Genomic DNA, 62,790 nt, shown 5'->3' on the forward strand with positions numbered 1-62,790 from the left:
CCGTCTCATTATCATAAACAACAGCTGCGTGCGCGCGCTTCGCTCCGCTCGCGTCTGCTCCGGCGCGCAAGTGCGCGCATGCGCGACTCTCCTCCGCTGTCTCCTCTCCTTCAGGCGCTGTGAATATAAAGCGGGTAGCGCGCTGCGGCGGTTCAGTCAGCGCTCACTCTAGTTCGACGCCGCGTGCCTTTGCTTGACGACTCCGTGCTTGACTTGTTTCTTCCGATGAAAACGTGATGGAAGCGACGGTCCCTTCAGCGAGTGGGCTGACACAATCCAATACCAGCGTCAGCGCAAACGCTCAAGGCAACGTTACTACCAATTGAACCCCCCGATGCGTCGCATCACATCAGGGTTCCCTCGCGGGAAGACGGGCGTAATTTTTACGAAGGGGTTATTTTCGCATTTACTGCACCAGACAGCTTCATCTTGACAAGGTTATTTGCAATTATATACTGATTGACTTACTGGTAGGTGAAACGCGCGGGAGCTGCACCCAGGCTATGAAACGTACTGTAGTGGAGCGCTACGGATTAATTTTGACCACCTGGGGATCTTATACGTCCGCCTAAATTTCAACACACTGGCGTTTTCGCTTTACGCTTCCATCAGAAAAGCCGCTCCCGCTGCGGGAGTCGAACCCGCGTCCTTGGGTTCAGCAGCACAACGCCTTAGCCACCGAACCTCCACGGCGGGTGCAGTTATACACTCATCGTCATCACTCACAAGTTTCTCACTTGGTCTAAAATCTGATTATTGTTTTACGGCTCTTACTTGAATAGACTAGTCAGTGTCATAAACGAATTTCGTGTTTGATCACTGGAGCTTGCCTGCTTTCTGAAACATTGCTTAAATTCATATAAGACATGAACTACAAATTTTCCAAATGCAGTGCAAACTCATTTGCAATCCAAGCCGTGAAGCATGAAAAGTTCCAAATGCCTGTAGCTTAGGCCTCCAGAGACTGGACTCAAGTTTGCAGAGAAATTGGTATGCGCGGCAGTTTTATCACTGAGGGCTGCGTTATACAAAGCTAAAAAGACGAATGGAGTCCTAAAAACCTGATGGAGGAGAAAATGTACCATTCTTGCAGGAAGCAGTTGTTGAGCTCGGCGTTAGTTTATTTACCTGTATTTATACTCTATACATATGAATTCCCGCTGACGGCTTCTGTTTCAGCCCGTGACGCTTGTCTCTGTGTTTTTTCTCCTCTCTCCAGCGTGGGTGGCTTCACGGGCCTGGAGTTCTTGGACACCGTCGAACAGTATGACCCGTCGACCAATGTCTGGACATTCGTGGGCGTGATGCCTCAGCCTCGCAGCGGCGCCCAGGCGGTCGTTCATAACGACACAATGTACGTCATCGGTGGATTTGATGGCATCCAGCTGCTCAATTCAGGTTTGTCAGGCATGATGTTCAAATGTAATACATACTTCGTCCTAATGAAAACTCGCATCATAGAAATTCCACATTTCTGACTTTCGACGAGGCTCGGTTTCCATGGAGCCAGTGTAATGCCTTAACGCTAAGTGTTGCCATTTCTCGAGTCCACAAAAGTGCGACTCGCTTTTCGATGACATAGTGCAAGCATTGAATGATGTCAGTTTCCTCTGCTACTTGTATCATGTATTTGCACGGATGGCGCCATCTGTCTATGCTATGAGGTTTTAGCTCACATTTACGCAGTCATTATTGCCGGTCTGTAAGAAATCGCATAATTGATCATGGCCGCAATGCGGGCAGCAAAAAAAAACCTGAAAATACTGGTGCCGAATATGACAGATGCACCTCGCGCTAAGCGAAATTTACAGGAAGAAAGTGGAAGCCGGTAAGGAATGAAAAAATTCCACGGTAAATTGGTTGTGCGAATACCGACAAATACACAGGACGTCATCGCACGACACCTGCAAAGCGTCAACTCTTGAGGTACATAACAGTACACGCTATTCGCATGGGTTTAGCGGACCTGTAACTCAATGTCGGTGTATGCACCCTGATGAGTATATGTCCCCGCCTCCCTACCATTTCCCGCGAAGTGCCAGAGTCACGACGCGGGAAGTGCAAGCGATACATTTACTCTTCGCCTAGGAAGCGCATGTCTATCGTGAGAAATTGAAATGCGAACAGCGTAGCGCGTGGCTTTCAGTACATGCCACGCATCCTCGCGACGGGCCAAGTGCGTGCAGCGCGAACAAGTAACAAGAGTTCGTGACCAACCTTTATATGGAAAGACCATCGTATTTCCGTCGTCCGTTGGGCGCTCAGCACGAAAGAAAAAATTAAAGGAACATAGCTGCGTGCGCCGTTTTCACTCATCGCAGCAACTAAACGAGATAACGCTCACCCGAGTGGGCGCCGGTGGGGAGACAAACCAAAGCGCTCACACGCCGAACTACGGTGTTTCCATATCAACGTTGGACACAAACACTCGAAGCTTGTTCCTGCTGCGCCTACGCGGCCCGCCGCCAGGATGCACAGCGTCTACTGAAAGACACCCGCTCCGTTGTTCGTATTTCAGTTTATCACAATAGTACCTGGTGGTGTCCGTCAATTTCTGACCGCACCTGTCTGCCCTGTATTACTTCCCGTATGTGATGTGCATCTTGCGCTATTTTAAATGCAGAGCATTTCAGTAACTCACGATGTCACCCGCGTTGACGTCCGTAGTCGTAGTCCGCACCGTCGTTGTCCGCACCCCTCCCCCTACAATATATAAAAAAAATACTATCCGGCGCCTGATTTCGATCCCTCGACCCTGCGGGCGGAACGCAATGTACATGGTGCTCTACCCACTGCGCCACAAAGCCGATACTGTCCGGCGCCTGGTTTCGATCCCTCGACCCTGCGGGCGGAACGCAATGTACATGGTGCTCTACCCACTGCGCCACAAAGCCGACACAAAATGGAAGGCTACGAACGCGCCTTGTATCCTTGACTCATTCAAACTACGTCAAGAAGCTGCTGATACAACGCATTCACTACCACCAACTCCCCTAACACTAAACGTTAACGCAATGCACCCACCCCCTATGCGACGCATTTACTCGAGTCCCCCTCGCGGGGAGATGGGCTCAATTTTATCCCTTCGCTTGTGGTGCCACTTGGTATGTGTAATTGCACGGCCACTGCTTAAAGACTATTTGTTGGGTGGACAGCAGGTATTCTCCCTGTTGCGGCAATTAGGTGGGGGTTATGGTTGTGTCCGGCCATGTTCCCTGATCCCGCGAATTCTTGGAAGTCGTTGTGCAGGAAGTAATCGTATTCTTGTAGGGTTAGAAGCATCTTGCTACCATTGGTAGTGCCCGTGCTGCATCCAGGTGAGGGGCTGCAGCTGACGTGGGGCGTTGAAGTCTGCCAGAATAGGATTGCCGTAATGTTGTATGTTGGTGCAGGGCATTACTATCTCTTGGAGTTCATCGGCTCGGTATTTCGGTTGTCTGTTGATGCTAGTAACGTAAAGGTGCGCGCTGCGAGTTAACACAGGTATCGTGTTACGTTATTGGATTTTGCTCGTTTATTTGTTTAAATTTGTTGTTTCCTATAACTTATAGAGGGTCCGGTTGCAGTTTTTTTTACTGTACGATCATCGTTTTGTATGAAATTGTTACTGTACTGCTTTTTTGGCAACTAAAGAAACAAAATGAAACGGATCACCACGGGAAAACCGGAATGTAATTCTTACGGAATCGTTTTAACATTTTGATTGACTTATTGTAGGGTTTAACGCCCCGACGCAACGCAGGCGATGAGGCGCGCCGTAGTGGAGGGCTCCGGATTAATTTTGACAACCTAAGGATCTTTCTTTAACGTGCGCCAAAATCTCGTACACACGGGCGTTTTTGCTTTTTGCCTCCATCAGAAAAGCGGCCGCCGCGGTCGGTAATCGAACCCGCGTCCTCGTGCTCAGCAGCACAACGCCTTTGCCACTCAGCCACCGCGGAGGGTTTAACATTTTACCAGCACTTCCAATTTGTCACAGTCATGAAGTACAACCACCAAAGTTCCTGGTCAGCTGTCCCCAGCATGGTCACACCAAGGAGCAACTTCAGCGCGGTTGTGCTTGATGACTGCATCTATGCTGTGGGGGGATCTAACGGTAAGTTTATCAGGGCGTCCTTGATGTACTGCGCCACCCGCGCCAGTTTTCAAATGTCCTCACCACCACCTTAGCAACTACCGTTCTTGGCCTCGATGACATCTGTTGAGAGGGCGGGACTTGGGCCGGGTATGCCATTCAACGAACAGACAGCAGATGGACCATCCGTGTTGCAGAGCGCTGAGCACCGATATACTGGACAATGAGCAGGGAAAGGCCATCAAGACTATGGAGGGATCGTACAATAAAATTTGGACGAAGATTGTATTCGGATATAACAGGATTGGAGCCGTCGGAAATCGATCGGAAAGGAGGAATTTTCTGTCTTGCACAATGGGCATAAATAGGCTGGTGATATGGATAATGACGACGTATGTCGGTCGGTTGCTATACAGTGCTCGAGTTTCCCCGGAAAAGGTCATCACGTATCTACAAATTTGGGTATTAATATCTCCTAGTTTACGCGATCAGAGTGTGTGCGCAATGTAAGATGTTATTTATGTTAATTCACGCAACACCCAGGCGGTGCGGAATATCAGTTTCACCAACGGCGCACCTCATTAGGCAACTGTAGCTTTTCTGCGTGAAAAACATTTTACAGCGAAGCTGTATATTGTTAGAGTAGTGTGTCCGTGTGCAAAAACTTCCAGCGGTACAGTCGCACGACGACCATTGTTCTGGGTTGTGTATCATACATCATCAGGTTTCGGCACAATTGAGCGTTCGGCACACAGCGGGACTATGGATGGAGGTCATGGTGTCGATCGTTTCAAAAAACAGCGCAGAAGACGGGACTAAGCAAGAAACGCACAACACAGGCACTGTTTTAGTTTTTTTTTTTTTCTGCGAAAGAGCCCGATGTAAGGGAAATGAACTGCAGAAGGGTCTCTGAAGGGATTTTTTGGTAGTTGTACAATTTTAGCTTCAAAAAACAGCGCAAAAGATGGGACTCAGCAAGAAACACAGAACAGTTGTGTGTTTGCGTGTTTCTTGCTTAGTTGCGCCTTCTGCGGTGTTTTCAAAGATGAAATCGTACATCTTCCAACAAGACCTTCGGCAGGCCCTCCCTCAATTCATTTCCCTTACATCGGGCTCTTTCGCAAAAAAAAAAAAAAAAAAGCAGTGCCTGTGTTGTGTGTTTCTTGCTTGGTCCCGTCTTCCGCGCTGTTTTTTAAGCAAAAATGGTACATCTACAAACAACCCCTTCAGTACACCCTTCTTGGTGTCCATCTGACGTACATTGCCATACTGTCGCATATACCTACGTAATGTATTCAAAAACGTGGAAGAAGCACTGTTACATTTCAGTGGTTACACTGAGATTGAGTGTGAAAAACGCGCAGACTCGAGACTAGGTAACGTCACGGCATACGTATGCAGGATCGGGCGTGTGCGCGTCCGTATGTCCTGTACTTGCAGGAGGACGAAGACGATGACTGTGGGAATGACTAGCACGTGCAGACCAGTGATTGAATTGCGGCATACTTTTGTTTACCAATGCACATCCATGGTTGGTACTGAAAGGTGCATAACTGCATGATTTGCCTGGCTTGCTCGTGACAGTACTACATTTTTGTTGTTTTTGAAGATTTCAATCTGCATATTTCGGGGCCAACAATGCAGCGGTGGATGGGCATAGATCTGGCATTGTCCAAGACGGTGTGATCAATCCGGATTGTACCACTTACCTTCGCTGCCCAACAAGCTCCGCACAACAAAGTGGACTTGAATTCTTCCTGTTGTAGAGTAACCGCTGCCAATGATGTCTTCCGTCCGCAACAAATCGAAATTATAGTTAGTAACGGGAGATCCCTATTGATGGGAGTCGATATATACATACCTTATATTAATGGTTAGTTAGTCAGAGGCGTAATATAGCGGACATTAGGGAAGAAACCTTGGATTCAAACCGCTGCCCTGGGCCTCTTCAAGTCCTTCCACCTTGTTCTTTTACTCGCCGGTGTACCCGTTTCAATCAGGTCTGAGCTCTCCTGGATTTCCTCGTCACACTTCCCCTCAATGCTCCGCGTATTCGTATAGCGCAACATGATGGGTGACGGGTGAAACAAAACCTTTTCCCACAGCCAATGGCACGTAATTACATTGCGCTGGCTACCAATCTCTGGAACTGGCAGCAGATTTTCTGCTCCTTTGCACTCACACTATGGTGCCAGAAACTCTTCTCCTCTGTACATCTTGGGTAGCAGTTTTGGTAGAGATTTTTGTCACTCTCTCATCGGCTTGTCATTTCCTGCTCAAAAAAATTCCCTAAAATCCTCCCCGGCTAGAGTCGTCGTCTTGCGTACGGCGCGCGCGCCGCTACAATGACACGATTATCGACAAGTGGCGGACATTATACGTCTCTCTGGGATCCCGTATGCAAAATGCCACTGCCTCACCATCTGCCGACGCCGCACCATTTCCACGACTAGTGCAGGCCGTGCAAAAGCCTAACGGTGTAACTGCATTTGCGGGTTAGTATTGTTCAGCTGTATGTATGTATTTATTTTTCATTGGAAAGGGAAGATCCACCAACAGGCGTAGATTGTCTCGCCTAGGGGCGGGCACCGGAACGCCTGCTGGTGTAGGGGGGGGATAGGGAGGAAAGAGTACATAGGAATAGGAGGATGGGGGAGAAGGTTGACATTATAATGTAAATAACACACTGGGCAAGTTGACAACCGGGATAAATATAAAAGACAAGAGAAAAAAAGAAAAAAGGATTTAAAAAATGAGGAAATTGGCATTACACAGAAACGCTACCGATATAGACAACACGTGAAACTACAGAGGACAATGTTTAACACACATGTAAAAGGGGACGCACACACACGCACACACAAGTAGAGAAGCTGCTTCAGCAGCAGCACTCAACTACAATCTGGGCAGTTAGATGGAGTTGTAGTGGAGTGCACTGTGCAGCCCCGAGGACCCCAGGTATGTACCCAGGGCTTGGTCCCGCTCCCTAGCACTGCCCGGGGGGCAGAGCAGCTCCTCAAGTGGCCGCACTCCTTGAAGCACGACCAGCAGCTCTGCCCGCCCTGCCGCAAACTTGGGGCACTCGTAGAGTACGTGTGGCAGGGACTGCACGGGCGCTCGGCAGTGAGTACAGGCGGGGCTGGCCACCCGCCCTAGTCGGTGCTTCCGCACCGCCGTCCACGCGTCCCCCACGCGGAGGCGCAGGATGGCTGAGCGCAGTCGACGAGGCAGGCGTGAGGCCCGCACAGGTGGCAGGCCACCTCCGACACGCAGCCGTGGTTATGGATGCCTGGTCCGAAGGTGTCTCTCGATGAGCAGGCGGGCGTCGTCTGCTGCCGCCTGGGCCACCATGTCCGACGGAGGCAGCGCGTGTGCCCCGGAATTAGTTTTCTTTTTGTGCGTGTTTTTGTTCGAAACACCCGCCTTGGGGTTCGGCGCCTTTGGTGTTCTTGCCGTCACAATACTAACTGTGGCCGTCTGTGTTCACTCTCTCCTTGGTCGTGCAGGAACAAGATCGGTGACAGTGGTGGAGGTTTACGACATCGAAGCCCAAAAGTGGCGTCTCGCTCCGCCACTTGAAAAGCCGCGCGAAGGGATGGCTGCCTTCGTTGTACATGACATTCCCAATGCCAGTGAGTATTTTTGCTCCCTTTTCTCTAAATCGACTAAGTCTCAGGTCGCTTGGATTAAATTTTTTTGTACTTAACTGGTGCGTTGTAACGACGAAGTGTGGATGCAATCAACTTTACAGATCAGTCTTTTCTCCCAACTTTTTATACACTGCTTGCGTATATTTAATTGCTTTCCTTCAACCTCAAAGGAGGCGTGTGTACTTCACATCTTTATTTGCAGCGTTGTAAGCCATGTGTTTCGCGGCTGATATGAATAGTTATACGGACAGAACGTTCGCAAACAGGATAATCGCATTGCTTTGGAGGCAATAATGCAGCTCCGTACGCGTGTGGCAGAAGTCGGCCTGAGGTAGGGGTCGGGCTTAATATGGGTTGTTCACTCACAGCGTTTTGGAGGTGTCATTGAAACCAACGTACTACACAGTGAATTACGGGTGCCGTGCGCTCCAGCCAGAGAAATGGGAGGCTCTCAGTGCAGTGAGTTTGTTTGCAACACGTTTATCCCGATCAAGTGATGCTGTGCTAACAACGCAATAGAGGTCTGGCGATGTACATTATGTGAGCCATTCAGGGACGATGAAAAAATTTTAATGCGTAGCATTCTTTGCCGAGTATCCCCACACCGAGGACCGTGTAACGCCCTGCATTTCCACAAAAATGCAGATTTTGCAGAAGTAACACCTGTAATCGTTACAATAGCGTAAATGGATATAGCTGGTCCGACGAAACTTTGAAAAACGAATAAATAAGAAAAATACATAAAATGGCGAAAATGGCGAAGCATGTAACACTATTTATTTACCCAAAAATGCAGATTAGGTGGAAGTTACAATTGTAATCGTTACAATAGCGTAAATGGAGATAATTGGACGGAGAGGATTTTGAAAAACCTAAAAAAATGGTTGTGAAGAACTCTAGACAAGTGGCATCAGAATGCTACACCCGAGTTGGCAATGCTCTGAATTTCTGCAGATCTTTTTCACTCCTGGATCAATTTAAACCTTCCGTGTGGACGTTTGTCCGCCGTGTTGCCACGAGCACAACCTGGCTTTGTTGGTCTGTGAGGATGATTCCGCAAGCCAGTTTGCATTATTGGGACAACATAATAATTGGTGATGGTGATCTCTTGGCGGAACAGACAAAACGAGCAAAGATCTTCGCATCATAAAGAAATGGACTATAAGGAAGAGCTGGAGGAAACAGCAAAAAAGAAACAAGCGTATTTCTAATCGTGTATTTACCTATTTTTGTATTTCTTGGCATGACAAGTGTCCCATTCTCGCTATCAGTGTAACCAAGCTAACGACAAAGACCACATTAAACGATTACGGTCGGTCTAAAGGCAATGCGTTTCTTTTTTTTTTTTGTGCAGAATGCTGGCTATGAACACATGGAATCCCGCAACATAGGACTCGGCGCCACCGGAAATTATTTTACAGCAACGTAGGACATATGCTTTGACGGTGGTGCTCTGTCGGCACCTCAGCAATTTAGTTTTAGCGCTTGTCTGGTGATGAACGAAATACATGTATTGCTTCCATAATAAACCAAAGGCACATTTTTAAGCTTTACGAAAATTTTGTACACGATCGGGCTTCAATAGAAGTTTATTATCTCTCTCTCCACTAAATAGCCGTCATTACCCCCCCCCCCCCCATTCGCAACTTGCGACAAACTTTTCATGTGATATACAATATACATCGAACAACGACCGACTGAGTAAAGATGGCCACTCTTCCAAACGAGGCGTTGCTAGCATCTCTGCAGTCAACTGCCATGGGTGTGGCAGTCTGCCAGTCACAAACATGCTTTAATCGCCAAGCATTGCAGTCATCTCTGCGTTCTTTTTTTTTTCGTACTGCCATTTCACGTGATGTTATTGCGCAATGCCTAGTGGTAACCATAATGCATTTGTACCTCCTTTTTTTCTGTCGTGAATGTAGCTTTTTCTGCGTGCATGTGTCGTGGGAACTTATTGCCTTAGTGACCAATCATCGGCACCTCCTGAAGCTGCGTTCGCGAGTTCTTTATTGCGAAAGCGTAACTGGCTTATTGAGTGAAAGAACCATCGCTCGCGTTCGTCCCCTTCCTTCCCCCACTTTGGCCAAATAAAGTTTTCTCATCATCGTCATCAACCACCGCCCCAGAAACGGGGCCAGTACATTTTCATTGCTTGCGACGTGTTCCACAGAGCGCGTACTGAAAGCAGTTCGCTCTCCAAGTCGCTACAGCTCCTGTCTATTAGCCGTTCAGCAGGCACCAGTGATCCAGGGCGCTCAGCGGCGTCCAAATAAGGGGTATTTAGTTCCCGCTGAACAGCGAAGGAGGCATTTGCGCCAGTGCACCCTCCTTGGCGCTGTCAGCAAAAGAACTGAACTTTGATGCGAAGCATCTCTTGCTCTCGGTTCCGTCGTCCGTCATCCGCACCTCTCCCCCTACACTATATAAAAAAGAAATAGTTAGCGGCGCCCGGTTTCGATCCCACGACTCTCTGGCAGCAACGGGAGGTATGCGGCGCTCTTCCCACTGCACTACAAAACCGAGACAGGAGCAAGCGCTACGAACACGCCTTATGTCCTTGACTCATTCAAACTACGTCAAGAAGCTACTGATACAACGAAGGCACGCGAAACTGAACGTCAACGGAAGCGACGAACTGAAAACTTTAGAGGAGGATGTTGAATTTCCTGCGGGAAAGCTGTGGCGGGAAGCGCCACGTGCCTTGCAGCTCAACCAGAGAAGAGGACGGAGAGGGCGGGCAGCGGGGTAGGAGCGTGAGCACGCAATAAAGAAAGACGAGAACCAGGAGGTGTTCGATCAGGTAACGCCGGTGTCGGTCTCTTCACTGTCTCTACATTTCTCTACATTTCTCTTGTCTCTACATGGGGGTTCACACCACGTTCCCATTCGTGCTCCGATAAATGAAACAAAATAACGGCAACACAATGGAACCTACACGGAGAGAGAGAGAAAATGACATTTATTGAAAATTTCCGGCGGGGAGGCGCATCAGGCCACGCAGGGCTTCGCCACCCCCTGTCTGTGTACTAAGCAGACCCCGAAGCTATGCCTGGGCACCGGTTCAGGCTACTCGGCGAATCCCCTCCCGAAGGAGGGTCTCCTTTTCGCCTTTGCCGGGCCAGAGCAGCCTCGAGCCGCTGAACTGCCAGCAGTTGCCGCTCGTGTTCGGGCGAGCTCACGAGTCCTATAATGTCCGGTGGTAGCTCTTTTGGGCTCCCCACTGCACTGTGTCTTTCACATCCCCACATGATGTGGGCCAGGCCTGCAGTCACCAACGCGCACACACTGCACACTGCACTTTCGTAAGTTCCAGGGCACACATGGCGCGCGAGCGCTGGAGTCGGCACGGATCCAGTCTGTAGTTGACGGAGGAGGACGGCTTCGCCCCTCTTGAGCCTCGGGTGAGGTGGGGGCAGGGCGCGTCTTCCCGCACGATGCCAGTGAAGAATGTCCCCGTAGTTGGTCAGGGGCTCCATGATCTCCGCCGCAGACGATGGGCAGGGGGGCACCGCACGGTGCGCGAGCTCGCGTGCGATGGCGTCCGCCTCCTCGTTGCGGTTGACGGTGCCACCCGCAATGCCCCCCACGTGTGCGGGGAACCAGCGGATGTGCGTTGTAGTCTCCTTGCGTTCCGGGAGCAGGCTCGCTGCAGTCCCGCACACGGCGTTCATGGCGTAGCTTGCTACTGCGGTCCTCGAGTCGCTGAGCACCGTGGTGATTGTGGGGCTGCTCGCTAGCGCTAGGGCTATGGCAGCCTCCTTTGCCTGCGCGGCCGTTCGGGCCTTGATGCTGCAGGCGTTCAGTAGTTCCCCGGTGGTGGCTCGTACGACCACCACCACATATGTGGTGGGGCGGTCGCGGTGCTTGGCTGCATCCACGTATACTGCCCCCTCGTCACTGTTGTGTGCCTCGGCGAGCGCTCGGGCTCGCGCCGCTCTCCTCTCCGCGTTCCTGTCCGGGTGGACGTTCCGCGGCAAGGAGAGCACCTTGATCTTGCGAATGATGTCGTCCTCTATGGGAACGATCCTATCTTGATGTTGGTCAACTTGAGGTGGGTTGATGCCCAACCTCTGGAGGATGGCCCTGCCGGTCTTGGTGGAACCGAGGCCTTCGAGCTGGGAGACCCGCTGGGCTTCACTCACCTCGTCCAGGGTGTTGTGTACCCCCAGTTCGGAAAGGGCCTGGTTACTCGTGCTGTTGAGCAACCCCAGTGCTGCCTTGCAGGATTTGCGGATGATCGCATTGATCCTATCCTTCTCCTGTTGTTTCCAGTAGTGGAACGCACCAACGTATGTAACGTGGCTCATGACAAATGACTGCAAGAGGCGCAGCAGGTTAGCTTCTCGCATTCCCTGTCTGCGCCTAGATATTCGTTTGATGAGACGCGTTGCGATCCCCCATGGACACCACCACAGCCAACACCGGGGACAACCGCGCCATCCTCGGCCTAGACCTACAGAGCGCCTTTGACAAGGTACGCCACTCTGCGATCCTGGCTCAAGTCAACAGACAGGGGCTCGGAGAGAGGACCAACAACTACATCAGGGACTTTCTGTCACACCGCACGGTGATGCTACAGATTGGAAACCTACAACTGGAAGAGCGGAAGCTGGGCAGCATCGGCACTCCGCAAGGCGCAATCATCTCGCCATTTCTCTTCAACCTGGTGATGATTGGAGTCGCCGAACGCCTGAACCAGCTCCCTCAAGTCAAGTACACCATCTATGCGGACGACATTACCCTCTAGGTCCCCGGGGGTAGTGACGGCCACATTGAATCCACACTACAAGAGGCAATTGACAACATCGAAGACTGCCTGAAAGACACGGGACTACGATGCTCTCCGCAGAAATCGGAGTTGCTGATACTACCACCGCCCGGGCGCCTCCGCAAGCGAGCAGCGGAGGACGCCAAAAAGATCACGCTGCGCACGGGGGACGGCACAGTCGTACCCCACGTGCAAAGCATCAGAGTGCTCGGCATGCACATCGAAGGCAGCCGCAGCAATACAACCGCAATCGACCGCATGGTCACCTACACGGAACCCCCATGTTGCTTCGCATCCTCCTCATGGTTCCCCACAGGAAGATGGTGTAATTTTTTGGAGGGGCGCCTGATACTGCGTGGGGGCGGTGTGTGTTATATGGTTGCGTGCACGCATCCGAAGAACACTTTTCAACAGCGGAGCAGTTTAAGCTTGTAGTTCCGTCGTCCAGCATTTCCAGAAAAAAAAAATACCAAGAAAAAATACAGAGCGCGCGTGAGCGTGCGCCTCGTGAGTTGCGCCCGGTGTCATCCAAGCATTCGCGTGGGCTTGCGCCACGTGAGTAGCTCGAGAAGAATAACAAGAAAAAAAATTACACCATCTCCCCGTAGGGGAACCCTGAGTAGTATGCGAAGCAGCCATGGGATCGATTCAAGTGCCCATTGGTTTTCAGTTTGTCGTTTCCGTTAGGTTGAGGTATGTAGTTACCGTTATATTTACCGTTTGGTTTCCATGGTACCTACCACAGTTTTCTCTTAACGGAACTGTGAAGTGGGAAATTGCGTTGACCTCATGGCTGTTTCGCATACTACTCAGGGTTCCCCTACGGGAAGATGGTGTAATTTTATTGGAGGGGGTGGGGGGTGTTAGAGTGGAGAGGCATTAAAGAGAGAGAGACGTTTTACGTGGTATGAGTTTGTCTTTATTTATGCATTATCATCATCATGTTCAACGTAGGGGACGTCGAGCTGGGGTTGGCGTTCCGCTTTGATTATGACCGCCTTTGGTCTGTGAAATGTAAAGTCAAGGGCTGTTGTAGTGGATGAACCCTAAAGTTGCTGAAGATGAGGTCGATGCAAGTTCCCCGGATGGTTGTGGGCTGCTTGTAATCACGGCCCGCCGAGACTCGCCGACGACGATGAAACGTCGATGGCGCGTGAAGCGTGCTCGTCTCGTGCCATCCCAGGAAGACACCGGCAACACTGTCGCTCCAGGAGCCCTTAAACGGTACGACACATGGACGAAAGACACCACCGGGCGTACAGCAAGCCGAGCATGCGCAGGGGGAGTGTGGACGCCGCACGGGGGAGTGAGGGACATAGCCGCAACCATGAGATGCTCCGCATCTAATACCGAGGGCACGTGAGCGTGCGCGTGTGCGCGTCGTGAGAAGCGCCCGGCGTCGGCCAGCTCGACCTTCTAGAACACAACCCCGCCGTCTTGACGCACATCCACCCCTACTTCGGCCTGCTGCTTATGTGGCGGTCATGCCACGCTATCCCACATCATCTGGGCTTGCCCGAAAAACCCCTTTCCAGAAATACCCTCCGAGGAACGGTGGGAGGCCGCGCTGCGCAGCTCGGACCCGGACCTACAGGCTCGCTTGGTCGCCAGGGCTGCCGAGGTCGCTGATCAGTTCACGCTGACAGCCATTAACGCCATCTAACCACCCGCACCACTTTCATGACGCATAATCACTGATATTCCTCGAAATAAAGTTTACTCTCTCTCTCTCTCTCTCTCTCGAACAATCTTCCCAGCGTTCGTGCCGTGATCTCTCGCGTGCTCTTCTCCTCGCCAGTTCACGTGAGTTAGCGCCTCAAGTAAAAAGCCCCGAAAAGCTCCCGCTACAGATGCCGAGTTAGCGAAGCCGGTTGCTGCCGGTTCTAGCGCTTGCTAACGCAGGCCATTTTGGGAGAGATGGGAAAGCGCGCGGACAAAACGATCCAGGCCTGGCTGTCATGCAGAACCTTCAGCGCCAAGTTCGGCAATCCATGCGAGGCGCAACAGCCTAGGTGCAACAATCCAACGTTTCTTTTTTGTGTGTGTGTGATGCTGGCCCGCGTTGTGGTTGTGTTTGCGACTGTGAAATGGCAATAAAAGCAAGTCTGATGAATGGGGAGGGAGCAAGTTCTCTTTGAGCGGGCGTACGTTTTCCCGCTTATCTTGATTTGTGCACATAAATGCGTGTTTTCTTTGTGCATTTGGGATGAACCACGTTGAAGTCTAGCGTGTGTTTCGTCCATTCTTTAGCTTCATCCTGTGATCCTGGGTAAGTTTCGCTAGCACCATGAATTGCTTATTCAACATTACCTCAACCACGGAGCAAAAATTATTTCTTTCTCCGTGGCCTCAACCTATACAAATTCTGCAGGGTCGTCGACTCAAAGCACGAACTTTGGGTACAGACAATGCTGCCGTTGAACGGGAAGAGCGGTGCAACAAAAATAGGCTTCATATACGGGGGACCGCACTGTACAAGTCGACAGCCACGGGCGAGCAGTTTAATGGCGACGATAGCAGATTTGTACAAAAATGTTGGCCCACAGACCCTCATTAACTGGAACGCGTATTGTACACGGTCTTCGCCAATGACTTCAGACTGTTCGCTTCGGCTTGGTATTAGAAGCTGCAATAGCTCTCGATCGCTAGACAATCACACATTTGCTTTGCCCAGTCCCGTAGAGGGGCGATGCACTTACTTGACAGGTACATGATTGTCTGTACGCAAGGTCATATGTAGAAGAATGAGGCCGGAGGTTGGCACCAAGGGCGCGCGACTCCGGTGCGTCATAGGCCAAGGCTAAGCGCGCACTATTCAGATACTATTTAATATTCTTCCTAATCAGAAGTGGGACGACCATTAGCACAACATTTAGGTGAGTGAGAATGCATGCGAGATCACTGATGCTTCGGCGCGGTGTTTGCATCGTCACTTCCCTTGGGCCGAGTGTTGCAGTGTGCGATCGTCGCTGGAACCATCGTCAACATATTGACGCTGTCCAAGAGATGGCAGCTGCAAAGCCTTGAAGTGTTCAGAATCTTGATCTGATGGTAAAGCGATGAAACTGGAAGCTCAACAGCAATTTGGGCTTACTGCTTCGAGTGTTGGTAAAGAAAATTCTTCTTGGCACTTAAGTCTTTAGTGAAATATGCGGTTGGGATGTTTGGTGCATATCGCTTGAAGTAAAATAGCCTTAGAAACACGACACAAAAAGAAGAAGCGCGTCTGTGTCGTCGTCGTTCGTTTTTGTGTCGTGTTTTGAGTGCTCTTTTCCCTTCAAACACCTAATCCTGCGTACGTGCTTTGAAGGCGAAAACATTGCGAAACTTATTAAGAACTTGTTTGCAGCTACATCAAACTTGCATGTCTTTCTTCGCTTTAGTTTCTTTCTGTCGTGGAGCCAATTGCTTCGATCGGCTTTTTTTTCTTCTACAGCCAATATGCGTCTCTTTCTTCGCTTGCGTTTCTTCGTCTTTCTGCGCAAATCACGTGATCGAGCAGACTGGCACATGCCACAGCTGCCCTAAGATCAGGTTTCGATGGTGTGTACCTGTTCTATTAACGTGCAGTGACGTTCACGTGTAAAGCGGCACGCACGATTCTGCAAATTTTACGCTTTGATCAGAAGGTTGCGTGTTCGAATCTCGTCCTGGTCGCCAATATGGATGAAGCAGGCGTAGAGCGGATGCAGCTTCCCATATTTTATTGAAGAGCAGGCCCGGCCGGAACTTGCAGGAGCGGCGAAGACGAGCGACCGCCCAGCTGGTAAGTCGCCTTCGATCTCCATGAGGCACGTGGCAAAGCTGACGCTGCAGTTCCAGCCCCGCTGATGAGGATTGTGAAAGAATGCGGATGATTGTGATGATAGTGGGGCTAAATTAAGAAGGTGGTTCCGCCACTACGAGTTGATAGGTATGAAAATTTTGTGAAGTGGGCATATTAGTTCCTCAAAGTTCTTGATTCATAAGCAATCCCTTAAGTGGATATGTGTGAAAAAGGAGGGAACAGCAGCAGCAGAAACTTTAGTTCCAACACTGGTCGCGTGCGCAGATAGAGCAGAGGTGCCATGCACGGCTGCTACTATGGAGAGTCGGGTTCATATCCCATCGTATCACGAACGTTTCTCTATTTACTCCTTAAAGCGGCGGCAATTTCCTTGACCGGACAAAAATCACATTGCAAGGATGTTTTCTTTTTGCAGAATGTGGCACTTAATTCTTTCTACGTAAAACTTGCCTCGGTTCGTGAAGATGTGTTTTGCATATTGAACAATAATCAGCACAGCCAAAGCTAAAGATGAGCCGCATGACCAACCTGCATTTTAGCACATTTATTCTCTTGGGCCCTACACAAGCAAGCGTACACCATTTCTTGGAGAGTGAACACTGACCCGTGACTATCGAACTTTGACGCCCATCGGCTCGGCCGCCATCAGTCTGAGCGTCAGCGCCCGCAACTTGCGCGCCTCGAAGGCCACGCTGCGGGGCGCTGCCACCACGCCCGAGGGCCGCATGTCCGTGGCGGCGGGCAGCGCGCGTCCGTGCTGCTCGCACTGCTCGAGGAACCTGAGCAGGTCGTAGAGGACGGCGTCCCTGACCAGGACCACGTGCTTGGCCAGGTTTCCCAACAGCGCCAGCAGGCAGCGCTTGGCGTAGAACCACGTGTCGGCGCCCAGCTTGGAGGCGTGCGGCTCGAAGCTCTTGATGACGCGCGAGACGCCAAAGTCGTAGTTGCCCTTGGCGCAGTACAGCGTGCCGATGACCAGGTTGACGATGCACAGGTGGAACATCTTCTGTCCCGGCGTGTCGTAGGCGAGCTGCTCCTCGCGCTGCTCCACGCGGCGCATGAGCTGCTCGGCCTGGTCGTTCTGGCCCGTCATGATGTAGGCCACACACAGGTTGGCCAGCAGCGCGGGGCTCAGCCGCAGCAGGTCCTGCTCCCGCTCCACCAGCGGCTCGTAGAAGGCCACCGCCTCGTGGAACTTGCCCTCCTGGACGAAGAGCACGTGGCCCACGTTGAGCCGCCAGCAGTCCTGCTCGCTGCACAACTCCACCGAGCGCCGGAACAGGCGCTCCACCAGAGGGTAGTCGCGGGCCTCCCAGGGGATGTGCGCCTGCACGGGGAAAGCACACTGTAGAGAACGCTTACACAGCGCCGAAAGAGGAAAACTGTGCAATCACGGAAATATGCGAAAAAATAGCCTCAGTTTTTTTTTTTCTTTTTTGCCGGTTTTTCATTACAAGTTTGGAGGAGCAGACGAGAGAAGAAATGCGAAACAACATAAACGGCGTAGTTGGTTTAGCTTTTGTCCGGGCCTTAAATTTCTGCGCTGTACAAATTGCACTAGAGCTCACACGCTCAGCTACAATGATTGTAAGCGTTTTAAAGCAGCCCTTTTCCTGTTGAAAGTTCTGTGCTTTCAAGATTATCAAGTATCAAGCCATTACACAGGTGCGTGAGTCGCACGAGCCCATCGATATGAAGTAGACGAGAAAGAGAAAAAACTTTTCATCTCCCTTATCCCTTTTTCTTAACTAAACCTGCTATCAATGAGCATTCATTCATCATCATCATTTTAGTACTCGTGGAAGCTTCCCCAATCCAAGCAGCCGTACAGCCTGCCCGCAGTCTGAATTTGTGTGATGATCAGGGGTTGATCACGGATAACAGAGCTGGTCGGACTGCTGTCCCACTGTCCAGGGTTGCGGTGTGCGAGGTGTTAGAGTAGGTGTGCTGTATCGTTGCAACACTATGTGGCGTACTGTGGCCAATGGGTCACAGAACGTGGAGGTTTAAATGTTGGTGTTGGGGAATTTCCATCCTACGTGCTCCCCCCCCCCCCCTCCCCAAGGAGGCGTGGCACGGAGTTCAGACAATAGTGATTCGCTGCTTCCACGTGCTTTTGTATTCAAGTGCTGCAACGCGCACTTCAGGCACGCTTTCTAAACAAAGATTTCTCGATACTTACCTGTGCCATGAGTGCTGGTAGAAACCGCTCCCGCAGCACGGCCTCGAACTGCGCTTGCGGCGCCCCCTGCTGGCGCATCTGGCGCAGTCGGTCAGCCTGCCTGGCAGCCAGGGCTTCCAGCTTGGCGTAGGCCTCCTCGGGTGCCGTCTGCTGGGCGAGCAGGGCCTCGAGGAACTCGTACAGGAACGGGGGCAAAAGTCTGTTCCGTAGGGCCGCGTGGAGGACAGAAAAGAGAGAAATTAAAATGGCAAAGCTACGTAAACAAGCGAAATTGAAAATTTCCTATGATGTTATAGAGCAAGTTCATGCAGGCGATGCAATCTTTAAAGCGGCAGCTATCAGGGTTAAACAACCGGGGTGTTTGTTCTGTTTTTCCGTGAGTACCGAACCTCTTCTGGCTATAACACATTACAAAGTTCTACTTACTTCCTAATCTCCTTCTCTGCATCCGTTAATTGAAAAGTGCACTAAACTAAAATTTTTAGCTAGCGTGTTCCATGTCATTAGAAGATATTTCTCTCATTCATCATGGCGTTTCGTTTGATCGAACGTTCTGCTTTGCCTCCTCCTTAACCATATATGGCATACTCCGCCTATATTTGTATAGATCACTATCAAGGAAGTAGTGTTTTCTATGTATCTCTGTGTGTCGTATTGTTCCTTGTGCTTTTATAGAGTTGCAAGGTGGTAATGCGTTTATTCGAGGGGAGCTAGACGAAGTGAAACAAGGAACCACGCTCCTTCTCTCCTTGTCCAGTTGGCATGTATAAGCTCAATCCATCGTTCCTAGGCGTACACGGACCTGTATGTGAGCGCCGCGTGCTCGGCCAGTAGATCGGCGGCGAGCGAGTGCTGCTCCAACCGGCAGCACAGGAGGAGCAGATTGCCGAACGCCTCGGGGGGCTCCTGCGGAAAGAGTTGTTCACGAGTCACACTCCACCTTCCGTGCCCACGCATACTCTGAATTAGTGGACAATTTAACAAGGACAGGGTGTGCTTGCAAGCATCTCATGTGCTTGCAAGCTTGCAAGCACGTCCCAGGAACACGAAGGAACACGAAGGCTGGGTAACATTTCGTTTTTACTTAAAGGTCACTCATTTTGTATCCGTCGCAGCATTTTTTTAGAAGTAAATCAGTATATACGATATTTTCCTCTGCACTTTTTCTTCAAGTTTACTTTTCTTTGTGTTAAAGAGAAAGAGCACGTCACAAAGGGCGATAAGCGAGCTTTGCTGGTCGAACTCCACATGGCAGTCCTTGTGCGGTGCTGCCACTTTGGAGGAGCTAGGGGTTTTCCCGGAAAAACACGCGCGCCAGGGAGCCTTGATGGCGGGCCGGCCCCACAGCCGATTGCGCTAGTAATCCCCATTACCGCGCTGGCTACCGTGCCGCGCGCGCTGGTAATACGTACGGTAAAACGCCATGGCCTCCACAGGCATTATTGCCAATTCCAGTACATCAAACACTGACCTTAAACAAATGTTCGAAACCCAAAATAGAGAAGGTACAACGTGTTTTGTATTTGTTACGAGAAGTTGGTGCTTTTTGTAACAACCAATTGTGGTCAGACGAAGTTCCCGGGTAGATATTTTTCTGTAAATCTGTGTCGCCCTTAGAGCACAGGCTTTATTCAGAAGAAAAGCTAACAGATAACTTGCCAGTTCCATTTCACCATCCACTACCACTGATCCCATGTGAAATATGTCTTGTGGGGCGATATCCGTTTTAACATTTTCATCGTGATGTGTGCTGGTAAACAACTGCGGCAGCTGCTGCGAAAGGTATATTGTTCACGGAACTGTAATTTACCGACAGAAGCCGATTTGTTTTCGTACTTCGGTGTCCCTTCAAAGGTGCTTACCGGTATACACGCGCAAAAGCCCCTTCGGTATTCTTAGCGATGACGAGACAGCGTCCCGCACCGCACCGTTAAAAATTTAGGCATGGAGTTAGAAAATACAGAAAATTTATGCTAGAATTCTTCATCAGGCCCGCTGGCTCCGGCGTATCGTTCTTCCACTTCTGTGTCAACAGTGAAGCCTCAGAGAAGCCTCAGGTTCTTGCGGTCCCCGCTGCGTTTTTTGAGCCTTTGACGGCGATGACAGGGCTGTGAACAAGCTCGAGGGCAATGAAAATGTGCTTCTGTAGCTAAATCCACTCACGTTTACTGATTCCTGATGTCACGTCTCAAAATCTCATTAGCTCTAATTTCGTTCGTCTGGTGTTACGTAGGCTTAAGTGCAGGCAACGTTAACACAATGAGATCGCTACGAAATTGACTAAGATCTAAATACAATTTTAAACGGCAAGTTTGTATGCGAACATACACAAAAGTAATTTCGATGTTAAAGAAAATCAATGACCGATATGCCCCGATAGGCACTGTCGTCGCCAACAGTGTTAGAATCAGATGTGCAGAAATTGAGCTGAAATGAATGCGACCCTTCAAACAACCTGCAGACACCGAGGCAAACGCCGAGAGGCGCGATTCTGTTCTCCTATCGGTACAAGCCTTGCGCCGCTCCTTCGTAGTGATGTTCTGAGGAGAAAAATTCTAATTTCTAGGTACAGAAATTCACTATCTTTGGCAGTTTTTCCCGCAGGCTTCACAATAATTCCCTACAGATTTCCCTGCATTCTCTTTTTGTAGCTGTTAGATATTTACGTGGATTCCTGTGCGATTTCGCGCGTTAGCCAGCGCCACCTATGTGTGCTTTACGTAGCCTTCCGGACGCAGACTCCGTTCATAGAATCAGAGTTTCAGTAGGAGCTAAATTCCACTACATCTGCCGCTCAGCAGCATTTGCCTTTGCATTTCACGTTTTGTACCAAACAACATGATTACTCTGCGTGTTAAAGCTGTAAGTTAAAACTGCCCGCATGAAAAAGAAACAGACATTGTTGGGTCAGTGATGCTTTTTTATTTTTACTCCGATTTAGTGCTACGCCCACGTACTACCAGATTGAATTAATTGCGCATTTAGTCCACTGTGTTATTCTCGTGTTTGTGAGGAGCGGTGTGCTTCGGTGTATCTTTGAAGCTCTTGCAACAAATCTCTTCAGGGTTGAATGTGGAGCGCACTACCACGAGGCCATTCAGTCTCGCTGGTCAGCGTACTGCGCTGAAGTGCCTTTACGTCGCCAGCCCACGAGAAAAGCCGCTCTGAGTCTGCGTTTGCACGTGTGATCAAAAGACAATGTTGTGCAAGCTGCCCAAGATTTTGAAACTGTGGTGCCCCGTTAAAGTCATGCGCAGAAATACATGCGCACAAGCTTCAGCGCTTCAGCTGCCGCCACTTCATGCTTAACTAGCTCTTTCTAAAGGGGTATTATTTCCTGTAGGCTCTCTCCTGTTCTATGAGCTGCATGGATTATAAGCGGTTTCGGATGCTTGTGGCTTGCGCGAACGTGACTTCGGATATTTCAACATAAACCCGAAGAAGTATTAAGAACATTTTTTTAAAAGAAAACAAATTAATAAATGCTGTGAGGTCTGGTTACTGAAATTATGCTTTTTTTCTACCCACTACTCCTAAAATTCCCTGCACCTATCAAAGATTCCATTTTTTCCTTTTTCGCCAAAATTACAGCCCAAAAGGGAAAATTCCCCGCATTGAACATCACTGCCTCGCCACGTGGGTGCATCGAGGGAACCTACTTTATTGCGCGCCTAGCGTCATCTTCTGGCTCTCTCGGGCTACTCTTTTTTTGTTTTTAAAACAACTTCTAAACCCTGTAGTTCAGCCTCAGTAGCGCAGGGGTAGAAACGTGGATTAGTTAGTGAACGTCCTGGGTTCGAGCCGCAATAATGCCGAAGTTTTTTTGCCAACAGCCGTGATGTGATCTTTTACCGTATAATGTTCTATATAAGCTCAATTCTACGCATTATTTTCTTTAAAAAGCGCGGTTTGGTATCTTTTATGTCGGTTTACGGACGGGCGCGGCATATCAGCATGGTTAATTGACGTTCTGCATCGTACCACAAGTGCCGCGCTTGCACCTAGATGAAAGCGCGCCTCTTCCGGTGCGATGCAGAACCACCAGATGCAGACCTTCTGTTCCAACATGGCTATCTTGGAACGTAATATCGCCGAGAAGACATCTCCCTGGCGTTGGGCCCGTGACGTACGTACCTGTAGCAGGAACTGCAGCTTGGCCAGCGCCACCCCTGGCTGCGTGTCCACTTCGAGCAGGGCCTGGTTGTGCAGCGTGACGGCGTCCAGCTCGTGCTCCGCTCGCGGAGGCATGTCGGTCAGGGCTTCACGGGCAGCCGCCGGGTTGGACAACCGCAGCTCGATGGCCGCCTTCAGGTTGAACGCTTCGACTAGAGCGGATGCGTGCAGCGCCGCCGTGTTGCCCACGCTACGCACCTGCGATGACCAAAATGACTATTACGATGGCTACACGGCCTAACGTATACACGTGAATGTATACAATCGCTCATTGCAATCATCAACATCGCCGTCCTCATTGCTTGTCACTTACGTCCTCTTGCTGAAGCTGGCCCTACCGAGGTGTCGCATGTGGCCTTAGCCAGAGCAGGATATCGTCAAAAAAACTAAGTGAAACACAAAACTCCCGCCGTCAGCAGCCAGCAGGCAGTGAGAGATGTTTTATAGGTTTCAACGCAATTTCCGGTGAGTTTCTTTCCACATGCGCGCTGTATGATGGTCATGTACCATGTCGCGAGCAATTATTGGAATGTAACTTTCCTGTGGCAGGGCGGGTAGCGTGCCTGATTTGCTATCATGGATACCGGAGTTGGAAAGTCAGCAGTGGCGGCAAGCCTTTCTTTAATGGGTCTTTTACCGGCTCAAAACGATACCGTAAACGCCGGTAAGCGAACTATGGAACATTTTTTCAACACACAGCTCTCATTGCCAAACTACAAGATACGCCCTTACACAATGCTGTGTTGCATTGCAACTATTGCCAGGCAGTTGTGAATTACGGAATTACGGAAAAGTCTGCACCTCGAGTCCTTCGGTGGCCATTCCGACGCTGAGCTCAGGCCGGTCCCTGATCCCCCTTTCGATTATGTGAGCCAGCTGCTGCAGTGCTGGTGCGTAGTCCCGCCTGGCGTAGTGGCACAGCGCCACCGCGTACCACAGCTGAGGTGGTGCGTCAGCCTCGCTCTGCGATCCCCCAAGGCAGCGGGAGAAAGCCACCGGAAGCAGGGGAAAGTTTTGACGGAACATTCACTCGGCGCCAGAACGCTTTATTCTTAGGCGCGACAGGTTAACGCCGCACTGTAATGGCCCAAACCAAAGTAAATTCAAACCGACGCCCATAAAGCAGCAATTGTTCAGACGGCATACCCGCATGCACTGAGCAAACGGCTACAAACATGTTGCTTGGTTTTTGGAACCTAAGCAGTACTATGTTTCCACCTCTGAAAATTATTTTCAAAAACAAAAAACATGGCAGCCCCCACACGAGGTGATGTTGGTAAATCAAACGCTGCGACCAGCACATATATAGGGATTTCATAGATGGATGACCCAGAGAGCTGAAAACTTCTTGAGGTGTAAATCAGAGTGAAAGTAAAAATGACCTACCAATAGCGCCAGTAAACTTTCGTTACCATATGGACACCTTCGCGTCCTTTAGAAAAATTAATAAAATTAGGTACGCCACAGAAAACCACTTTTAATCTGCCTCTTGAGGTGTTCTCTTGATTCGTACAGTATTCTCAAACCATAATCCACAAAAAACTCCACTTTTCTGATATCCGAACACAGTACTGCTTGTCCCTCCATTTAAACTTATCTTATTGGTTTTCATTCAATTTTTATACGCAGTAAAGCAAATGTGTCAAATCTTTAGAACAGTCGACAGAGTTTTAAAAAAGGGTGCCCCGTAGTTTTATGACTGTACAGTAAACAGGCGAATAAAAAACTCGCGATACAGTAAGCACCCAATCTTTCGTTCATCCTGTCACGGCGAACAGATGCAACGAACAGGGAGAGTAGAGTAAGCGAGGTGAGTGAGTGCAGAGGAGAAGCGTGCACCTGGAGCGCCTTGTTGAAGAGCGTCAGGGCTTCGTCGGGGCGGCCCTCCTTGTAGGCGAGGCAGCCCAGGTTGACCTGAGTGTCGGCGCTGTCCTCGGTTGCCCCGCCGCTGCCGCCTTGCAGAAGCAGCGCCCGGGCTCCCGCAAGGTCATCCTGTATTGCAGCCCATCTTCATATCTTCATAAGGCAATACACTGCGACGCATTACGCATGCATGCGTAACACTCAGTGTTACCCAAAAAATCGAAAATAGGTTCATTGAGAGTACGTTGCGGAAAAGTAGTTGTTTCACTTGTTATGAGGACACCTACTAAATCACAATTTCAAGGCAGCTGTAAATTCTGTCAGGAATCTTTTACAGTGATGTTTACCCTCCGCGGTGGCTAAGTTATTGAGGCCTTGTGCTGACCAGGAGGAGTTTGCGTGTTTGTATTCATGGCAGCGGTGGCTGTTTATCAGGGGGCACGACAAGCAAGAACGTGCGCGTGTACAAGATCCTCTGAGTTCTACGAAGGCACACCCCATAGCCAAGATGCAGATTTGGCTCATAACCACAGGTTATTTCAACTGACACTTCATGGTTGAGTGCAATGCGGTTCAACAAGACACCTGATGTGTTGACAAATCTCTCCCTGACATTGATTTTACACAGGCTGCCCAAATAGACTTTCTAGTTTCTTCAACTTCTCCATAACGTCTATGCTGTTCGACAAGGCGTATGATGTGCCCTCAAGTCTCTCCCGGATGTTCAGTTTTCCGGGGGTTAGTGAAATAAACGGTCGGCAGTTTCTGCTCTGTCTCATGTTGCATATATCATGGACCAAGAAAATATCTTTCTTTCCGTCATAGCCATCTTCTTGTGGGCACACGTGTTTATCAAAGACATGTTGTGCGATGTAAAATACCACTGTGGCATATTTTGTGACGTTATTGCGACAGCATGCAGTACAGAAGAGGCACAACATTAAGGAAAATTGAGCAATTCTCCCGCAGTGATACAACTCCAGGTCATGTGCAGCCTCGCACTTACAGCATTTTTCTGATATTCCACTTAAGACAAGATTGAGCGAAAACCGGAAAACCACATGAATACAGTTCCACGTTAACTTATTAACTTTGGCACATTTCTGATTTTTCTGTTTATGAGCCAATTCATTGATTATCATAGCATTTCACAAGAGAACTCGCCCTGCTGATTTCTGTGAAAGTTAATTTGTCTGCCTCATTGCATCGATCGAATCTCAGCCTCGCCTGTTCCTTGTTTTATGAAGTATATTCGTGATTGCGGAGGATCGTATGTCATCCGGCAAAATTTAACACAAAGTAACAGTCATATTGTTTAGCATCACATACAGGGTGTTTCAGTGAACACTTCATAGGTCGGCGTACTCACTCGTGAGTACACTCATTTGTACTCAAACTCACGAGTGAGTACAATGATGAGTGAGTACACACCCAGAAAAAAAAGTGAGTGCGATGACGAGTGAGTACACGGGTAAGTCCACTACTCGTGAGTACAGTACTCATGAGTACACTACTCATGAGTATGAGTACTCATGAGTACAGCTTGAGTACTCACGAGTTTGAGTACTAATGAGTATGAGTACTCATGAGTACACAGTACTCGTGAATACACAGTACTCATGAGTACACAGTGCTCATGAGTACAATACTCATGAGTACTGGTTTTGCGAGTGCTTGCACTCGAGTATGTGCACTCGTGAGTACAGTAGTGCAAACAAGTTTTATCACGAGCTCGAGTTTCGACGCGCGTTTACGAGTCGCAAACATTTAGCGGTGCCGCTGTGTAGCTTAACTGTCAAGGATGGCAAAATTAGACAACGAAAACTGCACCTCCCCCTTTCCGGGTCCCTGTTTGGCGCTGTATGCGTTTTTCGGCGGTCGCTTGCAAAGGGGTCACGGTGAAGAGGGAAAAACGAGGGGGTGAGGGCCCGGCGGGAAACGCGGCCGCAGTTGCTCTTCTCCTATGGCACTTCTTGACTACCGCAGTTATTTTTGTTGACGCGGCTTGTGAACGCGTGGTGGCTTCATTGCGCTTGCTCCCTTCCAGTTGTTTTAGGGGAGAGGCGGGGGAGGCTGCTAACAATGCACGCACTAGGCGTACTGAAGTCCCTCTTTTTCGGTCTTCAGAAGTTCCCGTAGACACATGTCACGCTGTGTAGTCGTTTCGTGAGCCGAACCGCTCATTTCAACAGTCGCAGTAAATTTACGTAACTCGCGTCAAACCGACTGCGTGGTTTGTAATGTTTGTCTCACAGAAATTGTCCGCACCATTCCGCTGTGAGTATTCAAGCGAAAATTTGGCTGATGTACGTGCGCCCATATGGTTTTATTAGGTTCCCATTTTGAAACATTTTGCTCAGGTTCGCTAGTAATATGGTCTCGTGTAGTGCCGTTTACAAGTGAGCATATAGCCCCACCGTACAGGTGCGGCGGTGGAATTTGCCACAGCAATGTAAATAAAATATCCGAGTACACCTAAGCACGTTTGTGAGTTGTGAATCGGACATCACAATATCCAGTTGAACGCGTGCGACACCTTGTTTAGCTTCGCATATTTTGTCGAAGAGCTCTGGCATCTTGCCGCTGGAGGAGCGTTTTGCTTTGGAATGGCTTTACTTTCGAGTGGCAACCCCATTCGCCGCTTCTAGTTTATGCCACCGTGTAATGACGGCGCTGACGATGACGGTGAATTTCGGTGGTTGTTATTCCCCTACCTTCACTACTGTTTACAGGCGGGCGACCACTCCTAGCTAGCAGCTACTGCCGAGTTTCAGCTCGCACTGTAGGAGGCCTCGTGAATTAATCGTTTTGAAATGATGAACGCCAACGCCAGACGCCGGGATTGTCGCTTAAGCTCGCGTCTTGGAACGTCTCGTAAAACATGTGGATTGCACATAACGACGCCACAGCACTTTTTGATCGTCGCTGTCAGCTTCATCCGCACTGCTCGAGATAAGAGCTGCAGATGTCCACTGTGCAACCAACCCACCAACACGGCAATACAGTGACGTCAGTGCAAGCTATCACGCCACCGAAAAACGCGTCTGCAAACTTTGTTCTAGAGTACACGAAGCACGGCAGCGCAGTTCGACACTGCTGTAACGGCTGCCAAGCACCGGCAGCAACTGGGTGCCCTGCGGCCCTCGATCGACTGCGAGCGATACCCTCTCCACGCCCCCCCCCCCCCTCTCCCACCCCCCCGAACACACACACACACACACTGTTGGGACTGGGCCAATGCTGTTCAGTCACCACTGTTGCGACCGATGAAGTTGTCGAGCCGAGAGTGATTTTAAGCTACTGCATTTATATACGATATATACACAGGTAGCAAGAGCGTTACATGGCTCGCACAAAGGCGATAGCACTTCTCAACTCAGTGCCTCCGATGAAATGCCGCCGCACAGCCGCTGCTTCAGGGCTGGTTGTATACCCCCGGGGTTCCGCCGCAGCCGCATGCAGCAATTCGAATCTTTCCAATCAGAACTATCACTGGCCGCAGTTTGAAAGCGAAGTGATTGCGTCAGCCGAGACACGACAAGAAAGGGAAGGCGACTCAGCGGCGCCGTCTCCAGGGTCTACTCGCTGCATGTCTTTTTCGGGCCGGTCGTCCCAGGCATGATTTGGTACGGCCGTCTCGATGGAAAAAGGAGAGTAGACTCGGAGGCGCTGTGTGCCGCCAAGTCGCGGCACGTCTGCCGCGGGCTGTTTGACCAAGGCGCAAATCGGGCCCACCGCCGGCGCGTCGCCAGGTGCAGCAAATTTGTGTCGGGCGCTATGGTTAACCGCACACACACGCACATAAAAATTAGTGGTTAAGGTCAGACCCGTGGGGGTTTTGACCATGCTGTTAACGGAAATAGACACAACGACGCGTAGCGCCCCTGTCCTGTCCCTTTCTCGCTGCGGGACCTCCCTCTTTGGCTTTTTGCGCGGTAGCCGGTTTTCGTCTTTCTGTTTATCTGTTACTTTGCGGGCTGGCGGCGGTTGCTTTTCCAACTGCGGTCGCTTTTCCAACCACGGGTGATTGACAGGCTCCTTCGAGCGCTTCGAAACAGCCCCGCTACCTGCGCTGTTCTCTATTGGCGCAACTGGACGCGACTCCGCCAACGCGACGCGGCCGCTGTCAGACCACGCTGATTGATGTCGCGGTCCGCCGTCGAGACTGCGGACCGAAAAGCCTCGGCGAATATTTGGACCGCGAAGGCCACGATCCTGCGCGGTCCAACGGTCCGCGCGAACTGGTGACGTCCTATCACTTGATGCGCGGACCGCGGTCCAAATAATTGTTTTGGTCCGCCGTGTGGATCGGCGAACACGCAAGCCTTGGCCAAGAGGTAAACACATCAGGGAGGGAGTACTGGTGGTTGCGTCGTGAAACTTGCAACTTCGCGCTGCGTAGCGCGAGGTATTGCAGTGTCGCCCGTTCCTCTTTTGCCCGTTCCTCTTTCGTGCTGTTCCGGCGCCGGTCCACGCAACCAACGACATCGCATCCGGATTGGTGGATATGGCCCCGACAAGCGAGCAATACGCACGGCACCCGAAATGCACCATACGTGGCGAACGACCGCACACCAATTATAGGGGAGTTTTCTAGATAAAACGAGACGCACAGCGCACGAAACGCACCAGAGGTGACGAACGACATCCAACTTGAACCAGTGTAGCTGACCACGGCGAACGAAATGCACAGCGCACGGAACGCCGCCAAGCCAGCACACACGGAGGAAACTGCTATTCGCGACATCCTCCGCTCCCGCTGGTGCTATCCGGACTTGGCCAGCGAATGTTACAACCGCAGAAATCACCTGGCCACAAGCAACAAGACCCAGCGCACGCGGTTCAACCCTACCGGAAAGTACGAGCTCTCCGACACCCGCTGCTCCCGCCCTAGTCCAGCGGACGAACGACATGACACTCGTGCAGGTGCAGGTCCGTCAACGAGCAACGACACGGCCAGCGCATGCGGCATGTCCGAGCCAGAACGAACAAGATCCCCGGCACCCGCGCTCCGACCGAGACTCACACGATAAACACCATTTCGTACGAGAGGACGCAACCGCGAGCAAGCGGACTCGGGACGAACGGAGCCTGCTTGTATATGAGATATAGCATTCTCGAAACAACGGGCAAAAGACGAGTGCTTGAGCGACTACACGGACACAGCAAGAACGGCAACGAATGAACCAGATCCAGACGAAGGCATCGAATGCCCTAACGATGAAGTCACGCTTGCGACGCCAAGGAATGTGGGACCGAACGGACGGCACGAACTACGCCCGCTTCCCCACCACAACGGTTTCACTTCCGAAACAACCACGGCGACTGCGAGCACGGAGCCACAACGACTTTGACCGATCAGCCATGCCACCCTACGAAAACGCCACGCTACCGCACACTAAACGAAAAGCCAATCGGCTCCCGCACCATACGCAACGCACACGTCAATTCAAGCAACGTCCTCAACGCGCCGAATTATGCCATCCCTACACAGCGCACCTCGCCACCGGCCAAATCGGACGTCTACGCCCCCACATGCATCAAGCACGCGACGAGCTACACGAACACAAGCGTAGACGGAAGCGGCGCAACTAACGCAACGCCGTAAACACTGTCAAGTTCAGGTCTGACGAAGTGAATTCCACGGCACACACAATAAAATAAAGCAGATTTGAAATTCACCGAAGCTCAACGAGACAAACACCCTCTTAACGAAGTTTCTAGTATTCGAAACAACAAAAAACAAACACCAGCATCGAGCATCTGTGAATAAGCGGACAGTGATCTGGATACGAACGGACGTCAATCTACGGAAACGCTTCATTGTGCCTGGGGGCAGGCACAGTTCAGATTTGGAGCACGATTAGGGGACTATCAGCACGCCCGGAAACGAAAACGGACGACAAAAGCTGCCACCCGAAGACACGCAGAAAACCGCAGTTTACGGCCACGGCCGCACCGACAAGCCCCGAGCTCCCCTGAGCCCAACCCTGTGTTTTTCTAATCAATTAAACAATTCATTTTTTTCTATTTATTATTTCATTCGAGATACGACCTAGCTAACAGTGCAGATAATTTGATTTTTTGTGAGTAATACAAATTGAGTACTCATGAGTACAGATTGAGTACTCATGATTGCAGAATGAGTAGTACTTATGATTGCAGAATGAGTAGTACTCATGAGTACAAAAGATTGAGTACTCATGAGTACAGAGTGAGTACTCATGAGTACAGATTGAGTACGAATACTCATGATGACAAATGAGTTGGAGTACAAGTGAGTATGATTACAAATGAGTATTTGATGAGTGAGTACGAGTGATTTTGTGAACAGACGAGCTTTTTGAGTCTGAGTTTGATTGAGTACAGCGTGAATGAAAAAAATTTTGATTGAGTTTGAGTGAGTTCTTTCTGTTTTGCCGACCTATGGAACACTTTCAAAAATTCCTGAAGGTAGGCTTTTCAAGAAAAATAGGAATTTCCTTAGGGAACAAGCTATCAGTTCGGCGGACGTCAGCAGTTATGAAAAACATGCGAATCACATAGTTAATTAACTAAAACTGTCTAATGAACTTTTTAATTAGCGAAGTTTGGCGGTTATTGCCAATGGCGAGTTTGTAGCCACGGAGACGACGATAACCGATTAGTTTTTAAAGCAAAAAAAATACAATCTGTAGAGCCCTGCAGCCCCGCAAAAATCAAGTATTTTCCCCCCATGAAACCGAAACACAGCGCACATGGTGCGCCAGAAGTCTAGCGCAAACGCAACATCTGCTGATGACGTGCTGCAGTGACTGTGTCACCCAATTCAAGAAGGCTCTGGTGATTCCCCATGCTAGGGAATCAGCTGATATCAACGCCATCGCCTCCTGTATTTTTTCAATGATCAACGCTCACCTTATACCACGGCTATAGCGTTATCTCTGCTTTCGTTGGTAGGCGCAAGAAAGAGGCTAGCCATTGCCCACAACACGGTCGCCCGTTTCGGGAGCCTTAGTGAGCGCTGGCGACAGTTTTGCTTTTCTTTTTTTATATTGTCTCGACCACATCTGACGTGGCCACCAGACGTGCAAGATGTGAAACGTCACCATCCGTTCATTTTTTTTCGTTAGGTTTATCTGCTGTTCGTTTATAATCGCTGCGTGTTAGAAAGCGCATCAGACAAAGGAAATGTTTGTTTGCTGGGCAAGGAGGGCTATCGCGGCTGTGGCTGCATGCTGAGCCTTCCTAGCTAGGGAAAATTGCACTTACATTTCGAATTGGCCGCCACATTCATTGAAACACGTCACCAGCCGACGTTGCGTTCGCTCAAGACTTCAAGCGCTCCTCGAGCGCCGAGTTTCGTTTTTGAGCGAAAAACAACGGCAGGTTTCGTCGCGCTACAGGGCTTTAAACACAGACTTCTTCATTGTTTAAAAAACTGATATGAAATCGTCTTCTCCAGGGCTACAAAATCACCATTGACAATAACCACCAAACTCTGCTAATTAAGAAGTTCATTAGTAGAGTTTAATTACCCGCCTAACTAATGTGCACACCCTTGATAATATCTGGCGTCCGCCGCAGCTAGCAATCTCCTTCTGAAGAGGGTTTCTTTTTTTCTCGAAGAGCCTATTTTTAATCATTTTTGAAAGTGTTCGCTGAAACACCCTGAATATAAGATGATTCAACTCCTTTATCGCCGTTTTGTCGGTTTCGTGCAAACAGTAAATTGGTTATTACAGCAGCAGGCACAGTATAACAATACCAGTAGTGCTTATAGAACTAGGAGAGGCAGCAATAGCAGCAGTAAATGTAGTACAGCTCTAGTAACAGCAGCAGCAGTAGCAGTAACATAGTGGGTGCAAATATTTAGGCTGAAATCTCCCATTGTTATGAGTTCTAATTCTGGGCAAAACAAATTTCACTGAGTCTTCTCCTTCATACCACTTAAGCATTTTCATGGCAAGAATAGAGCCCACTCGTCGGTAGTGAGAACGAGATTTATTCATCTTAATAATGCGTGGTAAATTTTAGCTGGGCTAGTTCCTCCGACCGTCCACGACACATTTAGTTCCTCTTTCTGCTTCTCCTTCTCCCAACATTGAGAAAATTTACACCATCTTCCCGCGAGGGGAACCATGGGGTAGATGCGACGCATCGGGGGTTTCCGTTGCGTTTCCGTTATGTTAGCGTGTCCATTGTTGTTGTGTGTCCATATTTTACGCAGCATGTTCACCCCCGATGCGTTTCATCTACCCCATGGTTCCCCTTGCGGGAAGATGGTGTAATTTTTTTACGGTTGCGCCGTCCATCGCGATAGCAGGCCTGTTAGTCTACATTCAAATCATCGGTGGTTATCGGAGGATGTCATCGGCGGAGCGGCGGCGGAACGACTGAGCGGAGCGGCGCAGTTACCGCGTTTATATGCAGCGGAATGAGAGTGAGCAGCGCATAGCAGCGCATGCGCATGTGTTAACCGAGCGCAAGCTGCGCGCTAACCCGCACCCACGCACAGCTGGCACGGCGACGGAGCGAGCGCCGGCGAGCGCTAACACGCAGATGGCGCTGCGGTGAGAGCGTCGCTAGCGCGCAGCTGGCGGGGCGAGGAGAATGGGGGAGGGATGCGGACTACGTCGGACGACGCCGGAGGGACAAGGCGAGTGAAAGAGATGCGTCGCATCTAAAAGAAGCATCTGCCCCTTCCTTGGGTGGTACGTCAACCCAAACAATTGGGGCTTTGGGCGTGCTGACGTGCTAGTACACTATACCTGAGCGTATCGAATGGCGGCCTGCAGTTGCCTGGCCTCTGGCGCCATCTTGGGGACGTCGTCTGCCAGCGCTGCGGCCACCTGCAGCGCTTCGTCGTAGGCCGAGCCGCTCTGGTACAGTGCCTGGGCGCGCGACAGAGCGTAGCGCGGCTCCTCGGGGCACAGCACGCACAGCTGCTCGTAGCACGAGGCAGCCTGCTCGAACTCCTGCGACATTAGCACAGCCGTGCACACTGTAAGAAATGTACCAACTTCTCCCACGGGACGCGCACGTTATGACGCTTGTGAAGGGCTTGTTCTACAGTATGGGGCTTTCTCCAGCCCAGGCAGAATTAAAGTGTACGTTATAGAGCTGTGTTCTGTACAGCAGGCTGAATGTTTTGTCATTATTAACTCCTTCATAGCTAGTGTGCATCGATAGCCCTTTCAAAGCGTCAATACAGCATGGTTTGGAGGCGACCACAAACGTCAAGGTGTCGAGATATGTGTTCTACAGATTATAACTTGATAAAATCAATCTTTTAAGTTCTGGGCATCTATTCTAAGAGCTTTGCAGCCCACAGCATCAGTGTAGCACGCTGCATTCCATCGTCTATATCTGTTATATGTTTTAGCAAAGCAAGCGTTCCCTACCTGCGCTTGATAGTGACAGTATGCAAGGAGTGAGAGAGAGGCGCGGCTCCCAAGCGCCCCCTGTCGGCGGCTGCAGTCCGCCAGCGCAGAGGCGGCTTCGGTGTAGCGCCCCTCGCGGATCAGGCCGTAAATCACGCTGGTGTACTCGCCATCCCGGATGGGCCGAACCCACGACGCCATGTCTGCGCCCAGTAAAACAAGGCTGCAAATGTTCACGTACTCTGTTAAGGGACAAGAAGACAGGATGTCGTTAAGACCCGGAGGAAGATATGACTGTGACTCCTCTGATTTCATAACGAACAAACCGCATTTTCCGGTTCGTGTGGGCTGTACATAAATGAAAAAGACAGGAGAAAGTACGTGCCATTAACTTAACCCTTTCCATTTATATTATACAAAGTGCCCGACAACTGTTTCTGAAAACACGAGCCTTCGTTGGGAGTTTGTGTGCTTGAAAACCAGGTGAATGCTCGTCTCAAGCCCCCGCCCACACACGTCCGCGCCCGTATTGACAGCAGCGAAACATGTGGTGCGAATCGAAGCTCCTACCCGTCACTCCTAGCCGACAAGGCCCTTGATGGACACGCACCATGCCACACGATTTTCCTCCTTGCAGGCTGCACGTGCTCGACGAATCCAGTGGCCAATCGGCGCGAACATTTCTCTGCCAAAACGCACATCGTGGCAAATTGTCGTTCACACTGTTTGAATTCCTTCTGCGGTGCCACACCCTCTGGAGGACCGTACTGCTGCCGCACGAAGCGTTGTTCAGCGTAGTCAACTGCGCTGCAAGCATGCCCGGTGCTTTTGCCCACAGCGCGCCTTTTGCTCCTGGTCATTGGCTTTCCTATCTCGTTAAAATGAACTACTGGCAGGTTTTGCTGCGAAAGAGTTTTACAATTTAGCGCGAAAAACAATTCCCGTGATGTGGACCTGTGAGGTAATTTAAAAAGACTTGCGCTTCAGGTCCGCACTTCGTGTAAACAAAATTGAACACATCCAAGCTGGTTGATCAGTTTTAAAAACAGAAGGGGTCGCTTCGGGAGTTGCTTCGAATCAGGTATTTATTACATTGCATTGGGGGATTGTCGGTCTCATTTTATAAAACAAGTATGCGTGAGTTGGAAGTATGAGTTGATTACTACGAATCTTGACTAAATTTTAATGAGTGCAGGTCTCAGCTTAAACAAAAATTAAGGACGGTAGGAAAAAAATTGCGCGTAACATCTACTTATAGGACTTTAGATGCACGACGGGATAGCGTTTCTTCAACATCGATTAAGAGTTTTGGAATGGAGTTGCTGATTTACAATGTATGCTTTCCAAAGAGCAAAACTATCGGCAACAGTTTTTATTCGCCGTGGCACAGGAAGTACACAGGTCACCCGCACTTGTGTACTTGAAGATGCCGGCGCGAAAAAGTGCGGCTGCGCGGTGTTCGTCGAGCATGCGACACTGAACAAATTTTTATTCTCTGGCGTCGTGGCCGGGATGAACTATTTTGGTTAAAGAGTGAGCGAGAGGGAGAGAGAATACCTTTATTGAGTAAAACATAGCGGGAGTTCAGGAAAAGGGGGTGAACAAATGGAAGGGAGCTCAAGGGTGGAACCCGATGTGCAGGCTACAGATGCAGCGAATCTTTTCCTTGGCCTCTCAATAGGCTCCCTTTGATCTTCTGGTGATTACGTGGTCACGGCTGCCTCCCATGTTTCGACGGAAGTAGAATATGTAATGATTCAGCTCTTATTCCCTGAGCATATCTTTAGATATGGCCAGGTTGCATGGAAAATGTTAGAGTTTTCCCCCTATTTAGCAGTTTTATGGCAATGTCGGGCGTTTCATACAAAACAGCTGCGCCCATCTATATTTGTGGTTATATGTGTTGTTCTGCATCCTGCGAAGAGCTCGCGATTCTTCGGCGCTCAGATCCCCATTTTTCTCGGGGAAGGGAAGTGTTCCTGGGTGTAGAGTAAAGAAACGTTCTGCATATTTTTCAGGGAGAGGAATTTGGTAGTCGCGGTCGCAGGGAGCATGGTACGCCAGTTCGCGTGCTTTTCGGTCGGATGCGGCGTATCCTTCGTGTCCGTCAATAAGATATAAACTGTCGCAATTGTCAATAGAAAAATGTTTTTCAAGCGTCCAAGTGTTCTGCGTGCATGCAGGCAGAAGTCTAATGGCCTTGTGAGAGTGGGTAATGATGTTTAGAGTGATATCAATACGAATAGGCAGATTGACCTTCTCGGTGGTCGTTAGAAGTAGGAAGTTGAGGGCTGCCTTATATGTTGTCCTGATGATAGCGTCCATTTCATTTCATTAGGTGTCGGTATATTTCTGGAACGACGGGCTGTACGACATCCGTCTTGATTGATTGATTGATTGATTGATTGATTGATTGATTGATTGATTGATTGATTGATTGATTGATTGATTGATTGATTGATTGATTGATTGATTGATTGATTGATTGATTGATTGATTGATTGATTGATTGATTGATTGATTGATTGATTGATTGATTGATTGATTGATTGATTGATTGATTGATTGATTGATTGTAGGGTTTAACGCGCCGACGCAACGCAGGCGATGAGGCGCGCCGTAGTGGGGGGCTCCGGATTAATTTTGATCACCTGGGGATCTTTAACGTGTGCCGACGACATCCGTCTGATGATCGGTGCCTGCATAAGTCTTGGCGTTTCTTTTTCTCTTCTTTTTCTAGCTCTTTCCTTGGTTAGGTGTATTGCAGTGTGATACAAATGGGTAAAGATTTTCTTTTTCTGCTGATTCTGAGATCGGTTCTCCCGCGTCTGTGTAGCGCAACGCCGATGATTGTTACGTGACCGTCCTTTGGACCGACATTGTGACCAATCTTAAGGGTGATTTTCGAATTCGCCACGTGGAGCCATTCATCTTTTTCCGCAGAGAGCTTGCAGCGGGGACAGGCCAGCGAAAAATGCGAAAAATAATTTAGACATTGGCTAAGTACACGCCCTATTCCCGGTTTTATTTCTTATTAGGATGCGTGTAAGGTAGCTTGTGGTTCTAATATAGGCCACCCCTCGTTTCTGAGAGACTGACGTTAATCTTTGCCCCCTTTTTTTAGTTGCGTGACACAGTGTTGGCGCCAGCATCAGGTCAAGTGGCAGGGGCGTTTTCGGGTGATGGCGGAAGTTGCGGGAGTGGCTGGGCATCGTATCTGCCGAGGGTGCGATTACCGACGTAGCGCAGAACAGACTCTACTGCGCAGGCGCGGCGGCTGCTGAAATCACGTATCTTTTTTTTTTTTTTGCATCTTCTGTAGTATTATTGTCCTCCTTTCAACATCCAGTTGCCGCTCTGCCGTTTTCGAGGTTCGGGCGAGACCTCGTATCTGGCTGCACCAGTAGTGGTTTCGGGTTGCAGCAATGACGTACTTCCGCGGACGCTTGGTGAGCACGGCTGATAGTGGACGGCCAGCAGCAAGCACGGGGAAATTGATAAATGAGCCTAATAAAGCTATCACGTTAAAAAACTCGGTCAGTGCCCAAGAACACGCCGCTTCAGTTCAGACAACGTCAACTGGTCACCTTCCATTTCGTTGCAGTGTTTTCCGTGGTTGCCCCGCGCGCATCGATGAAATCGGCGTTCTTCGACAATCGCCTCGCATCTGAAGCTGTCGGGGCAGTAGCTATCAGCAAGAAGAAGCTTCCGTGGCATTGAAAAAGGGCCCATCTCCCCGCGAGGGGGACTCGAGTAAATGCGTCGCATAGGGGGTGGGTGTATTGCGTTAACGTTTAGTGTTTGGGGAATTGGTGGTAGTGAATGCGTTGTATCAGCAGCTTCTTGACGTAGTTTGAATGAGTCAAGGATATAAGGCGCGTTCGTAGCCTTTCATTCTGTGTCGGTTTTGTGCCGCAGTGGGAAGAGCACCATGTACCTCGCGTTCCGCCCACAGGTAGTGAATGCGTTGTATCAGCAGCTTCTTGACGTAGTTTGAATGAGTCAAGGATATAAGGCGCGTTCGTAGCCTTCCATTCTGTGTCGGCTTTGTGGCGCAGTGGGTAGAGCATGCACATGTGCCTTGCGTTCCGCCCGCAGGGTCGTGGGATCGAAACCAGGCGCCGGTAAGTATTATTTTTTATATAGTGTAGGGGGAGGAGTTCGGACCTGTTGTTGAGAGCGAGGAGGGTAGCGTGATGCGGGAGAGGAGGAGTGGGGGAGAGGGCGCACCTGGAACGGCTGTTGCGGACGCCGAGGCACGCCGACAACGCCGGGTGACATCGTGAGTTAAAGAAATGCTCTGCATTTAAAAAAAGAATGGACCTGCTAGGGTATTATTTTGTGAACTGGCCTCGCGCGGTGAAGGAATGTGGCGCTTTCTCGGCGATGTACCATGTGTCATCTATGTATATGCGCTTTATCGTTATTAAATTGAGTTGTTAGCAGCACTGTGCCTGTGTTTCCTTTCTACCTTCGTTTTTTTTTTCGTTGTGGCTGAAATATGCAGTCAATACGAACCAACTCGTCTATTCCCAAACAAGTATCAACTTAATTCGAAGCATCCTGCGATTACGTGAATGAAGACGTGCGGGGCGAAAAGGTCAAAGGGAAACGATGGGAGCTGAAGTACGCTAACCAGTGAATTTTGGGAAGTGCCTGAACTTATAGGCAGCGCGGGAATGCAGGACTAACAGAGAGGAAGGCACATTTGTCACTAAAGCGACAGGAATATCTAAGCTGTAGGAGTAAGCAACTGACTCTCCCGTAATTCGGTCGGCAGAGACGAGAGGTGAGGCTAGTGTTTAGAAAAGCTGGGACAGCCGCGACAGCAGTCTGCAAGTAACGTTAGTCCCGTCTTTTCATGTTGTTTTTACATTCAGATCCGTACCGAGTGGCCCACCTTCACTTCTTGTTGAGGTGTGGTGTTTTTAGTGGCGGGAGCGTCGGCGATCGCGCGACTGCGTGGCTCACGCGTTAAAACAAGCTACATGTGATGTTACAGTGAATAGCTTGTCAAGAGACATCAATAGTTGTGTAGCAGTCAAAGACATGGGTAAGGCGTCTTAAGATAAGAAGAAGAAGATGATCATAATTGATGGCGATTGATAGGGGTATCCCCTTTGTAGTGGGGTGATGACATGTCATCTTACCAAAAGCCATGCTCGAAACAAACTTTTTTTTTTACCTCTGTAAACGGCATCGTATGACCAAATGTCATTATTGCTGTGACATAACTAGGTGCTCTAACAACTACCGCCAAATACCCCCATAACTTGGATCAACATCATGATAAAGCATTCATCTATTTCATGTGTTAAGTGCTCTACGAGCAGTTTATAACAACAAAATATCCATGAAATTCACCTACTCCTATGTCTGCGTCATTTCAAGACAATGAAAGCTTCTGCTGCTGAAACAGGGGCCTTTATGCATTACGTTTTGTTCTATTCATTGGAAATGCATGGTCAAGTGAAAAACTACAGTTGACTATTTTGGTAGACTTTTAGCACCCCCTTGCACACAGGATCGAGACGAACTTCTCACTATCCATAAGCAAGTAGCAGAGGCGCACGTCAAGCGAAAAGTCCTTGATCGATAAGCCGGGAAAGTGACTGGGTCGTAGAGGTGTTACGGCAAACTACGCTGACAACCCAACAACGGCTTACTGGATTGCCTACGGTGTCCCCGCGTAATCGTGTGGGTAATAAAACGCCAGGTGATACAGATCATTTCAATCAGAAGCTTACCTGCTTGCCAAATGCGGTTCGGTGAAGGTGGGGGGCTTGTATGCCAGAGGTACACAATACCTTTCAGCGGCAGCGCAACGATTACATAGGGTCGTCCCGGGATGATGTGTACCAGAATACTCGGTGTCGCGTGGGTCAGTCGAAAGAACTGATTCGCCGGGACGAGATGCGAACACGCCGTTCTCTGTGTGGTACGCGCGCGGCAGGTTGCTAGGGCAACGAGTCAATCAATGCGCACACTGAGCGCACGATGCTTCCGCGCCCGCTCACCGTCCCGCCGCCTCTGTGCGCGCCGATATAGTTGTTCCGTGGTAATCCACCGCGGCAAATCATGCACCCCTCCGTCTAACGACGGCGATGGTTGAACGCGAAGCTTTGTCGTGACGGATTATTTGGTTGTCGTCTGAGTTTGGACTGAGGGAGTTTCGACCATGTCGATATGGAGCAATGGGATAGACGCCGGCTGTCTAACTTAATAGACTCAGGCGCGATTCCGGCCGCTGAAGCGTTTTTTTTTTCTTTCACTTCACGTACGTGCACGATCATTCATCATCATCGTCACAGAAAGTTGGCTTTCCTGCAGGGCGTTTTCGCGTTACCGACGCCATCAGTGAGAACACTGAAGCTTCGCTTTAAAACGTATGTACTATTATGAGCAATATCAAAGGGAACTCAGGAACACGTACAAAACACCCTAAGACCCAGCTTTGACTGATACGCAGCGGCCGCCCTCGGAAATCATGAGCTACTCCAAATCAGCAATTCTAAATTTCTCACGAGGACACATATCAAGGAAGGTGTCCGCAATCCTGAATTCTGGTCTCCACCTCGAAAACCGGACAGGCAAGGTAAACTTAATTTGGACCCCTGCCCACTCCGGCCTTGCAGGGAACGAGTCTGCGCACGAAGCCGCTCGAGGCTTTACCGACCGAGCGGACGGCACTTCCGATGCGGAACTCGTTACCCATGTCAGCGGCAGGGACAGGCTATTGTCGTACAGTGACATCACCGGTCATTATCGTTTAGAACGGGCCCACTTCCCACCCGCGCAACCATCCCTCAGTAGACGGCATTCGGTGGTCTGGCGACTCCTACAGACCCACTCGTATCCAAACCCACTTGTGTACAGCTATTGCTACCCAGGGCGCTACTCCCCTGAGTGTCATAGATGTCAGCAACCAGCGGACCTGGCGCACATGTTATGGCAGTGTCCGGAGGCGATCACAAATGGCCGCACAATCTTTTACAGTGAGTAGTGGGAGGCCGTGCTTGTCAGATCCCGCCCGGAAGATCAACTCCGGGCCGTCCAGCTGGCTGAGGACGCTGCAAGGGGTCACGGCCAACGACTAAGCAACACAGCTGGCAAACTCTCTCTCTCTCTCTCTCTCTCTCTCTCTCTCTCTCTCTCTCTCTCTCTCTCTCTCTCTCTCTCTCTCTCTCTCTCTCTCTCTCTCTCTCTCTCTCTCTCTCTCTCTCTCTCTCTCTCTCTCTCTCTCTCTCTCTCTCTTTCTGTGTATAAAAATCTTTGTTTCTTCAACTAAAATTTAGGTGGAAGTTAGCGCCCGTTGGTTGTACCGCGTTCCTTCGTCCCATCTTTTGCGCTATTGTTTCTTCAGTATGTTCCACCAACTTCCTGCCGTGGTGGCTGCTTCTCTGACTGAGGCGAAAAGCGACAACGCTTGTGTGTCGAGATTTCAGAACACGTTATAGATCCCCTTGTGGTAAAAATCAACCCGGAGCCCTTCCCTACGGCGCGTCTCATCGCCTGTGCAGCGTCGGCGCGTTAAACCTGCGAACTTAAAAATTTTCGTGAATGTTCTTGCTCAGGGCGCGACCACTGACAAAGCGGCGAACTTGACGTGTGTGGTCACGAATCACGACGCGTTCAGCACGCGGTAATCCGACAGCCGATAGAGAAAACAGGTCTTCTCGATTTGCGGCAAGTCCTGCACAAAGCATAAATTCTCCACAAATCTGTACTCAGACTGGCGCCTGGAAACCACGCGGTCTGGTGGAAACACCTCATTTCTTTCTCTATTTTTATTTAGCACTTCCAGCAGATACCATGCATGGTAAATGGTATACCTCCAACGAATTGAAATAATTCATTGATGCACACTGCATATATAACTGGCCAGAAGCGGAAGTGTAGGACGGTTTGCGCATATATGTTTATTTTCGCTAGGAATTCAGAATCTTAAGGTCAACCAAAAAGAAGCAGACGAAAAATTGTTGAAAAATATGGCCACGTATTTAAAATATAGTAGCGTCGTCATTACGCGCCTTAGAAGCTTCAACGTTCATTATCATCGATTTACTGGTATTTCGCATTGATTTGTTCGAATCGTCCAATAAAAGCGAGCCACGGATGCGAATAAGAAAATATCCCCGACTCGAAACCTCAGTAAATTAGGCGCGGGTCTCCTCCGCACGTCTTCAGGTGCAGGTTGAGGATGTTTGTCCAGTTGCCTTTCAGGCGGTCGTCCAGCTTTTCAATGGCCGTGCAAACGTTCTCCGCCAGCTCGTCCCTCGGCATCCCCACGTTTCCCACGGTGACCACGACGAGCGACCTTGTTCTGGGCTTGAGGAAGACGAGAGTCTTCACCTCGTCGACCTTGGTCATCATTGACTCTTCGTGCGTCAGACGAATCGGGTCCTTGTACGACGCGCTCAGGGCGTCGAGCAGATCCTCGGGAATTTCTTCGTATACGGAGGGAGACGCTAGGAAGGCGTCGTACTTCTTCGTAAGCCTCTCGAGCCGTCTCTTCCTCGTGCTCACCGCGAGGATGGACTCCCTGTTCCTGCAGGCCAGGCCGTTGGCCCTCGCCTCTTCGCAGTGCTGCTGGTCGCCCAAGATGCACAACCTGAAGCGAAGCTTGGGAGCGTGCTTGAGCTTGATGCAGCCGCTGAAGCCCTCGTGCCTGCGAGGATCGCAGAGGGTGATGTGAAGCTTCACCGTCTCGACGAATCTGCGCCGTTTGAGTGCCGACTGACCGAGGAGCTCGCCGACGCATTCGTGCACCGTTTTGGGGAGCACGTAAGTGTTCATGATTCCGCTGTTTGCTGGTGGCTGCACACGCAACGTTTCGTGGACACCAGGAACATTTAGTCCTGCGCCTCAAAGACAGGCTGAGTCATCGCGTTTAGGCGCATACCAGGGTGATGTTGATGATGATGATGGCGATGACGATAGTTTTGATGTCTTTGCGAAGCGTAGTATGCTGCCACTCTAGGGCATTGGCCAGAGCCATAACAGGCATCGAGGTTCACGTGGTGATGATTTTCTCCAAGGCAGTGTCTATTAGCAGGGCAACCGTGGGAGTTACCGTCAGAAATTTCTTACGGCGGTTGCCTCTCATTGGCTAACGCTACCTGGAGATTCTATGGGATACATATTCTCGAAAAAGCCGAGTTTGCAGCTGCCCCTGTAGCGCTGTTTTTCTTTTAAAGCCCCTGTAGCGTTGTGGTATAGTGCGTGGTTTTAAACGAAAAGGCTCATCTTCGGGTCCGACATTGTGATGTTTTTTTTTAGCTTTCGGAATTCTTCGATCAACGTGATTTCGTTAATGCTTTTTTTTTACTCTGGTTTTTTTCTATATCAAGAGATCGATGCGCAGGGCTTCTAGAATGGGTTGAATTACGTTTAATATAGGTTGTCTTCTGTGTCGTTGGGCTGGGTTAGAATGGATTCGTTGCGGGTTGGCTAGATTTGGGTAGGTTATGACACATTCTGTTAGATTACGTTAGGTTCGGTGAGGTTATGTTACGTTAGGTTACGTTGGGACTTAATGTTATTCAATAAATCTGAGGCCAGCCAGCTTTTATGGAAACTGACGTGAGAATTTCCCGGAGGTAATTCTCACGGCTGCCGTGAAATTAGACGCAGCTTTTCTGCAATGGCATATACGGAAAGGGCATTTCGCACATTTGCTGAAGCCTCTCAGAAATTTCTTTCATGAAACAAATCATTTTATTAAAATGAGCACTGCTTGATAGATTTTGTTTAACGATATTTCCTTGCACATTTATTAAATAGAAAAAAAGGATGCATTCTTTTCACTACCCCCTCTGAATATGACGTGAAAGCAAAAAAAAAAAAGGGTTTACTGGAGTTGTTCACGTGAATCGTTTGTCAGCAGTAGCAGCGGTCATGGAACAACCGTGAGGCGCTAGGCACTATCCGCCGCAATGTGAGCGGATCCAGGATGTTCGGAAAGGGCAAGGTCATACAGTATTTTGTGAATGTCTCTCGAGACAACCGACATGTAGGCTACGCGGTGCGAATAACATATAGCCTTCGTGGAGTATTTTTACGCGAAGTGTTGAATCGTGGGTTTTGGAACAAACACCCCTGGTTCGAGTCACAGCACTGCCAACATATTTTTCGCAAGACCCGTGATTTTTTTTTATTCAAATATGTTCTCTCAGCTGAATTCTTCGCACTCTTTTCGTAAACAAAAGTGATTTGCTATCTTTTAGGTTGTTGTAGAGGTGGGGCGCGGTGAATCAATGCGTTTAATTAACATTTTTCATCGCACCAACAGTGCCGGGCTTGTACCCATCTTGAAACGGAGTATTGATTCGTTACAACTACTGAGAAGCTTGGCCAATCTCCCTGTCGGTGCTAGTAGTCTAAACATGCTTTGCTAGTCGCTGAATTTTTTCCCCTGAAATTACTTCAAAAGGCAACAGTACACACAACAAACACAAGTTTTTAAGTCGAAGGCCACGACCCATTCAGTATAGCCAACCTCATTCAGCTGGAAACACCGAAGTGTGGAGGTCCAGGGGCTCAGAGCTCATCTTGGATTCCGGCGGACCCTGATTCGTATTTTAGCTGGAACCAAATTTACTCATCTTTAGCGCAAAAGATTGATTAGGCTACACCTTCCAAGATCATTCATCGTGTCGCACGTGACCTTCATCCGTCGGTGTGCAAGCTGCGCCTCTCTTTTTACCGCTCCGCTTGCTCGGAGCCTCGCTCTGGGGTACCACGTGACCAGGCGAGGGGAAACGGCTGCTTTGCCTGCGCTTGATCGCTCAGCGCCGGCCGGGCTGTCTATGCGTGCCCTTCAGCGAAAGTGAAAGGCTGTATATAATCAATCAGTAGATAAGGCAGGCTGCGAAATCTCAAGCAAAGGCAGACATTCCCGAAACACTTGAAACACTTGTGATAACTAGTTTCACAAGCGTTAAACCTAAACCATTCTTTCAACCCCGTTAGTTAGTGCATTTAAAAGCTTTCTTGGGAATTGTGATGTTATCCCAAGAATCATTTGTCGGTTTTCTTATCATTTCAGCAGGCAGCCATTTTGTATACCAGAATAGCTAACTAATGCTTTCCCATTGAAAAATAATGCAGAACATTTGTTCCGCTATAAAGACAGCAACTTTTAGCACTCAGTCCAGATTGTGCTAGTGACAAGACGCAGTGACTTGGTCGAGTACAGGGCATTATAAGCGCGTATATTTAATGCGGCAAGAATATTTACAATTTACGGTAATAAAACAAAACATCCCACAGTAGGTGGGCATATTTAAACATAACGCAGATACCGTTTAATAAACAGGGTGCACCCTATATTATGCAATTAAACTATCGTTTCGGGGAAGCCGCAGTAACGGTAGACCTTTTTTATTGAAACTGGATACCACTGGTTTAAATCGGTGAAGGTAAAGGTAAGAGGGTAAAGCTTTAATTAGAGTATCCCATTTAGCCATACTTCTCAACTTGGTATCAGAGCCCCGGGACATCCAACGTACAATTATATCAAAAACTTCTTAACGGCTGGAACGGCAATATTCCAGATTAGTGACATATCCTCGGGGGCCATGACTTTTCACTCTTTAGGCACCCTACAAGGCGAAGCTCTGTCACCACTTCTTTTCAATCTTGTTCTGCTAAACATCCCTCGGCAACTTGAGCAGGACCCCAATTTACGACACAGCATCTACGCCGACATTACCCTGTGGGCATCAGGGGGCAGTGACGGCCAAATCGAAGACACTCTACAAACGGGTGCCCGAATTGTCGCTGACGAAGCTCGCAAGGTCGAATGAGAATGCTCCCCATATACACAACTTCTTGTCCTTCCAGCTAAGTCGGGTGCAAAAACACCTCCCAGTATAAAAATCCACGTTGGAAATGTGGGAGTGTTGGAGGTCGCTAGCATAAAGATCTGGGCCTTAACTGTCCAGCGCAACAGCCAAGCACCTGCTTTATAACGCAATTAAAGTCCCAGGTAACTCAAACCACCGACATATTACAGAGTATCACAGCTTGCCACAAATGCCTCAAAGAAGCAGAGGAATACTCCTAATGCAGGCATTTGTAATAAGCCGCATTACTGTTCTCTGCCATACCTCGATGCTTCTCAAACAGAGTTGCCAAAAATTAAGTCTCATACGCCGGATATACAAAACATGCTTTTCATTTATACTACAGCACTCCCACTGCCAGATCGGAACAGCTGGGCATCTACAACACTACAGAAGAAATAGTCGAGGCCCGTAGAGTCAATCAACTTAAAAGCCTATCGATAACACCCACTGGTCAACAAATCCTGCATAGATTAAATCTGCGAGCTCCGCTAACTGATCCCAAAGTCCCCATTCCCCAAGCAGTCATGCACACCTCTTCACCCGCCCTCTCCCACGCAATATGCACCCAGCGCACAACAAAACACGCAGGGAACAACGAGCACGGGTCCTGACTGAGAACTTTACGTAAACGCGGCAGACAACGACACCAAGACGCTTACGCTGCCGCGCCGGCCACATTCAGCACTAATTCCCCACCCTCACCGGCAACAGCGGAGGAAGCGGTAATTGCCCTAGCACTAACGCAGCGGCCAACCCCCACCCCCAACCCTCCCCAAACACCATCTCTGATTTAAGAACGGCCATTCAAAACTTCGCCAGAGGTACCAGCTCACCTTAGGTGCTCTAAATTCTTGTTCAAAATCCTCATTCCGACCCCGTGGAGCTGATCTGGACTCCTGCCCATACAGGGCTGGGGGGGCAACGAGGCACCCAACAAAGCAGCTCCAGAAATCACTGTCCGAAGAGCCAGATAACCTCAGCCGCGGAGCCCGGCTGAGCCCGTGGAGCCCGGCTGCATGGAGCCCGGGCGATCAGCCCAAGACAGCTTGGTTAGCTGTCAGGAAATAACTGCGCATTACTGCCTCTCCCGCCGCTAATTCTCGCCGGCTCATCTCACCTACTTTTATTCTGAAGAACGCTTATGGCGCCTAATTCAAACAAGCCCTTCGCCCTGTTTGTCGCGTCAAAGTGCACCTAATGCACCCCATCCTGTATCAATCCCCCAACTGCCCTGCATGTCGCTTGACTGGCAACCTTATTCATATCATCTGGGCATGTAACAAAGATCCCTTCCCATTAATTCGAACGGCGTGTTTCCAAACGCTTCGCTGCACAGAACGTGCACCCACGTGACATGTGTGATGTCACTGCGCGCGCTATTCTTTTGAGCGCCTGCTAAAACAAGCCCACCGTTCGGGCTCTGTGGCTTTGATGCAGAATACTGAGTACTGGCGCTGACGCCTCGGTTTCAAGCCCCAGCGGGTCTATTTCTTAATTTTTTTCGTTGCTTAATTTTTTTATAAATTTTATTTTTTCCGTAAACTCAAATATACGCCTTGTTTTTGTTAATAACGGTGATTAGGTACGTTTTAGTTCGCTTTAGGTTAGGGGCGCAGCCAATCACCCCGTTAATTTACCGTTCTCCATCGCGCGAACAGACATGTCACGTGGATGCTATGTGCAGCGAAGCGTTTGGAAATACGCGTCCGTACAACCGAGCAATGGAAGCGGCACTGGCTAGCCGAGACCCGCAGATGCAGAAAAGTCTGGCGGAACTGGCTGCCTTGGTCACCGGCAAGCTGGAACTACTGGTCCCCGCCCCCTCCTAACTACGAATTGGAATAACGTTTATTTCTCTTTCTCTCTCTTTTCTTCTGTATTCGGTGCATAAGTTCATCACAAGTGGTGGGCCTGGCGAAAAGGTCTGTTGCGAGTAGGACCAATGAGGTCCCACTCAGGCTATTCATTCCAGACCGCTCCTTAGATAATAAAGGGCTATCCGGTTGAATAAACTTTTGTCAAGTTGTTGAAGCTCACGGTGCAGTTTTGGTGATGTGAATGTTTGGTGTTTGGCAAAAGGCGGACATGACCATACCAGATGAGTGTGGTTTGCTGGTATTTGTGGTACAGTGTGGGCATCTGGGGCGGAAATGGGGAGTGTGCCATTTACGATGTATTTAAGGTGTGTAGGCAACGTTGGTGAGAAATCTGTTACGGAATATCTAACCGGAGGGCAGGAGTAAGGTGAACCTATTAAATATACTGCCTGAGTTTTGCTCTTCAGCTGGTCTTGTCGGTCCTTCTTATAAAGATGCAGTCTTATCGTTGGGTGGGGTGTAGGCGACCGTGTCGACTCATCAGGCTCCATTGGACATTGAAAATGCGTGCACTATTGTGGGCAGCCTGGTTCCTCAAAGAAGAATGTCCGTGGCCGGATACCAAGTCAATGCGGACTTGAGTTCTGTGTCGTTGTAAAACTAGTACTAATTGAGGTGCCTCATAGGTTATAGGATTTGTGGTCTTGTAGGAAATCAGCATTTCCAATGCTTCATACGAGTGTATGAGGGTACGGAAAAACTTGGACAAATAGAAGTAACATAGGCAAGTAATGCTACTGCATGGGTAATGGTGTGGAACTCCTCTTCAAGGCTCCTGGCGTGACTGTTGTGCATGGTGCCAGTGCCGAGAGTGCAGCTACGGATATCAGCGCGTGTCCAGGCCAGTCCGATGTTATTCCAACGCAAGCGTCTGCGAAGATGGCGGTTTCATTTTCTTGACGATCCGTCCGAAGGCGTCGGATGCGTTGTTGGTATAGCGTGTAATTGAGAGGAGCAGTATACTGCTCGCAGTGTCCTGTAAGGCTCGCAGTGTCCTGTTGAATAGATTGCCAGACGTCTCCACGAATCAAGTTGGACGCGGAAAGCGGATTTGTTTGGTGGGCTGCGTCGTCCCCATGCAATCAAGGTATGTCCTTGGTGGGTCAATGACCATTTGAATTCAGCTTATGCCATGGTCTCGTTGACAATGTGCTGCATGCCTGTCTAAGCTTCTTTTTTGTTAAGGGTTTGCCTGATTATAAACCCCCGATGGTTCGAAAGGGTTGCCCTGTGTAACAATTGGTTGTTGCGTGCTCTATACAGTTCGCACGCCAGTGGGCCGTACGAGAGGATGCTCACTGTGACAATTGTGGAAACAGTCAATGTAGGCTTTAGGGTTGCTCTTTCAGATTTGTTGGGAAGCCTGCGGATGGTGTGGCGCATCTTTTTTTTTTACTTCAATCTTTGGCTTCATATTCCAGGACTGTTCTTCGTCCCGATCGGTAAGCCGACAATTCTGATTGGTACCGTTGTTGCCTGTACTTGATGATATGCGATAGTAACCTGCATGGAATGATGTTTTGGGTGGGTGGTTTGCAGTCGCATGCCGCAAGAGCTGTAATCTTTCAGGAGCGAGTTGCTGTCCTATGCTGACAAGAGTGACCTCAAGGCCACTATATGCCGCGGTTCGCAGCTTCACTGCCTGGTCATAGAGTGAGCCAAAATCAGTTGCTTCCGTCCAAACTGCAACGTCATGCGCATAAATAACAAAGTGGGGCAGAAAGTTGGGCGCATGTGACAGACCTTCTCGTTTACATTTCGCGCGTTTTTTTTTCATGCACAGCCAACCATTCTTCGTGACGGTAACCTGCCGCCGAAACAAAAGCCACGAGCATCGAGGAACATCGAAACCAGACGCCAACTACAAAGTCCTCCTCTTCCCCTTGTCGTCGCCTCATTTCGCTCCATTCCCATGGCGCTCTTCCGAAAGCCACACTTTCGCATACATGTACTGACCGCGAGACGCAACATGTGGTTTCCATTAGGCCTCACCCTGGCAGTGATCGCTAAGTGGTGTTCTTCGCTTGGCGGCCCAGCACACCAGCGACGGCGGGTCGCTTTCTTTCGTTTGGTTTTTCTACTAGTGCGGCCGGGAGGGCTTGCGCAGAGGTTGCGACGAACTGAATTGGGGCTTTCCTCTCTTTATTCGCCGCTTCTAAACCTGCCTTCTCTAGTGTGGCAATGAATTTTCACAAATCCTGCCTTGAACCTGAAAGTTCTTATGCAATTGAGAAAGACGGGAAACAGATTCCTCGGGGCACTTAAGCCTGTATACGTGCCTTGAAGGCGAAGCCTGGCTATACTTATTAACGAATCAACTTGTTTACTTCCACATTTTAATTGCATCTCTTTCTTCGCTTTCGTTTCTTTGTCTTTTGGCAACAGTCACTTCGATAGGCTTCTTTTTTGTTATTCCATGCATGCGGGTCTTCCTCGCTTTTGTTTCTTCGTGTTACTGCACGAATTACGTCAGCGACCAGACTGGCCTACGCCACAGCATCTGTAGAAAAAGGGTTTTGCGCGGCTGGTGTGTACCTGTTCTACTCATGTGCCATCGCGATCAGGTGTCCCGCGGCACGCACTGCTCTCCAACTTTACTTTTGCAATTCATAGTTTTGTGAACTTTGTGAAGGAGGCACTTTGCTCCTCAAAGCTCCCAATTTTTCTCTAGTCACTGAAGTGGGTTTCTGCCACGAGGAACGGAACAACGACAAGTTTGTTCCGCGGCTTCCGACGTGCAGATGACATAGTAGAGGCGTATCGGCTGCTGCTGTGGAAACCCGCGTTCAAATACCCCCGCACATGTGTTTTGTATTTTTTACTCTTAACAGCGGTGTCCATTTTCTTGACCGGAAACGGCGGTTTTTCGCGGAATGGGGAATTTGAGGCGTTTGTCCTAACAACCGGAGAACAAATACAAGCAAGCTGACGCAACTGAAGGATAAGCAGCAGGCAGCGACCACAGCTGCCACAGCAGACAGTAATCGGTTTGGGAATCGCATTTACCGTGCGCGCTCGCGAAGGGGCGACCTCGCTAGAGGAAACGAAGACGACGAAAGAAAAGGGAGCGAGGACCCGCGCTCAGGATACGAGAAGAAGAAGAAAAAGTGGAGTGGCTGTTCGGAGAAGCCTCGCACCATGCTGGCCGAGAAGAACGACCAGGGCACCCCGTCCAAAGTTCCGGCTGACCCAGGGCGGTATCCGGCCTCCCCAACTACGTCCATGGTTTCGCCTCACCCAGGGCGGAATCCGGCCTCCACAACTGCGTCCAAGGTTCGGGGTCATCGGGGGCGAAATCCACGCTCCCCAACTACGAGCTCAAGTTCCAGGCACAAGAGCAAAAAACACAAGAAGAAGCGCCATTCGAAGAAGAGGCCCCACGCTTCATCTGGCAGCCCTGGGTAATTAATTAGTTCCCGTTCTGTAACGCACTATGAGAGAGAGAGAGAGAGAGAGAGAGAGAGAGAGAGAGAGAGAGAGAGAGAGAGAGAGAGAGAGAGAGAGAGAGAGAGAGAGAGATAAAGAATATTTTAGTGAAAATTAGGGTGTAGAGAGATTAATTGCTCGGAGGGCCTTCCTTCGCGACTTCTTACGCGTTTCTTAGGCTCGCGCGTAATTAAACTCGTCCAAACGATGCACCTGAAAATGGTGGTGGATGAGGAATCTGAACAACATGTAATACGTGCACTTTGCGGGTAGTATATCACAATCACGGAAGCGATAGTTTCCAGCCTATGTGAAAACGCACGCAACAGCTTTTGCAAGTTTTGGCTAGTCTGGCTACGTGATAGTAACGCAATGGACTCTAGGTACAAGCTCGAAGGGTGGCTGTGTCGTTTGTGTCTTACCAATACGTCGAAGTTCCGTCTTTTGGCAGTGCATCTTTTGTAGGTCGAGCCTTTCCGTAAGTCTGCTGTAGGTCCTGCGTCACGCTGACGGCCTCGGACACGGCCTCCGCGATCGGCTGCCGGCGGCGCGCCGTTGCTCCGGCCGTCCCATTCGGCGCGTCCCCCAGCAAAAACATGTAATGCGGCTAACGCCTGAACGCACCGCGAGATGGCGGTGTTAGCCGATGGTTGGGAAGCTTGCACCGGCACCCCTGGACGGCTTTGCGGAGCCTTTGTTGCTGCGTTTCTTCGCTGCCGGGATCAGGCAGAACTGTGTTGCAGCTTTATTTTTGTTAAGCTGACCAACCGAACGGCCAGGTCATGAAGTCCGCTTGTCTAGGAGCTTCGAGGAACAGCACTGAAACCCAGGTATGTCACTGTGCCGTGAAAAGTTAATCGCACTGTGATTGTTGCGCTGTGATCAGTGCATGACATTTCGGTGCGGGGACATTTGGGGACGAGAACTTTTCGGCGAGCGAATTATCGGGTGCCTGCCTGCTGGAACAGCCGTTATATTTTTATTTCCGCGTAGGGTGGGTTATGGACAACAATCAAGCGCAGTGATTGCATTTTTATACAGGTGCCGTGTTTGATTTTCGGCAGTTATTTTTAGAAATTTAATTTTTGTATATTTCGTGTTTGAAGCCTCGTTCACGGAACATGTGTTATGCAGCCTATTGATTATATGATTTTGCCCATGCTTTTTTTTTATTTACGACAAGATATTTATATTCGTTGTTTGCGGCATGCAGCTATTTGCGGCGCGTTGTAAGTCATTTGAAGAACCCGCACATGTAAGCAGCTGTAAAGGCTGGCCTGAATATTACACTGCTGAAATGGTGTGCAAAATATTGTGAAACTTTCGGCGCTCCAGCCTGCGAGCACTCGTTGCTCGCAGGCTGGAGCTGATCTAGATTTATGTGATCGAGAAAAACGACAGCGATGGGCGGAGAAAAAGCTTCGAATAGCTTTCGAATATCCCGAATAGCATTTATTGAAGCGCCGCATCCGACTTGAATTAAAGGATTCAATGCAACTGGCGTTGGTGCAAAATATGGATTTTTTTTTTTTTTTTTTACCGAAATCTCGGCATAAACCATCGTTTGACTTTTACACTTTTTTTTCAGCCACTGCTTGCCAATGTTGGTGCAACTGTCACGGACAAGGCCGCGTACCGCAAAAAACTGGTGCCCAAGCCCCTGCATCACAAAGTGCTTCATGTGTGAACTGTTCCGTTTTTGAAGACATGCAGATGCCTTGAAAGTGTAGATTTGTGAATGTAAGTGCAATATAGTTTGTAAATAACTGTTTAATAAACTATGCAGCTCTTGAACGAGTGTGCAGTACACATTTGGTTTCCAACTTTTAGTGTGTACATAAGTGGATAATGTCCAAAACAAACATGAAAGCTGTCATCATTTCTTAGCACATAGACGTGCTTTGAAATCAGTAATTGAAAATTTAAATGTGCCGGGCATTCATTCCAAAATAGGAAAAATGGGCTTGCCTGTGGCCACCGAAATACGTTTAAGAAATCAGAGTGCACCTGACTAAGTTTTTTAAATTTGTTGCGACTGAAATTGAAACCATTACTTGCTTAACGCGCATGTGTAGAGCAGATTGCCGCATCCTTGAGGCTATCGCTCAACGTAATCTCCTTAAACGCGTTAATTCTAAAAATAAGACGGGTGCTTTTCTGCCAAACAGGCATTAATTCGAAGGCTAGATAAGAGCACAGCCATCTGTCGTGGGTACGACGCGATCGCGCCCCACGCTCTACTGAACTGCATTATCCATGCAGACTATATAAAATACATAAGCCGGGATAAGAAATACCCGAAAAAATAATGACATTTTAGCGAACCGAACGTTATTTCGGCGCCAGAAATTTCCCATCGGTGGTAGCGAATATTGTCCGTGCGTCGAGGGCATAAAGCGGCACAGCCCTTGTTAAATAAGTCGCATTGCTGCAATCGCAGCTAAAATAAATGCATTTTCAGGTTCTATGAGCCGCTTTGCACCCATAAAATCAGCTATGCTTTCTTTTTATTGTGATAGGAAGCGCGAAAGTTGACGAAAAGCCATTTCGATGAGCGTTCCAGCATACATGGCTTTCGTTCCAACCATCGGCTGCGGGCGCCGCGGTGCGGCCGCATACGCGGCCACGCCCCCTTTTCAACTTACGCTCTCTCCGGGCGATTGGGACGGCCGGAGCAACGGCGCGCCGCCGGACGCCGATCGCGGAGGCCGTGCCTCGGAGAAAGCGCTTCCCAGACGCGCCGATAGGGGGAGCAGAAGGAGCAGAGTGAAGGCTGCTGACGTTAAGCAGCTAATTGCTCCGTGAGAAAACCTAGAACTTGTAAATGAGTCCGGTTGCATTCCGCTGTGCTTTTTTCTACCCAGCTAGCATTTTTCCTGGCTTCGCGCGCGACTTAGGTGCATGTGTAAAGAATATTTCTTGACGTCAGTGTAACGTAAAACAATAAAAGTTATACGACGAAGTCAAGCAGATTCTCTGTGTACTCGGTTACAAGTTATTAACGGCAATAGCTCATGTACAGTTCAACCTAGATATAAAGAAGTTGACAAAAATTCGCAATTTTTTGTTACATTCAGGTTGTCGTTACATGAAGGTTTCAAATTAAAGGGACCTAGAAAAGCTTTGTGAAGGTGGCAATGAAATGCATTCAGGTGGTGGAACACATAACGGGGGATTTTTGAGCCAAGTGTGAGCCCCATATGTTGTACGAATAATTTGTAAACAATTTTTGACGATCGCCTTTCTCAGCCGATGAGCGCGCCGCCGCAGCGAGCCGACCGCGGCTGACGCAACGCCGACCGCGGCTGACGCAACGGCGATCGCGGCTGACGCAACGGCGAGGCGCCCCCCTGATTCGGCCGATCGACGGTCACCGGAAACGTCACTGCCATTGGGTTCCGGCTGCTCTTCCTCCTTCCTGCGCGATCCCGAGTCAAAGGCGGGTCTGCAACGATTGACGCGTGCCTAGGCGAAGGAATGTAGCTAGCGGAGAACGGAAGTCGAGCGTCTCAACGTCACATGGCTATTCCCAGTGTTTCCAGCTGCTTTGAAAGAAGCAGAGAGGGAGGAGGAATTGATCGGCAAGGGGGGGAGAGGTGCACTTAATTGCTTCTGGCGCAGCTAATACTGAATGTAGATCAATAATTCCAACGGCATTGCATCGCTATATTGGTACTACGCGACAATAAAGGCCTTTTGTAACTTTTACAAAAGGCTTTTCTGGGTCCCTATAAGGCTTGCGTGGATGAAGCACAAACGAAACCAGACTGCTAGACATCAGTGGCGGTGAACTCACCACGCAAGGATTTATTTCACAGTGAAAAAAATTAGTAGTGGCTTAGCTCTGCTATGCCAGGATATACGTAGCGGGAGCTAAGTTCAGCTATCCAGTCAATCCAGTCCAGTCCAATTCATTCTAACCCAGTCCAGTCCAGTCCAGTCCTGTCCAGTCACTGCTCCCCGCGCATGCTCAGCACGGCTCTTCACAAGCCACTCGAAACGGCTATCAAGCGGCTCCGGTGCAGCGTCAGACTTGGCTACTGCGCAATTGAGGCTCACACCTGGGCACGCGCCGGCGCCAGTGCGCCTGCCGCGGCTATCACGCAACACAATCCACTTTATTCCAATCCAATCCAAGCCAAGCCAAGCCAAGCCAAGCCAATGTCCCGCGCGCTTGCGCAGAACGGCCCTTCCCGGCACACGCGAAACTGCTCAATCTCGGCCAGTGTAGCTTACGCTACAAAACTGCGTGATTTGTGCTTGCAAGGTCACTTACCACAGTGTGCGCAAACGTAACTCAAGTATCCCTTTTGTATTTTGACACTTTTCGGGGCGTTAACACATTTCAAGGACCAAACGTATGTGCTTGAAGGGCGCCCTTTTTGCGAACCTGAGGTTCTTTTACGCACTCAAAATTTTTGAGAGGTTGCTGGCTGGGATACTTTAATGGTCAGCGACGTTCTTCTTTCTCGTCCACGGAACGACATTTAAAATTACTAGTTTGGCTTGACAAGACAAAAAAATTCGTTTTCTCGCAGCAGAACCGACACAACATAGGTAGCAGCGGCGGCGTACGCGCAACTACACGCCGACAGCAGGCCTAGCACCTAACCGACACCTCCCTCACACGTTGAAACACACAGTAGTTTGTGGTGCGGGCGAAAACCACTAAATTAGGGCACTAATCTAGCCAATTATACGGGAAAATGCCAAAAAACAATGACTCATCAACTTAGCAAATTCATTACATCAAGGGTAACCATCGCAACGCCTTCGTTACATACAGGTCGCGAACACATGGGCTTCGATGGGGGTGGCAATGGGTAATTGAAAAACTTCGTTTAATCCAGGAATTCGTTGCATAGAGGTTCGTTACATCCAGTTTTAACTGTAATGTATCGCTCTGTCGAAGCAACGGACGCGGATTTCAACGTCCGCCCAAGCGTGTTGAAAGGAGGTCGCGCTTACTGCGTGACATCGTCTGCTTTTTGTCTCACGTTGTTTCTCGTCGATGCAGTCATTCATAAGCACATTCGGTCCGAATAATCACGGAAACGATTCGTGTCACGTTCAGAATGCTCGCAGTAATGCAGACTCTTTTTCGCCGCGCGGAGGAACAGCCGGCAGCGATGATGAAGCGCAGTGGAAACTTCCGTTGTCGTTCTTACGCCGTACGCGAGTATATATATAGTAGGCCAGCATAGCTCCTGTGCGATTGCTCTAGGTTCAATTTTTCCAGGACTTCCCCTAGCGCTTCTCCGCCTACACGTTCTCTCCAGTGTTCTCTTTTGCTTTCACCACCCGTTCCACCTCTCTCTCTCTCTCTCTCTCTCTCTCTCTCTCTCTCTCTCTCTCTCTCGTTGTTCTCTCGCTTTTGTTCACTTTGATCCCTGTGCGTGTGGGAAGACTATCCTTTTCTGCGGCATCTGCCTCGTAACACCTTCTCCAGTGTCCCCCAAAAACCTTCACCCTCTTCTCCAGCACTTACACTCTTCTCCACACTGGACATCCCCTTGTCGGTGATGTCAAGGGGATGTTGTGTTCGTAGTTACATTGCGTTAAATGATTTACAGCATTGAGATTTAAACGACGCAGGTAAATGGCGGAACTGGGCGTTTCTAAATTCTACGCTAACCTGAAAATTTTTTTTGCGCAGGCGAAAGAGAAATTGCTGTTTCCTCACAATGACAAAAAAATTTGGCCGAAATTATGGCGTTAGAAAGCATCGCTAAGAACAAAACGTAGGGGCGCACTGCAGGAGGAGTTCACGCTGTCTGTTTTTACTCGGTGACTGGCAGGTAGCAGGCACCGGAATCTAGTGAAATGCAGACAGACCAAAATGTTTGCGATTTGGTAGCCCAAGAAAGGCTATGGTCTTCGAACTTGTCGTGGTTCACGGGGTCTTTATGTACCGGCTCAGGGTATATAGCTCACCGGCTGACATCGCAGAGCTGGTCCGGTGTTTCTTGCATTGCTTTATTATTGTCGCCCCTGCAAATAGTTCACTTTGCTCAACTTCCTCATCAATGCCCCCCAACCCCACGTCAAGGCTAGCTCCGCTCCACTTAACGTTGCGGGAGCTTGGCAACGATGTCGCACCACAGATCATGTGATGTCTGTTTCCTCCGACGCAAGTCGACCGCGTTAAGCATGGCACTACATCCCCTCGCAGCGCTTCGGCGTCGCCTGTGTCGCAAGCCAGCCGGGAAGTAAAGGCGCAGAGGAGAGACTCCGAAAAGACCGAGGATGCTACGCCGTTCCCGCCGGAGAAGTCTGCCTCTGGAATTGTCGAGTACCTGCTTGAGGCGCCCCCTCCGGTAAGCCTAAACACTGGGCTTAGCCGTCTCCGCGGGGTCTGTATGGCTGCAGAGCATTAACGTAGTTCTCGGGTTCCAAAACGAAACATTTCTGGGCCGGAAATGTTTTCTGGGGCGAACTGGTGTTTCAGCGAAGATGGGTAGCGAATTATAACTGGTAGCGTTAAGGGTCCCGAGTCGTAGAAAAGCCGGTGTCGTCGGCGGTGTTGACCGTGAAGAAAAAATTCCTTAGTGCCACGTTGCGGCGCCACTGAAACCTCCTGTTCTGTTGTCCTCGTCTTCCAGCACTACGTAACGATGTACAAGAACCAACGACCTCATATGTAGATTCTGTCAAGTAAAACACAGTTGACTTGGTGTGGGATTTTAGCCAGAGTTTCCAGTGCAGGACAGATAACCTTATCACTACGCTAACTCTGCACTCTGCCACAGGGCAACAAGGGATAGCCTCGTGTGTGCCACGTGACCGGGGAACGTGAGGGTACAGCTGTAAAACAGGGGCATGCCAGCCGCGAAGAGCTCTGCTTCTGGCAGGGCAGTCGCGTAAAGTGAGGCCAGTCCGCTGCGAATAAAGTCGCGCCAAAAGAGAAAGGAGCGAAGGCGTAGGAGGGGGCAAACACAACGCAGCAACTAAGAAGTCCTTTCCTCTTCAAACCATCTGTACTGACGTATCAGCGACAGCCCCGAAGTGTTCAGCTGAGAGAGAGCCACCATAGACGTCCGCTCACGTTGAAGAGGTAAATTCGAGAGCTTTGTTCAAAATGGCGTCACCTTTTATAACCTCGGCGTAGCCCCCTGGTGGCAAACAACCGAAGCTTCGAGATCCAGAAACCCCGATACTACATACTTACTCTTTTAATACAAACCCTCCCTTCGAAGAAAGGCCCGGATACATGAAATAACACGCGTGGACTACACCCTCATATCCAGAAAAGGTGATGTCTCATGCAACCATACATTAGCGTTGACCTAATACCAATCCCAAAGCCAATATACAGCCAAACCCAATACAGGTACCCCTGCAATTCCAACTACTTAAACGAAAAGGGCATATCAGATACATTTCGTTAGGCGAACCTGGACTATTTCAAGGGACAGACAACCGATTTTTGTGGAGTGCACGCCCTCTAGCTCATATGAAAGCCAGTGTTTTATATAGTGGGGTAACCACAAGGAATTTATAAACAAATTGGCGGGAAAAACAATTTTCATTTAGCACTAAAATTCCTCAAGTCTGAAAGGTGGCGTCATGTAGTGTCGAGACGTGACACTACAGTACGTGTCCCGGTCACGTGACGTGCAGACCTTGCAGCTACTTAAAACGTTTATTCACTTATTGAAAACCAGTTAGCACAATCACTTACAGCATAAGTTTAAATTGTTACCTTCTGTTTGCCCTTTTGAAGAGCGCCGCGAAACCTTAATCCCGTGCAACGAACAGCTCAGTTCCAGTTCCGGAAACATGGATTGCCTGCGCCACTCATCATGTCATTATTCACGACACCAACTATGAACTTTCTGGCCTAACTTTCTCGTGCTTGTCTTAACGTAGTTGGTGTTCACCGCCCGGTCTTCTGCATTCAATTTGCCAACCCTCACAGTTCCTTTATTTGAAGGCAAGATGATGTGGGTTCAGAATGATCGCGTGTCAACCGCTTCTGCAGTTCTAGAGCAGTACGTCGGAAACTCCGCTTTTATTTCCCGAGTTTTCACTAACTCACGCAGCAAGTAAGTTTATTTGTCGTGGGTGCGCGCGCAACTAATATATGCGGGCGCCAGAAAAACCAGCCAGTTTTTAAACCTACCTGCCCAAGCAGAAAAGTACACCTGCAGAAAAGCAGAGAAGTACACCTGGTAGCGCGTGATCACATTTTAACATTTCTTGTACACAGCATCGAAGCATTTATTAAAACATCTAATCATGACTGTATCGACACATTTTCATTAAATAACACTTATGTGCCTGTTGTACTACGCAGAGTCAATCCGACACGAACGCTGGTAACGACGAGGTCCTGGGAGCCGTTGTCGGAGTTGTCATGGTCACCGTCGCACTGCTGCTCGTGGGCCTTGTTCTGGCTGTGAACCTTCGTCGCCAGAGACCCGCCGCCCTCAACGGGTCCACATGTACCACCAATTCGTGCCTGGCATACCAGCAGATGCTGACGGAGAGCGTCGACCGCGGAGCCCCAGCGTGCGACAACTTTTACGCGCACGCCTGCGGACGCTGGACCAAATCTCACAACAGGTCGGTTCAAGATATAGCGTGGGAGAACTTCAGCATTGCAGCGGCGATGACACTCCAAACGTCGGTCCGCATTACAAGACACATCACGCTGAAAAGGCAAAACTTTTTCAAGGCCTGTCTGAGCGTCGTGGATGCATCCAACGCCCTGGGCGTGAAAGAAGTTCTGGCCGAAGGCGACATCTTCTGGCCACAGCAGAACGCCAAGCCTGACTTCCTCAACGCGCTTTTCTACGTGTCACGGAGTCTGCTACTGCCGGTGTTTTTTAGTGTGGAGTTTCGCCGTCACAAATCGGTCCTAGTGTTCGACGCCAACGACTATTCCCGAGAGACGCTTACAAGGCTACTGGCGAAGGTAGGGAGGCGCACAATACGGCAACATCTCCGCATCACGTACGAAGCCTTCGGCGCCGTGAATGAGTCGCGTCTAGCAGATATAGTGGACGCCTTTCATAAAGGCCAGAATTTGTTGTACGAGTACTCTAACTCCAGACTAGCCCTCTCTGACGCGGATCAGACCAAAGCGTTTAACACCAGCGACTCTTCGTCGCTGCTCCTTTTGGCGCCATCGGTAAGCAAGGTGAGGTGGGACACCGTATTGCGACGATACCTAAACATTACTTTTGAAGAAATACGAGGGTTAGTCGTTAATGTTCCACAAAACTTCAGAGCTGTGTTCAACCTCCATAAAGAAATCAGTGAAGCTACCATGAATGACTTCGTGGAGACGCTTTGCGTTCAGATTCTCGTACGCTACATCAACCACAAGGTCTTAAAAAGCTTCTACGGAAACCCCGAGACTGCTATCAAGGCTTTAAGAAAAGACTGCTTTACTTCAACTTTGACATTTTTTGGCTATGAGGTGAATCATCTGCTCCTCGATACAACCTTTGGGGCTCGGGAAAAAATGATAAAATTGGGCGACTATGTTCGCGCATCCTTTCTCGGCGTGTTACGTCCGAACAACACAACCGCACCAACCAAGCTCAGTGACAGCAGGTACAATTCGACAAAATCATTCCGCCATGTCTTCGAGGTCCTAGAAATGTCAGATCCTAATACGTATCCCGCTTTGTACGACTACTATCCCGATATGGGAAGCAATCCTCTTCGCAACAGAAAACGAATCATCGAATTCTACGGCACACTTCAAGCCCAGGACATTTCAGTGCTGAGTAGAAATACAGGCCAATACTTGTTCAGGTTTAGCGGATTCACGATCTTGGTGCCGCACCTTGAGCTCCCTTTTTTCGCCCAAGATGCACACAGGGGGACCGTACTTGGCGGGCTCGGAGCACGGATGGCTGCCGCAGTGTTTTACGACTTTGTGGAAAGCCACACCGAGTTCGAAGAAATATACCAACGGAACCAGGACTGCCTCTCTCCGGGCACAGGCGACAAACCCGACCTTGACATCCAGGGAGCGGTCGCGGCTGTTCCGCTAGTGTGGGCCATGTTTGAAAAGGCCAGCGAGGTGACTGACGACGTCCTCGTCATGGACCTGCCGACATTCAAAGCGGCCTACGTTCCTTTCTTGTCTGCTTGCTATTTTTTGTGTGGTGCCCTCGATGGCGAACGGTTGTGCAACGTGCCGCTCAAGCACAGCGTTGACTTTGCGCGCGTGTACGACTGCCCCGTTGGTTCGCCCATGAACCCAGCGAGGAAGTGCGTTATGTCACCTTTGACTCGAGGGTCCTGAGATACGGCATAGCTGGCAACAGAAGCAGTACGCCCCGTTCTGTAGCGTTGTACTGTGGTACTTCTCTGCTGACTGGTTTGATCTCGATGTTCTGGTTGTACTTAGCTGTTTTGGAACAAGTGCTAAGAGGGGTTACTGCGTTTAACCGCGGTCTTTTTGCAAAACAGTCACGTACTAAAGTAAAATCATGGGCTTTTGAAAAAGGAAAAAGAAATTACTGGTTGATAACAGCTCCTTATTGCATGCCAATAATTTAAGCACTGTTGTTTTAACCGCGCGCGCTTGAAGATGTACGACTTAAAAAAACTTCAAGAATTGTCGCTTGGAGTGTAAAGTTATATTGCGTGAGTGAAATACTAGGAGTATGTATAAATTTCTTGTTAGGCTGTTGAGGCGTACCTATTTACTGATCATATTATATTAGCTTGGCTTTCGAGTGTCTTGCGGCGTGGAACTGAAAGGTCGTTTTTTTTATTATTCATGGTTGCAATCCAGGCAAAATTTGTTTGTTCAGAAATGTTTTCCCGTTTATCCACCTCACTTTGTGTTACACATGAGAGAATAAGAAGCGTGTCCACCTTCGGGAAATGGCATTGGCAGTTTCCATTTGAGGCCTGTTGCAGGGCACGAATGGAATTTGGCTAACCATCAGGCTCCAGGGCAGGGCGGCTGCCTTAACTGGCCTATACATGATGCGTCAGTGCTCAGTGCACCGTACAAAAAGCGTGAAGTCGCTTAAGGGTGCGTTTACAGCTTTGGAGCTGAGAACTGAGTCGAATAGGAGAGTCTCGATAACTCTAAACATTCGAGATGTTAAGAAACTTCACCCGTGCTGTTAGGAATTCACTAACTCAACCAGGTGATGTTGAGGAGATGTCTATGTCGTAGCTAACGACAAGATTTTGGACTTCTTAAAGGGGACCCAGCACCAGCGGAGCCACATCCGATATGGTGCTCTATGGATAAATAGTGCGCGCTGCATCAAAGGGAACGAGCGCATGATTCTCCCCGTAGGGCTGCGAGTTCGCCGCCGATAAAAAGTCACCTGCCACCGATAGCAACTGCAGCAACGTACACCGCGAAAGGGCAAGGCCAGGCCGCACACATGCGGCCAGGTCTTTCGTTCGCTTTTCCAGCCTTGAGCGGAGTGCGGGATCCGTGTCCAAAGATGAAAAAGCAGTATTCACTCTCTGGAAAAAGCCGAAAGAGCTTGCCCATGGCAGGCGGCCGTCTGAGGAGCGCAATAGCGGAAGTACGTCACCGCTGAGGAGCGCAGCATCATGGGAGGGAAGGCTCTCGCGCCGTCAACAGCGAAGAAAAAGTTGAAAGGAGGAGGAAATACAGCTCGACAATAATGCGTGGTTTTTGATTTACAATTTCTTAGCTAATACTCATCGCTTTAGCAAACTTCTTGCAGGAGGAGATTGCTATTACATTGCTTTATTTGGTTACATGTACGTCCATGCATCGGCGGAAAGTATTTCAGGACCCCTTTAAGAAGTTAATGTAACCAG

At 49.5% G+C, this 62,790-nt stretch overlaps 1 protein-coding gene and 1 pseudogene across 2 annotated transcripts; both read right to left on the reverse strand.

Moving 5' to 3' along the window:
- Positions 1-16,827: 16,827 nt before the first annotated feature.
- On the reverse strand, positions 16,828-39,808 carry Ttc30 (tetratricopeptide repeat domain 30). Of its 2 annotated transcripts, XM_077696044.1 has the most exons (9): positions 39,611-39,808; positions 33,885-34,066; positions 33,252-33,458; positions 24,478-24,630; positions 23,440-23,601; positions 22,600-22,836; positions 19,268-19,371; positions 18,466-18,664; positions 16,828-17,610 (listed from the first exon to the last, which is right to left on the reverse strand). In XM_077696044.1, the coding sequence occupies exons 2-9, from the start codon at positions 34,062-34,064 to the stop codon at positions 16,894-16,896; spliced, it is 1,959 nt and encodes a 652-aa protein (XP_077552170.1). In that variant the 5' UTR covers positions 34,065-34,066; positions 39,611-39,808; the 3' UTR covers positions 16,828-16,893. The 2 variants fall into 2 exon arrangements, with proteins under 2 accessions (XP_077552170.1, XP_077552171.1); XM_077696045.1 differs by lacking the exon at positions 39,611-39,808 and having other exon boundaries at positions 33,885-34,084.
- A 2,203-nt stretch (positions 39,809-42,011) lies between these two features.
- Positions 42,012-42,861, reverse strand: LOC144166636 (large ribosomal subunit protein uL1 pseudogene; annotated as a pseudogene).
- Between the last annotated feature and the right edge of the window lie 19,929 nt (positions 42,862-62,790).

Source organism: Haemaphysalis longicornis, unplaced genomic scaffold, assembly GCF_048455015.1.
Source record: "Haemaphysalis longicornis isolate Haplotype H1 unplaced genomic scaffold, Haemaphysalis longicornis Haplotype H1 scaffold_18, whole genome shotgun sequence".
NCBI lineage: Eukaryota > Metazoa > Arthropoda > Arachnida > Ixodida > Ixodidae > Haemaphysalis > Haemaphysalis longicornis.

Excerpts from the sequence above, each read along its gene's own strand:
- Ttc30 (XM_077696044.1), bottom strand. The coding sequence starts at position 34,064 with ATGGCGTCGTGGGTTCGGCCCATCCGGGATGGCGAGTACACCAGCGTG. Across the intron at positions 19,372-22,599 it reads AGCTGCAGTTCCTGCTACAG|GAGCCCCCCGAGGCGTTCGG; the intron begins GTACGTACGTCA and ends CTCTTTCCGCAG. Across the intron at positions 18,665-19,267 it reads CACGCGGCGCTCACATACAG|ACTTTTGCCCCCGTTCCTGT; the intron begins GTCCGTGTACGC and ends CCTACGGAACAG.